The sequence below is a fragment of the Capricornis sumatraensis genome, chromosome 6 (assembly GCF_032405125.1).
Source record: "Capricornis sumatraensis isolate serow.1 chromosome 6, serow.2, whole genome shotgun sequence".
Classification (NCBI taxonomy): domain Eukaryota; kingdom Metazoa; phylum Chordata; class Mammalia; order Artiodactyla; family Bovidae; genus Capricornis; species Capricornis sumatraensis.
In genome coordinates, this window is record NC_091074.1 from 52,433,298 (window position 1) to 52,505,386 (window position 72,089).

At 38.4% G+C, this 72,089-nt stretch overlaps 2 protein-coding genes across 3 annotated transcripts; both read left to right on the forward strand.

Moving 5' to 3' along the window:
* Positions 1-962: 962 nt before the first annotated feature.
* Positions 963-53,646, forward strand: LOC138081095 (zinc-regulated GTPase metalloprotein activator 1B). 2 transcript variants are annotated; one of them, XM_068974169.1, is made up of 16 exons: positions 963-1,138; positions 4,570-4,656; positions 6,647-6,743; positions 8,243-8,334; positions 15,643-15,702; positions 17,025-17,062; positions 22,618-22,664; positions 27,239-27,325; positions 28,513-28,557; positions 38,022-38,078; positions 40,862-40,913; positions 48,697-48,765; positions 48,868-48,933; positions 50,996-51,125; positions 53,194-53,336; positions 53,526-53,646. In XM_068974169.1, exons 1-15 carry the CDS (start codon positions 976-978, stop codon positions 53,298-53,300), a joined length of 1,197 nt encoding a protein of 398 aa, XP_068830270.1. In that variant the 5' UTR covers positions 963-975; the 3' UTR covers positions 53,301-53,336; positions 53,526-53,646. The 2 variants fall into 2 exon arrangements, with proteins under 2 accessions (XP_068830270.1, XP_068830271.1); XM_068974170.1 differs by lacking the exons at positions 27,239-27,325; positions 28,513-28,557.
* Positions 53,647-65,969: 12,323 nt separating this feature from the next.
* On the forward strand, positions 65,970-67,228 carry LOC138081474 (forkhead box protein D4-like 1). The gene is made up of 2 exons (XM_068974631.1): positions 65,970-67,053; positions 67,098-67,228. The coding sequence occupies exons 1-2, from the start codon at positions 65,970-65,972 to the stop codon at positions 67,226-67,228; spliced, it is 1,215 nt and encodes a 404-aa protein (XP_068830732.1).
* The last annotated feature ends 4,861 nt before the right edge of the window (positions 67,229-72,089 follow it).

Here is a 72,089-nt window from a genome sequence, read left to right on the forward strand (position 1 = left end):
AATCCCCTTAGGGTGCACTGCTGGGGTAGCTACAGAGGTTAATGACTTGATGTCTGCAAAAAACTGTTCACTGATAGGGCAGGTGGCATTCTTTGTCCAGACTATCTATGCATTATTGATGACAGTGCCAGGCACTGAAGAATGTATGAATAAATGAATTCAGGATGTGTTAGTTGCTCAGTCCTGTCTGGCTCTTTTGAACTCCACGGAATCCTCCAGGCAAGAATACTGGAATGGGTAGCCATTCCCTTCTCCAGGGGACCTTCCTGACCCAGGGATCGAACTCAGGTCTCCTGCACTGCAGGCAGATTTTTTATGGTCTGAGACACCAAGAAAGCTTGAACTCAGGGTAACTGAGACCAAATTTTAAAAAATGAGATGATAAAATAGATAAAAGTAATGCATGTACACAGTAAAAAACTGAATAAACATAAAACCTGCAATTATAAAATAGAAAAAAGTTTCACTGGTTCAGGTAGAAAAATTACAATTACCTTTGTACTGTTATAGCTTCCCATTCTTTCTCCTATGAATTAAGAAAATATTTTTAATGATACTAAGAAATGTCACGTTGATGTAGCCTATTCCCTGTGAGAGCTGTTTAGGACGGGCTACTCTTCAGATTTCAACTGTCCTGGTCTCAAGGTCTCAACCCTATCACTAACCGTCCATTAGCTATAAAGGCTGCAGTCTCACACAGACAGGACGCCAGGTACGGCCCTGACAATTCCGCCCACGTTCATAAAACACGCCCGAGGGGTGTGCCCAGCGCCCGTAGGGGCGTGTCTAAGAGGCGTGGCGGTCCTGAGCCCGAGCCCAGGTAACTGGGGGCGGGATCGGGAGGCGCCACACGTCGCGAAGTGATGACGTCAAGCACGCGCCTCGCGTTCTGCGTGCGCAGCTGCGCGTTGTGGGGGGCGGGGTCTTGATCCCAGGTCCTGAGTGTAGGGAGAGGTGAGCTGTGCTGTTTGCAAGATGATTCGTGCTGTTGACTCTGCGGATGAGGAAGAGGAACAGGCGGAAGAGGATTGTCCTGAATTGGTCCCCATTGAGGCGAAGCAAAGAGAGGTGAAGGAGGAGGAGGAAAAGTCTGGCCCCGGCGCTAAGATCCCAGTCACAATTATCACCGGGTATTTAGGTAACTAACCATCCCGGTCAGAAAGTTCAGTGAACCCTGTTTTGGGATTTGGCTCTTCTCCTTAGGCATCCTGGCCTTCTGGCCGACGGCCAGAGTCTCTGAGGTAGGGGCTGGGTCAGTTGCTCCCCGTACGGGATCCTTCTCACCTCACGGGTTAATGATGCTCAGACCCTCCGCGTTAGGGTCGCATTTACCAACTGAGGTTGAAAATTAGCCTCGCATTTTTAAAACTAGTTCTAGCTTTGCAGTGTGAAGCACGGACCCGCCCCTCATTATGCATGTGACCCCTAACAAGTTGCATTTCTGAAGTTCACTGCCTAACTTGAAAATGGAAATACCAGTCACTTGTCTCAGTTTGCTTTTCTCTTATGCTTAGTGGGGCAAGAAACGCATGTTTTATAATTAGGTTCTCATTAAAGGTGTCCTTTATGTAAACGCCCAAGGGCTCTTCCTCAGTATATTCCCTTCCCCACCAGCCAGTTTCTTCTTGCCTTTCGTGTAAAATACTCTTTATCGTAGCCTTTTTTTTTTAATGTCTATTTGTAACGTACTGTCGGAGAAAGAGTAAGAATAAAATTACTGTGCCCTCCGAGACTATATTTCTCAAACTTAAGGGCTTTTCAGGAGTTCATGGGGTCACTTAATTCATAACTCTGTAAACAGAGTAGTTTCCTGAAGGACGGGTTATGTGCTTACACTAGGAGTACTTTAGTGGAAAAGTTGGAGAAGTATCATTTTAAAACTACAGTTAAATAGAAGGGCTGGAATAAATACCATATTAAAAGTGTAGGGAAAAGAAGTGAAATGAAATATTTAAAGTGAAACGATCTGGGGAAAATAGTATCATTTCTAGATGCTGATAGAGACAAGTATAAACTTGGTGCACCTGAGGGCCTTTTACATAAAAACGGGAGTTAAATCGCTGGCATGACTCCGTCTCTCTCTTTTTTGCTTTGCAGACTTAAGTTTATTTTCATTTTTACTCAGGGTTAATTTTATAAAGGAGTTTATTTATTTGTAAAGGAATTTCCCCAGTGTTATTCAAATGCAGCTTCACTGTGAAGTTGAGCAAATTTTTGTTCTGAAGCAATATAGTTTAGACTTGCTCTCCCCACCTTCCCCATTTTGCTCACTGCTAGATCAGAAGAGCATTGCAGATAATGGTCTGAAGCTTAGTTATGAGGCCTCACGCCACCAACTTCGTTGCTGAATCTAGGAGATGGTTTCCCTGCTTATTGTTGAGCATTTTTGTTCCCTTGGTTTCTATCACATTTTACTTCTGATTTTCCGTCTACTTTTCTGGCTTCCCCTTAAAAATTTTTTTTATCCCTCCTCTGTCCTCTTTTTTAACTTCATACCCAGGTGATTTCTATTTTGATGTTTCATAGACATGTCAATCTCTGCATGTCCAAAACTTCATGTTAGCATCACGTTGTGAATGTTGGTTGCTTCTGTGATCCTAACCATTTGGAATATTATAAAAGCTCCCTAACTAGTCTTGAGTCATATTGCCTTTTAATATGTTCTCTGTATTTTAGCCTTAATGATCTTTAATAAATGTCAATCTGATTTTGTCAGACCCTTCAGCAGTTTCTATTTGGGTTAAAGTTCAAATTCCTTGACATGAGTTTATAATCTTTCTCTTGACAACCTCTTTAGCCTGAGAAACTGTGGCCCAGTCAAGTGAACTACTTTTACTTCTAAAAAGAGCAAGTGTTTTGGCCCCAGGAAGACATCCTTCTTACTGTTAGTTCTCTGGCTAGATGTCCCTCTTAGGTGCTCCATGACATCTTGTACATCTATTGACTAGATGATCTTGTGGCATGGTTGCCTCTTTACTGATCTGAATTCCCCCTCTTTCTCCCACTTCCCTTAATGTTTCTAAACTTCATGAAGATAGAGACAGTTTGTTGTGTCTTGTGCACTTTTCAGTAAGGCTCAGTATAAAATCCGATCCATAGCAGACTTGAGTGCTTGAATTGTCTTAGTATCTGTAGCTTCCTGATAAGATGGCTCAGCAGTAAAGAACCCTCAGTGAAGGAGATGCGGGTTCGATCCCTGGGTCAGGAATATCCCCTGGAGTAGGAAATGGCAACCCACTCCAGTATTCTTGTCTGGAAAAGTCCATGAACAGAGTTGGATGTGACCGAGCACAAACATATAGTTATTTATAAAGCACTAGTAATTCTACAAAGTCTTCCATGGCCACCCCATCCTTTCCATTTTCATGGCCACTGCTTAGTGCAGCGCTCATGCTCAGGGCCCTTGTCTCACATTTGGACTGGTTTTAAGAATATCCTTATTGCTCTGTGTCCTTAAGATCTGTTCCTTCCATTATGAGTATTAACCTTTAGTGATACTGAGCTTCCTAAATCCCTCTGAACACAAGCCTTCCATCCCTTCAACAACTTTTATACAAATATGTCCCCCAAAGGTTGAAGATATTAATATCCTACTACTCAGTAAATCCCTCCTAATTATACCCTAGAAATCTTTTAAAGTTACTGCAGAAGATGTGTACAACCTGTATGCATGTATACAAGTTCTTTTTAGCAACACTGTAATAGCAAAACACTAGAAACAACCCGTATGCTCACCAACAGAAAAATATGTAAATAAATTACATGTTTATATAATTGACTACACTACTATCTATATGCAGTTAGGGTTGGTTATTTATCTTTTTTTTTTTTACCCTTCTATGGACGTTCACAAGACCAATGTTTTTTCCTTCTGCTTGAGCTGAATGTATTTAGGTGCATTATGCCACCTACTGGATAGAGTTAGTGTAGCTATATGAACTTTTCTAATACTGATTATTGTGTCTTTTGTTAACATTTCCTAGGTCCATTCACCACTGTGTGTGTGTAAAATCAATTTTATAGATTGCTTTAAGCATACTAAAAACAGCCGTATAGACATTCTGAATTTGTGTGTGGTTAAAATAAAAGGTAGGTCTTTATGTGTACATTTGGGGGAAGTAAACTATCTATTCTTGGCTAAGAAACACTGTCATCCTGTAAAGGGATTTAAATACTTTATGTCTTATAAACTATATGACTACTTTATTCCTCAGGAACCATTATTTCAATAATTCCTTATTTAATAGAAAATTTAGATAACCTTACATTAATTGTTTAAGTTATATAGAAGACTTCTTTTTTTTTTTTGTCGTATGAGGTCAAAGAAAGCTATGTCATCCACCTTATTGGAGTGTTTGTAAATATTTGTAAAATTTTATAAGACATAAAGCATTTTTAATAGTTTTCAAAGGGTACTTTAATCTTTTCCTCTAGAATCTCATGTTATCATCGTTAAATAATATTTGAATAACATGCAAATTTTAAAGAGCGTTAGGACTCTTTAAACTTTTTTGTCCCTTTAAAATCAGTCTTTTGACTTTTGTTATTTAAAACAAACGTATTTCATAGGTGCCGGGAAGACAACACTTCTTAACTATATTTTGACGGAGCAACATAGTAAAAGAATAGCAGTGATTTTAAATGAATTTGGGGAAGGTAAGTAAAGTTCAATAAATGCCGTGCTATAAGAATGTATTGAACAGTTAATTCAGCTGGTGAATTGATATTCCATATGCAGAAATGAAAATGCAAGGTATTACCATGTGAACACATTGCTATGGATAGTTTTGGAAAAATTAGGTTCATTTATGTCAAGTTTTGACTTCCCTGGTGGCTCAGACGGTAAAGCATCTGTCTACAATGCGGGAGACCTGGGTTCGATCCCTGGGTTGGGAAGATCCCCTGGAGAAGGAAATGGCAATCCACTCTAATACCCTTGCCTGGAAAATCCCATGGACAGAGGAGCCTGGTAGGCTACAGTCCATGGGGTCACAAAGAGTCAGACACGACTGAGGACTTCATGTCAAGTTTTATTTTGTATGGAGTTGAGATACTGAAATCAGATTGTTTCTATAAAATTTTATTTTGTATAACGTTAGAATTCATACCAGAATTAATTAAATTTTTACATAAATACTCCAGAAGTAAAAATCTAAGGAGATGAAAGAAAATCTTTCAGGAAGATTTTTGTACCAATTAGGAAGATCCTTTTGTGCTGACTATATTGTTTAACTGCAGGTTTTGAAAATATTTGAAAATACTTCTGTCTTACTGAATGTTTATTATTCTGCAAAGCAGTTTAAACAGAAGGCTTAGAAAATAAATATGTGGTCTCCATCCTCAAGCAGCTTCACTTATCTGTGAAAATATGTGTATTTAACTTTCCAGTTTTTTGTCTTTACTGAACTGTGTTTTAAGAAATTTATACAGCAGTGTTAGACATACTTCTTGATTACTTTTATAAGTTTTTCTTCTCAGGTCTGAATTTCAATAAAAGCTCACGTTTAGCTAAAAAAAATATAACTTCATTTGAATTTTTCTTAAAATTTTTTTTTTTCAGTTGCAAATCAGTAAAGGAACTAAGTTTATGAAAAGGATGAGGCCTGTTAGTTGAACTTGATTTCTGGTTTTAATAAACTGAAGAGGATTTCAATAAACTTTAGAGTCCTGTCAGCCAAAAATAAAAATCATAAGATTTTTTAAATCATAGTTTTTATTCTGATTCTTATTAATTGATCTTCTGTTGAATGTTGATTACATTTATTATCATTTGTTACTATTTTTTTCAGTCTTTCTGGATTTTTTTTTTAACTGCTTTGTCCTTTACAGCATTTACAATACTTTCCTTTTCATTTTATAAATGTTCTCTACACCCTGAGTTCTGTAGCAACCCCTTGCCTAACTAAAACATAAACGTAAAATATATATCAGTGAAAAATTATTTAGTTTTTTTTTCCTTATCATTTGCTTTAATGGATATTTAGAACTTTCCTGGCTTGGGCATGTTTCTTTGTTGGAGGAAAAGTAAGATTTTTTTTAATCATTCTTATTGATAACAAACATCTCAGACTCTCATATATACTTTATTTTTTCTCAAGTAAGCATTGCTAAGAAGCATGTGTGTATTTGATTAAAATTTAATTTTTAATTGAACACATTGGTACCCTGGCCAAGCAAACTTCCTTAAAATGAACTAAGGGTATTATTCATACAGGGAATGCTGAACGGTCTGTCTAGTAGACACTGAAACAATTTAGAGAAAGAATGAAAAAAAATATGCAAGAGACTGAAAGGCGTATGTATAAAAACCTAGAGAATTGGCCATGGACAAGAAAGAATGCCTTTAAAATAGCTTTTTTATTTTATTAGAAAATGGCAGCAGTCTAGTAAGAGGCCTAGAGAGGAAGTAAGTAACTTTCATTAATTTTGCAGTTGTCTCTTTAGGGGCTTAAATCCTTTTAAAGAAAGAAAAAATAATCTAGAGTAGTATAGTTTAAAATATTGAGATAGCCTGAGCAGAATGAAAGAATACAAATTATGAAATACATTTTTCTGCTTCGAAATCTGGTGTACTATTGAGTATCGTCATCTTTGTTTTTGGTTGATGAGTGGAAAAATCTAAAGAGTGCTTCCTGTTAATTACTAGGAAGTGCAGTGGAGAAATCCTTAGCTGTCAGCCAAGGTGGAGAACTCTATGAAGAATGGCTGGAACTTAGAAACGGTTGCCTCTGCTGTTCTGTAAAGTAAGAAATGGATATACTCTGTGCTTGTTGGCTTCTGTAAATGTTTACTGCTTATATTTCCAGCTTTGATTTTCTAACATAAATTAACATAATCTTCATAATCTTCTTCATTGTGTTTTCAAATAGAAGATACACCTATTAGGATGCATTTTCTTTTTCTTTTTTAACAGATGGAAATTTATTAATTTTAATACTATTCGGTACATTATGGCAGTGTGGTCACTGTGGACTTCTCACAAAGTCCTTTCTAAATTTCTCAATTATTCACATTAATTCAGTTTTAAGAGATAAATAGCACGCTTTTATTTTTCATTTTTAAAATGATCTTATTCCTTAAATGCTAAGGATTAAGGAGAAATCTCTCAATTTTAGGTACTTGGACATTTGTTAGTTGTTTTTGATAATCATGTTAATTCACAATATAGATCTTCCAGGTGGAAATTATTTTACCTGTTGAACATATAAGGGAATTAAGACTAAAAGACATTATAAGTCTGCATATCTAGTTACTTGAACCAAGATTAGGATACATTTTCTTAAAGTGTTTCTTATTGTCTTAGCTCTAATACTGTGGTCATTTTATTGAATTTTATTTTTGTTGTTTTTGACATCAAGTTTTAATTAATGATCCCTGTAGTGCACAAAAGTCTTGTTTCATATTTTAAAAATGATTGTTCTGAATGTAATAAGTTATTGGTCTTATTTCCAAGATTTCAATCTCTAACAACAATATAAATGACCACAAAAAAGAAAAAACTTCATGTTCTACCAGTGATAGTTGTTTCAAGGACAGTGAATGTTTTATTCAACAATATAACCGCTCTTAGAAAAGGAATGACACACAGTAGTCATTCAAAAGTTTGTTGAGCAAATTATGAAAATTAATACCTGTATTGTTGATTTTGTATAGTCCAGTGAATTAAATTTCTTCTAAATCATTTACTATCTTAGATGTTTTGACTGTGAGTCAAGTGTATTATAAAGGCTAAAGTACAATAGGTTTTCTTAGCCACTTAAAATTAAATGTTTTCTTGTGTTTTTAATATTATTAAGAAAAAAGGGAAATTAAAGCCTACTACCCTTATTCAGAACAGAAATAAAAGGTATTTAATTGTAGATATCCCTTTAGCTGTTCTATTAAGCTACTGTAATTCATACATTTTGTCATTTTCTGTATTGATCTTTTTCTTTCATAAAGCTATAAAAAAAAACAGGTTCTGACTTATTTTAGTCCAGTAAATTAAAATCCCCTCTGCTTTTTTTCCCCTCTGCTTTTATCTAATATCTTGTTACTTGTCAGCGTATGTGCATCCATTCCTCCCTGCTCCCCAAAACTGGTGAAATTGGATAGACATGTTAGAAGCTTGGGAGTGAAGTAAATTTTTGCATGCCTAAAGATATTTTTATCCCTGGTTGCTAAATATATTTTTAAATGTTTGTGATGATCACTTTAAAATATTCAGACAATCAACTGTATATCATGTTTTCCTGTTCTCCAGGGACAATGGCCTTAGAGCTATTGAGAATTTGATGGAGAAGAAAGGGAAATTTGATTACATACTGTTAGAGACCACTGGATTAGCAGATCCTGGTAAGAAATGTCATTATCAAAAACCAAAACATACTTCTTAAACATTTTAAAATAAATATAGTAGAGAAATATATAAAATGAATATTAAAGCTTTACTCTAGATTAATTTTTTTTCTATTTAAAGGAGAAAAAATACTGAGTCATGTTTCTTTTGCAGATGAACGACAATCAAAGTATTTGATAATTTTAACATGCTAATAGCATTTCAATTTCTATCAGTTGATTTAGGATTATTGGTAGGAAGAAGAGTTGTTAAAACTTCCAGAAAAATCTAATAAAACATAGGAAAAAAGGAGACATTCTACTTCAGGTATATGTTTAAGGACTCTTGGAGTTAAATCCCAGAAATACTTATTCTCTTAAATTAATTGTTAGCGTTTGTTTTCCTACTACTAAGCTTGAAATCATTTTAATTTTAAATATTATTATAAGGTATAGAGTAAAATCAAGCCTGAAAGTGAAAATTGCTCAGTTGTGTCCGGCTCTTTGCGACCCCATGGACTATACAGTCCATAGAATTCTCTAGGCCAGAGTACTGGAGTGGGTAGCCTTTCCCTTCTCCAGGAAATCTTCCCAACCGAGGGATTGAACCCAGGTCTCCCGCATTGCAGGCAGATTCTTTACCAGCTGAGCCACAAGGGAAGCCCAAGAATACTGGAGTGGGTAGCCTATCCCTTCTCCAGCAGATCTTCGTGATCCAGGAATGGAACTGGGGTCTCCTGCATTGCAGGCAGATTCTTTACCAACTGAGCTATCAGGGAAACCCTACTGGGTCTTTTTTCTAGTGTGGAATTAGCAATGATTATCTATGAAGTTTTAACTCTGAATGGAATTACATCTAAACTTCCCTGTTGAAAGCTACACAAAGTCTACCTGTTCCTAACCATGGGTTTCTGTTCCTTTTTACCCAAATAACGTTTCAGTTCAGTTCAGTTCAGTCGCTCAGTCGTGTCCGACTCTTTGCGACCCCATGAATCGCAGCACGCCAGACCTCCCTGTCCATCATTATCTCCCAGAGTTCACTCAGACTCATGTCCATTGAGTCCGTGATGCCATCCAGCCATCTCATTCTCGGTCATCCCTTTCTCCTCCTGCCCCCAATCCCTCCCAAAATCAGAGTCTTTTCCAATGACTCAACTCTTCACATGAGGTGGCCAAAGTACTAGAGTCTCAGCTTTAGCATCATTCCTTCCAAAGAAATCCCAGGGTTGATCTCCTTCAGAGTGGACTGGTTGGATCTCCTTGCAGTCCAAGGGACTCTCAAGAGTCTTTTCCAACACCACAGTTCAAACGCATCAATTCTTCGGCGCTCAGCCTTCTTTACAGTCCAGCTCTCACATCCATACATGACCACAGGAAAAACAATAGCCTTGACTAGACGGACCTTAGTCGGCAAAGTAATATCTCTGCTTTTGAATATACTATCTAGGTTGGTCATAACTTTTCTTCCAAGGAGTAAGTGTCTTTTAATTTCATGGCTGCAGTCACCATCTGCAGTGATTTCGGAGCCCCCAAAAATAAAGTCTGACACTGTTTCTACTGTTTCCCCATCTATTTCCCATGAAGTGATGGGACTGGATGCCATGATCTTCGTTTTCTGAATGTTGAGCTTTAAGCCAACTTTTTCACTCTCTTTCACTTTCATCAAGAGGCTTTTTAGCTCCTCTTCACTTTCTGCCATAAGGGTGGTGTCATCTGCATATCTGAGGTTATTGATATTTCTCCCGGCAATCTTGATTCCAGCTTGTGTTTCTTGCAGTCCAGCGTTTCTCATGATGTACTCTGCATAGAAGTTAAATAAGCAGGGTGACAATATACAGGCTTGATGTACTCCTTTTCCTATTTGGAACCAGTCTGTTGTTCCATGTCCAGTTGTAACTGTTGCTTCCTGACCTGCATACAGATTTCTCAAGAGGCAGGTCAGGTGGTCAGGTATTCCCATCTCTTTCAGAATTTTCCAGTTTATTGTGATCCACACAGTCAAAGGCTTTGGCATAGCCAATAAAACAGAAATAGATGTTTTTCTGGAACTCTCTTGCTTTTTCCATGATCTAGCAGATGTTGCCAATTTGATCTCTGGTTCCTCTGCCTATTCTAAAACCAGCTTTAACATCAGGGGGTTAGATAACATTTTATTCCTAGTTTTCAGAACATTTAGTTTTGTAAGTCTGACCCATTTCTTTTTTCATCTAAGTCTATGACACTGCACCATAAAATCATATTAAAGAATTAAGGGGTCATAATTGTTTAAAAGGAATACTGGAGTGCACTGAAGGTTCACTGTAATCAATTGTTAATTTATTTTTAATTATTGCATAATAACATTGTACCTGTGTTTTCAAATTGGGATTGAGTTGGGCTCTTTTGGTCCTTATATTGATACTAGGCATTGATTTTTCATACAGTTTCATACATTTCCAAGAGGTCTAACTGATGATAGGACTTGAACCATTACACTGATGTTAAATATTAATTTAAGTCTGGTAAGATATATACTATGTGCCTTTTTTTGAAATAAAATATCTATGTCTTTTGTTATAGCCACTGTATAGAGAAAAGTTCTTGTGATTTTGAGAGTAGGTGAATTTACTAAAACACAGTTCGGCTTTTCAGAGGAAGTAAAAGTTAAATAAAAATCTCAGAGAAAGCTTTTGCACAGATATAGGTATAAACAGATGAATGTTTCTTCTTTCTTTAGAATAATGACTTTTATTGTTTAGTTAAAAATGAAATATTGATTATAAAAAAAATATGCAGTAGTACCTAAGAAAATACAAAGAAGAAAGTTAAAAAGAAAAATGTTGCCCTGTGTCTCATTACTGTAAAATACAAACAGGTAAATTTTATTCCAAGATTTCTCTGTGCCAGGGCTACTTGTTGTGGTATGTTGAATGACAGCATCAGCCTTAGCTCAGAGCTTTGGAAAAATACAGATTCTTGGGCTTCATCTCAGCTCTGTGGAATCAGAATCTCCAAGGGCAGGACCCAGAAATCTGTTTCAATAGACCCCCCATGTGATTCTCACATATGCGTAAGTTTGGGAGAGCCTGCTCTCTGTGTAAATATGCTGAGATAATTTTATAAAATTGGATCACATTTTGGGTGCTATTCTTAATAATTATTAATTCACTTTCACTTGAACTTAGAAGAGAACTTGAAAGAAGTGAAAGAATTGCTGAATATCAGATAAATACTTCTTCACTGCTAGAGATGTGAGTTAAAAAAATAAAAGATTATAAAGGACATAAATTAGACAAGTTATTTTTTTTAACTACCCATTTAAAGTTTCAGGTTGGTATCTATTGACAGTCTGGAATAAAGGATGAGAGAATTAACACATTCCAGGTTCTCCTATCTGGTTTTGGTTCATTGTTTCCTTTGCTGTGTTGTCAAGTTTTCTAACATTTATATTCTGTCACACTTTGTTTAGTTCTGTGTTTAAACCATTTCAGTTGTCATTACCAGCACAGTAACTTCTGAGTTCCTGAGTTGATTGGGCTCTTGATTGACTGAACTTCATGATCATGGCTTCCCAGGTGGCACTAGTGGTAAAGAACCCACCTGCCAATGCAGGTGACATAAGAAACTGGAGTTCGATCCCTGGGTTGAGAAGATCCCATGTGGGAGGGCATGACAACCCACTCCAGTATTCATGCCTGGAAAATCCCATGCACAGAGGAGCCTGGCAGGCTACATTGAGTCACAAAGAGTCAGACACAACTGAATCAACTTAGCATACATGTGTGCACGCACACATGGTCTGGTAATCTTTTCAAGCTCTCAGTCTTGTATTCCTGGAGATCTTGCATACGTCATTGCTTGAGAATGTTTTTCTTTCTTTTTTTTTTAATATTTGAGGGATGACTTGGCTAGGTATAAAATTTTTCTATCACAATTTCTTTCCCTCAGAACTTTGAAAATGTTGCTCTATGATCTCTTAATATTTTGCTTGGCTGAATTTCCTTGTTCTGTATTTTCTTTTCATTTCATCTGGAAGGATTTGTGAGTTTCAATGTTGTTTCCTTTAATGTTTGAGAATGTCTGCCTGTTGTTTTCATTCTTGAACCACAAGCTAGGAGGAGGTAATATCATTAGAGAACACTTTTCCTCAAACTTTGTGGTCATTATTTTATTATATTGGAGCAATGAATTTTACTGTAGAAAAGTCTGATTTTTTTTTCTTAACTGCTTCCCTAAAAGTGACTTGTTTTTCCATTTAAAATGCCTGAAAATTTTTTTCTTTATTTTTTAAATTCAGTAATATAGCCAAGATACATCTCGGTGTCATTCATAATCATATTTTCCTGGATTTACAATATACTCTTTTGTCTGTAGGTTTAGTGCTTCATTTAAGGACTTTTTCCTTTATTACCATGAAGAATTTTTCTGTCAAATTATTGAGTTCTCTTCTTTATGACACCAATTTTTCTTACATTGAATTTTCATTTGTTCTCCATATTTATTATCTTCTAATTGTTTTGGTTTGCCTTTTGCCTCTGCATTTACTGTAATCATCTCAAATTTTCCTTTTTGTCAGTAGTTCTGTTTCCATCAATGTCTGTTGATGTTTTAAATGAATTAATTCATTAAATAATGGTATATTGGCCTTAAGTTTATTGCTTTAGCATTCCAAACTACCTTTTCATATTATTCTGGTTTATTTTGCTTTAGAGCTTGTTTTTTTTTAACTCTTGTCTTTAAAAAAAAATTAGTTTACTTGTTTCTTTTTGCCCTTTTTAAAAAATTTTTATTGGCCATGCCATGCAGCTTGTGGGATCTCAGTTCCCTGACCAGGGATTGAACCTAGGTTATGGCCAGCAGTGAAAGTGCTAAGTCTTAACCACTGGCTGCCAGGCAATTCCCTAGTGCTTGTTTTTAATTAAGATTATATTGTTTTTCCTTATTATATAAAAAACCTCTTGGAAATTTTCTTTTGTTTCTTCAATTATGTTTCTATTCAGAACAGGTTCTCTCTACTTAGATGTGGTGTTCATGAATTTTTTAAATACCCTACCCATGTTACCTAAACTTGCTGGTCTCTTGGGCCTCGGTTTGAAAGCTGGGTATTCCTGAGGAATGGGGAAACAGAGAGAAAAGAAGTGGTTGAGAGAGACAGATGGGCAATGTGATATTTTAGGCTCTGCTCTCTCACAATACCAAGTGTTCCGCTCTTGTATTAGCTCGAACTACTTCTGGATAGATTTCGCATACCTTTTGTAGGGGCATCCTTGAGCTTCAGACCTCTCTCTCCATTTTGCTTTGAGCCCTGGAAAGTGACCTTCTCCCCTGAAAATGTGGAGGCAGAAAATTTTACTCTTGAAATTTCTTTGTTGAACTTTTCTGTATTGCTGATTTCTCCCTTGGTTCTACTTCTCATGATTTTGGAATAAAATGATAAATATAGGATTTTGTAAACTATTTCTGTATAACTCTTGTTGAGGTTTGGGGTAGATATAAGAACTATCATAAATCACATAGAACTTCCTATTTCTTATTTTTACTATCATCCAAAAATTACATCAGGGGATTGTTTATTTGGTTGCTGCTGATAAAATTTGACTTTCAAATTTTTATTTAGTTTATTTTTATGTTTTAAGAGATTCTGAAGAATGGAGATTCTATAATTTAGCTCTTAACTTGGTATAAATGACATTTTGGGTTGGATAATTGTTTATTAGAGGGGACTGGCCTGTGCATTGTATGATGTTTAATAGAGTCCCTTCTACCTACTACATGCCAGCAGCATTCCCATGGTTGAGATGACCAAAAATTTCCCCAGGCATTGCCAAATAGTCCCTAAGGAGAAGAATCACCCTGGATTTAGAATCACTGATTAACTGCATTCTCTCATCTTTATTTCTCTTGGAAAACACCTGCATCCAAATTTTAAGTAGTTCTTTCATGTGTAGTCTGGTAAGTATTAAACCAAAGATACACATTAGGTTTAGAATAAAAGCTCTAATACAGTCTTAAAGCTCAAACTAATACTATGCAAATGTGAACTATTGGACTTACAAGCTATCTGAATAGAAATCAGTGAATTAAAAAATATTTGTGTACAATGTTAGGAATTTTACTGAGTGGAAAAATGAATACTTTTTAAAATAACTTATTATTTGAAGTAATGATATTCACAATAGATTTACTTTTTCTCCTTCATTAATTAAAATCATGTTGTTAGTCAAGTAAGTGAAGAAAATTTTTATTGGCAATTCAGTTGTTTCCTGTTGAGGAGACTGACACCCTCCGGTTCTAAGCTAAATAATTGTCACGGTAAAGTAATTTCCTTGAAAAGGACAGGCATTGATTCAGCCCCTGTTACTCACAAATCCTATTTCAGTCAAATTGGAAAACTATTAAGTTTTTGGGAAAAAATCAATAGGTATCAGGAAACCATTAGATCTTGTGGCCCTTGCTATATCCTGCATGAGTAATCACTGTAAACAGTTGACAGGTATTTCATTGTTGACACAGAGTGATGCTTGGGAGACCACATCTTGTCAGGGTAGGTGGACAGCTTTAGACATTGGAATGAGTTCAGTTATCCTTGTTTTTCCCCATACTCATTCTTTTCGACAGCTCTGTCACTAATAGGGCTCTGATGCTTTGAAAAATCAAATTCTTTCTTTACTGTCAGTTTTCTTTTTTGTGTGTTGTGGCATACTAATCAGGGTGTGTGGTTTGGTGCTGAACCAGTTTCTTTCAAAAACAAGTGTTAATTTCTTATTTAGAAATTATTTTTCCTCAAAAGAGTCTCTAAATTTTATATACCATACTAATAAATAGTGTAAGGATTTATTAGTCAGGGCTTAATTAATTTTGTCGTACTTTTATTCTGTAAAACTTAAATTTTTGAAAATTTACAAAAAAGTTTGAACAACTGATTTTGGATTTATCTGTATTTGCTTTGTTTTCCTTTAGGGAGATAATTATTTGTGAACTGTATGATTATTTTATTCAGGAGAGAGAAAATAAAAATTAGACCTATGTACACATAGCCATTCTGCTCTAATTATTTGATAATATTTATTAGTAAATTATTATGGCATTGGTAAAAGCTTGATATTGTATTTGTATGTAATAATACCTGTTCTTCTGTTTTAAATTGAAGTAAAAGAGAGGGCAAGAAATAGATATAAAATAATAAATGGTTCTATATTCCCTTATAAGATTGAAAACCCATATTTTATTCATATATGTATTTGCCTGCTAATTCCATTGGGGCAGATTAAGTCATTATGGATAGAATTTTGTTTCCTAGTTTGAAGAAATGTTTTTTATTTGATGAGTATTATTATATATTTTCAGGTGCTGTAGCTTCTATGTTTTGGGTTGATGCTGAATTGGGGGTTGATATTTATCTTGATGGTAAGTTTAGAAATGAATTTTTCTTTAAATTTTCAAGTAAAATGTAATATTAAGATCATTTTTGTTTATTCATATTATACTTCTAATTCCTTGTATTGATAACTCTTTTTAAGCTTGTTCGGTTTGATGATGATGTCTTTGAACAGATTCTAAAGTCCGAAACAGTATTAGAACTAGATGTCCATTATAATCTCAACTCCCAGTTTAGTGTTTCTGTTAAGGTTTTCTTTTAAAAATACTATGTAGATTTTCTGTATTCCCTGATGTGAGGAAAAGGGGATGACAGAGGATGAGATGGCTGGATGGCATCACCAACTCGATGGACGTGAGTTTGATTGAATTCCGGGAGTTGGTGATGGACAGAGAGGCCTGGCGTGCTGCAATTCATGGGGTCGTAAAGAGTTGGACATGACTGAGCGACTGAACTGAACTGATATAACTTTTTATTTTAAAAAACATATATAGTATGAGGATCAAATTTCTACTTTCCTTTTCCCTTGAAGGTAACAGTTAAACAAAGTTCCCTATCCATTACCCACTAACACTTTTGGGCAGTCTTATTCATAGACTTTATTTTAGGCGTATTAGAAACTTTCTGAATTAGGCACATATATCCCCTGAAACATCCCCCACCTTTCTTGAAACCATATTTTCCTAGACTAAGGGGTGAACTTTAAGAATTACTGAAACTGGGCCTCATCATTTGGCCCTAATATATATGAAATATAGCTGGTTAAATTCTGTAGGCATCATCAAAACTCATTTTGTTGTTATCCTTCTGAAGATTATTTAGCATATAAATTCAGAGATTGCCCAACTAATTGATCATTTGGAAATTTAGGTACATATTAGATAAAAGAACTGTGTGAGTTAGATTGGTGAGAGATGTTAGGAATAAGATATTCTAAGATGCCTCAGATTTGTTAAGCTATGTTTTAAATAAGAAAAGTTTCATTTTTGATTATGTGAAAGTAAACTGAAGATAAGCTATCTTGTGTGATTTATCTATCACTTTTCGCTTTACATAATGAAATTCATCTCATCATATTTTTGATTGTGAGCTTTTTAAAGGCCAGAAAAATCTTATTTTCTGTTTTATTTAATTTTAAACATTTATTTTTATTATATCCTATCTTGTGCCTTAGAATAGTGCTAAGGACATGTTTGAAGTGCATCTACTTACTAATGGAATGGAGTTAAATTGCAGTGCTGTCAAGAGAAAAAAACATTATTTTATTGAGTGACATTTGTGAACTGAAATGCATTAGTTTTAATTTTCATTCTTAAGAGTAAAAATGATTAAAAGATTTATTCCTTTGTAGGTATCATAACTGTTGTGGATTCAAAATATGGATTGAAAGTAAGTGGAAAAATTTCTGAGTTACTCATTATTTGTTAAGAGCTAGGTATATGGGGATTGCTTATATTGTTTTCTCTATATTTGTGTCTGTTTGAAATATCCTTAACAAAAATAATTTTCCACTGTAAATATGAAAGATACTGCTTTTTAAAATGGCAGTAATATTATCAGAGAACTGTATATTAAGCCAGTGATTTACATTTTTAATTTAATATATCATGTTTTGGGAACTTAGCATGAAGAGGAATAAAGCAAATACGGTAAAAAAAATAGTTTTTTTACATATCCTGAACAATAGATGAAATTTGTATTTCATTTAATTATTATTTTGTATTTTTAAGTTAACTGTTTATTTTCTCCTCTGACTTGATGTGATAAAAGTTGAAAGTGTAATATTTATAATAAGAAAAATTTATAGGATCCCTAGAGAAGGAGATGGTACACCACTCCAGTATTCTTGCTTGGAAAATCCCGTGGCCAGAGGAGCCTGGTGGGCTACAGTCTATAGGGTCGCTAAGAGTTGGACACGACTGAGCGACTTCTCTTTTTCTTTCTTTACAGCACAAAGTTTGGGTATGTGTAACCCCTCCCTAGGATTCAGCCCCAATATTGATAAGTCTTTCTGTTTGATAGAGGAAATTGAGCTTGATATGAGCATATGAGAGCTTATTTTTCTTGTTAAACTGCTGTCAGACACAAGCTGGAGATGATTGAGTTTTTAAAAAATATAGTGCTTTGCCATATTTTGAAGAAATCAGGATTTATGCCTAGGTTTGGGAGGAGAAACTCCCCTTTAAAAGGCATCTTGCTGTGAATTTTTTGCAGCTTACCAAGGTGCTCAAACGCATTTAAATGAACTTCAGTTTACAAAATGAAAAATAGTCAGATTTTAAAATGCATATTGCTGAATAAAGTAGTGTTTCTCAACTTTCCAAGTGAGTTATTACTAAAGGCAGAAGAGGATAAAATTATCCTCCATCCTTGATCTGGTCTGGGAATATGTATAATGCTCAGAGTAATCACTTCTTAGAAGTTTAAATGTAATGTTTTAAAATTCACATCCATTTTGTGTTCTATCCCACATTATAACTGAATTTCTTAACTTGAACAAGTTTGTTTTTCTCTCAAACCTTCAGTAACATTATGATGGCAGGCTTGTTAAATGGGTTACTAATAATATCCCTTCATCAGCCCTTCAGTTCCCTCAGGAATAGAGAGACCCGAATTTGCGAAGTTTGGGAAATAATTCATTTTTAGATGTTAAGTCAAATTTTATTAATAGTCTTAAGAACCAAAGAAAGACCCCAAATATTATAGTTTTTCTCTGAAATATTCCAGCTATCCTGAAATCATGATATTTCTAGTAAAATGCTTACAGAAGAAGCAAAACAAAACGAAAAAAGTCAAAATTCGTCACTGAATGTTTATTAAAGAGCATGTTTGAATCCATCCCCTGTATAAGTTTATTACCAAATTTGGAATATTTACAGGATAGATAGCAGGATTTTTGTTTGTTTGTTTTGATGGACTTAAAAGTGCTTTGTGCCAAATCAAACTCTTTATGTATTTATGTATATTTGGGTGTGGAAAAGAGTTAAATAGAATCTATTATGAGTGTGATAGAAGCCAAAAAAGGCAAAGCAACATTCTGAATAATGCAAACACAGTAAACATTTAACCCCCTGCCACCTTGATAAAACCTCTTAAATTATTAAATCAATATACCTACACAAAACTGACGTACTGTCAGGATAATGGAAACTTCAGATTTTCTAAGTCAGGTGCCAAATAGATAACTTTTCCTTTATATAAAGAATTTGCCAACTTGTCCAGTTCCTTTGGTTGCAAAGCTTGACCTCAGGAGCTGCTTGTGATTCAGAGAATTCTGAGGCAGTACAAGGAATGACACTTGGATAATGGGCAGCAATTTAAGGGTGTCATGCTTCACAGAGCCAGCCCATCACAAGTAAACCTGAGAAATGGTACCCTGTGGCCAGCCAGCCAAATTGAAACTGAAGTGGTAATTGATATCATGGGCTATCACTCTAATGGGATTGTCACCCATTGATCTGAAATATTCATTTTTTAATCATGGGCAAAGAATTGGACAACTTCAAATGACAGCTCTCTATTCTTAGGACTTGACACCCAGGCTACTGACATTGTCCTCTTCAGTTCTAAGAATGTGACAGCATTTAATGCAATAGAATCAAAGAATGAAGTTACACAGAAAAGGTCAAGTCAGAGGTTTCTTTTTGGTTCTTCTGTTATATTGCACAAGCTGTTGAAACAATTCAGTCAGTAAACAGTTTGGCTTAGAAAAGACCAGAAAAATAAATAGACTGACATTATGCAATAATCTTTTTTTAAAAGCTAAAATAGCATTAGCTATAACTAATCCATTGGAAAGAAATAGCTGCTGCTGCTTTTTTTTTTTTAGTGTCATCTGACATCTTTGACACTAGATTTCTTTCTACTTTGGTCAAAACAGTGTTTTTTACTTTCTTTCCTACCAGGCTGTTTCTATTTCTGTAGAAAAGGGACACCCTCTAAACCCTTCCTGAAGTTGTATCATACAGTGGTGTTATTTCAAAGGATTTATTTTTATGCTATGCTAAGTTAGAGGGTGGAACCTTAACCTTTTTGATATGTTTGATTAAATACTGCCAAATTTTTTAAAATCTTTTCTGATATGTGAGCAAAAGCCAGTCTCTAAGCAGCGATGAGGCATCTGTTGGGGATACACACACATAAAATATTTTGAAAAAAACATTGCAAAAATGTTTTCTTCCTTACCTGTATAGATAGAGTAGAATGTCACAGTTTCTATTTTTTAACTTTGTAAATGGGAGTCATCTAACTTAATGACTAATGGTGTAAGTCACTGGAAAATGTCCTTTTGAATCGCAGACACTGGTTTTAGTCTTTTTGCAGAGTTTGACTTTCGAAGGTAAGAAGTTGCATAAAGGAAATGTTGAGCTGATAGCCAGAGAAAATAAATGTTAATGTGCATTTATTATTTGTTTATGTTTGTATAGCCTTCATATTTACATAGAACAGGGGCATTTATCTCTTCTGCTTTTTTATATGTTTATTACATACCATATTCTTAATAGAATTGTACTTATTGGTAGGTTTTTATTTGGGGCAATTTTAATATGTTTGTGTATATGATGCTTCTTGACTTCCTAGAGAGCATAAAATGTTAGTTCAGTCCATGTTAGCTTTGAGTGAAAATTTCTAATCTTTTGAAGATAGATTACATGCCCCATTAGCTTTGAGTGAAAATTTTTGATCTTCTGGAGACTGGATGTATTAAAAACATGAGTTACTTTGTGAAAATACTATATTATTTATTAGTTATGCTTAGGTATGGAAATTAAAAAAAAATCTCTGGTTTTCTTGCTATATCTTTTTCATACTCCTCCAGCTCACAGCTGAAAAGCCCCAAATTCATATGTAAATAAATCTTTCAAAAGATCAAAATACAAAATATTTTGAAACTATTTCAAAAATTTAAAAGAATTCAATATTATAGGACCATTCAGAGACATTTGCCTTGCTAAAAATACATCTTTATTAAATAGATTTCCTACTGACTAGAAGGGGGTTTGTTGCTGCACATTAGGTAGTATTCTTCAGATAACAACATCCACTTATCTATTCAGCATGCATGCTCGGTTTCTTCAGTCATGTCTGACTCTCTGCAACCCCAGGGACTGTAGCCTACCAGTTGAATTTATAGGATTGCACCTAAAGTGGTATCATTTTGCACCTAAAGTGGAATCAGTGCATCATTACTCTAGTTTTAGTTTAGACTGGTTTCCCCAAAAATAGAATTTGTCAAACTTTTAGGAGAAAAAAAGTTTTTCTCTATAGACTTTACCAAGACTAGTAAATAAAATGATTACCAGTTTGCTCTTAGGTTCCAAACTATCCAAATACCTTAATGATCTACCTCTTCATGAACTGTAAAACTGATTTGATGAAATAATTTTGAATATAATTTTAGGTGATTATTATGCATATAATTTTATGCAGTTATTAATGACACTGAGTTGGACATGACTGAGCGACTTTGCTTTCACTTTTCACTTCCATGCATTAGAAAAGGCAATGGCAACCCACTCCAGTGTTCTTGCCTGGAGAATCCCAGGGATGGAGGAGCCTGGTGGGCTGCCGTCTATGGAGTTGCACAGAGTCGGATATGACTGAAGCGACTTAGCAGCAGCATACAAGAATGATTTTATATGACATAAAAAGCTTTCACAAAGGTTTTTAAATTATGTTCATTTTACTTCTATTGAGCCCTCTTGCAATTTTTGAAAAATCACCCTATGAAAAGGTATCCTGTGATGGTGACAGTGTTAGATTTAGTTTTTTCTTTTATGAAATAAGAATAGTCATTCCCCATAATTGTTATTAGGGATAAATGAGACCATGTTTATAAAAGGACTTAATAATTTGTGGGGTTCAATTCAAATACCAAAAATGTTATATAATCAAATTGCCTCTGACATTAGTAGGCAACTTTTTCTTGTGACAGAGAACATCTATTGAAGGTTAAGGTAATGAAGGTGAAACATTTTTTAGAGAAGAACTTTACGACACTGGTGACTTTAGGGATATAAATAGGATTTTGGAAAAATAATACGTACTCCCAGAGAAATGAAAACTATCCTGTGGACTTCTCTGTCAGAGTATTTTTGGTGCTATCGTGACTCTGGCAAGGTGCAAAATAAAGTTAACTGGAGAGGCCAGACCATTCAAGTGTAGGTTTCAAAATGTTAACCAACTTTTTGCTAAATATAAGACTGTCCTTCCAACAGATCATTTGTTTCTAGGGAATTGCAAGAGCACAGTATGAGTTCATAATGTGCCTGGTTCTGGGGTAGGGCTAGGAATGGAGGGAAGTTTATTAAAGTATAATTTTGGTGGTTATTATCTCTTAAAAAAGTAAGTAATAATGAATATTTAGAACAAGGACAGTTTTGTAAAAAGGAAAATGCCTAATTTCTGAACTATAATGTTCTGTGTTTTTATGACATTATTTAAATCTGGAGGTTTTCCATTTAAGAAAAAGAAGAGGTCAGAGGACAAAATTTAAGCCCTTATACCTCACCTTCCCCTCAAAAAACCCCACAGGTTCACTGTAGGAAAAAATTTACAAGTGAGGAAGAAAATGGTTTCGGATAGAAAAGTTAGTCCTGAATTTGGATATTCAATAAGAGAACTTAATGGACCCTCCTGGTAGCTCAGTTGGTAAAGAATCCACCTGCAGTACAAGAGACCTGGGTTTGATCCCTGGATTGGGAAAATCCCTTGGAGAAGGAAATGGCAACCCACTCCAGTATTCTTGCCTGGAAAATTCTATGGACAGAGGAGTCTGGTGGGATATAGTCCATGAGGTTGCAAGAGTCAGACCCAACTTAGCAACTAAACCACCAATAGAACTTGAAGTTTTTATTAGAGGTAAGAAGTAAAAATCCTTTGTGTTGACTTTAGGTTGTGTGTTACACCACAGTAACTTTTGTTCAAATTTTGTTTTTGTTTAGCATTTAGCAGAAGAAAAACCTGATGGACTTATCAATGAAGCTTCTAGGTATTCATTTGTTTAAAGTATTTACTGATTACTTACTGGCTAAATGGAAAAAGGAAATTATTGATAGGAAAAACAAAACAAACTGAGAAACAAAAACATAATCAAGGAAAATATTCTTCCTGTGTTTGAATTATTCCTATTTATAATGGTCTGATAACTAAAATTTTATTTAAAACTATATTACAGCATAAACTGAGTGCTGAGCCCATTTGTTCTTTGTGAGGAACTTTTAATATGTTAACATTTAAAAATATTTTGTTGTTCTCATACAGTTTCTTCGGGATTGAAAATGATTGTTAAACAAGAGTTGATTCACTTCCTGCCTTCTTTCACAGTAATTCATTTGACTCAAATGTTCACTGTTATTCAACGCAACAGAGGAACAATACAGAAATGGTTGCAGTTTGACATTTAGAACATTTTTTGTTTAAATACCTTTATGCTCCTAATTGGGTTCTCTTTAGACTTAGTCTACAGTGCTTGCTCAGTCGTGTCCTACTCTTTCTGACCCCACGGACTGTAGCCTGCCAGGCTCCTCTGTCCATGAGATTGTCCTGGCAAGAATACTGAAGTGGGTTGCTATTTCCTCCTCCAGGGGATCTTCCTGACCCAGGAATGGAACCCATGTCTCCTATGTTTCCTGCATTGGCAGGCTGGTTCTTAACCACTAGCACCACCTGAGAAGCCCTCTCTTTAGACTTACGAATATTTAAATTATTTTGCTGACCCTAAGCATAGTCTTGTTAATGGGGAAAGAGTTTGGGAATAGGCAATAGTCCCAGGGAAGATCCCCTAGAGAAGGGAAAGGCTACCCACTCGAGTATTCTGGCCTAGAGAATTTCATGAACTATACAGTCCATGGGGTTGCAAAGAGTTGGACAGGACTGAGCAATTTTCACTTTCACTTTCAATAGTACCCGAATATGCTGTTCGATTTGAAAGGGAGGTCTCCTTTCCATGAGCCAAGATTTGCTGCAGATGATACAAACAGGTGATTGATCCCCTGTCATTTTGCAATATGGTACTCTGTTGTTTTATAATCCTGGCTAAACATGTCATTTGGTATTTAGCTATGATTCACATTAGACTAAACTTAAATATTTTTGTGAGTTTTTTGTTGTTAAAATGCATTTGTTACAGAAAATATAAGTAAACCAAATAGAAAGTAGTAAAACGGGAATGACAACCTATTCCAGTATCCTTGCCTGGAGAATTCATGGACAGCGGAGCCTGGCAGCCTACACAGTTTGTTGGGTCTCAAAGAGTTGGACACGATTGAGCAACTAACACACACACAGAAACCAAAATAAAGTTAAATACAGAAGCCCTTCAATTTGAAGATGGCAGTTGACTGTATTTTGAGATGTACACATTCAGTCTTTATTCATATGAAATTTACTTAAATAAAAATGGGATTGTGATGTACCTACTGTTGAAACCTGCTTTTCAGTGAATTAAAGTTGATTTACTTTTGAGAATCTGGTTGTTCTTTAAAAATAACCAGCTATACCATTCACTTCAGTTCAGTGCAGTCGCTCAGCTGTGTCCGACTCTGCAGCCCCATGAACTGCAGCACGCCAGGCCTCCCTGTCCATCACCAACTCCCGGAGTTCACTCAACTCACATCCATCGAGTTGGTGATGTCATCCAGCCATCTCATCCTCTGCCGTCCCCTTTTCCTCCTGCCCCCAATCCCTCCCAGCATCAGAGTCGTTTCCAATGACTCAACTCTTCGCATGAGGTGGCCAAAGTACTGGAGTTTCAGCTTTAGCATCAGTCCTTCCAAAGAAAAACCAGGACTGATCTCCTTTAGGAGGGACTGTTTGGATCTCCTTGCAGTCCAAGGGACTCTCAAGAGTCTTCTCCAACACCACAGTTCAAACACATCAATTCTTCGATGCTCAGCTTTCTTTATAGTCCAACTCTCACATCCATACATGACTACTGGAAAAACCATAGCCTTGACTAGTCGGACCTTTGTTGGCAAAGTAATGTCTCTGCTTTTGAATATGCTATCTAGGTTGGTCATACCTTTCCTTCCAAGGAGTAAGCGTCTTTTAATTTCATGGCTGCAGTCACCATCTGCAGTGATTTTGGAGCCCCACCAAAAAGTCTGACACTGTTTCCCCATCTATTTCCCATGAAGTGATGGGACCAGATGCCATGATCTTCGTTTTCTGAATGTTGAGCTTTAAGCCAACTTTTTGACTCTCAACTTTCACTTTCATCAAGAGGCTTTTTAGTTTCTCTTCACTTTCTGGATAAGGGTGGTGTCATCTGCATATCTGAGCTTATTGCTATTTCTCCCGGCAGTCTTGATTCCAGCTTGTGCTTCTTCCAGCCCAGCGTTTCTCATGTACTCTGCATATAAGTTAAATAAGCAGGGTGACAGGATACAGCCTTGACGTACTCCTTTTCCTATTTGGAACCAGTCTGTTGTTCCATGTCTGGTTCTAACTGTTGCTTCCTGACCTGCATATAGGTTTCTCAAGAGGCAGGTCAGGTGGTCTGGTATTCCCATCTCTCTCAGAATTTTCCATAGATTATTGTGATCCACACAGTCAAAGGCTTTAGCATAGTCAATAAAGCAGAAATAGATGTTTTTCTGGAACTCTCTTGATTTTTCAATGATCCAGCGGATGTTGGCCATTTGATCTCTGGTTCCTCTGCCTTTTCTAAAACCAGCTTGAACATCAGGAAGTTCACAGTTCATGTATTGCTGAAGCCTGGCTTGGAGAATTTTGAGCATTACTTTACTAGTGTGTGAGATGAGTGCAATTGTGCGGTAGTTTGAGCATTCTTTGGCATTGCCTTTCTTTGGGATTGGAATGACAACTGACCTTTTCCAGTCCTGTGGCCACTGCTGAGTTTTCCAAATGTGCTGGCATATTGAGTGCAGCACTTTCACAGCATCATCTGTCAGGATTTGAAATAGCTCCACTGGAATTCCATCATCTCCACTAGCTTTGTTCATAGTGATGCTTTCTAAGGCTTACTTGACTTCGCATTCCAGGATGTCTGGCTCTAGGTGACTGATCACACCATCGTGATTGTGTCGGTCATGAAGATCTTTTTTGTACAGTTCTTCTGTGTATTCTTGCCACCTGTTCTTAATATCTTCTGCTTCAGTTAGGTCCATACCATTTCTGTCCTTTATCGAGCCCATCTTTGCATGAAATGTTCCCTTGGTATCTCTGATTTTCTTGAAGAGGTCTCTTGTCTTTCCCATTGTGTTCTTTTCCTCTATTTCTTTGCACTGATCGCTGAGGAAGACGTTCTTATCTATTCTTGCTGTTCTTTGGAATTCTGCATTCAGATGCTTATATCTTTCCTTTTCTCCTTTGCTTTCCACTTCTCTTCTTTTCACAGCTATTTGTAAGGCCTCCCCAGACAGCCATTTTGCTTTTTTGCATTTCTTTTCCATGGGGATGGTCTTGATCCCTGTCTCCTGTGCAATGTCACGAACCTCCGTCCATGGTTCATGAGGCACTCTATCTATCAGATCTAGTCCCTTAAATCTATTTCTCACTTCCACATTATAATCATAAGGGATTTGATTTAGGTCATACCTGAATGGTCTAGTGGTTTCCCCTACTGTCTTCATTTTAAGTCTGAATTTGGTAATAAGGAGTTCATGATCTGAGCCACAGTCAGCTCCTGGTCTTGTTTTTGCTGACTGTCTAGAGCTTCTCCATCTTTGGCTGCAAAGAATATAATCAATCTGATTTTGGTATTGACCATCTGGTGATGTCCATGTGTAGAGTCTTCTCTTGTGTTATTGAAAGAGGGTGTTTGCTATGATCAGTGCATTCTCTTGGCAAAACTCTATTAGCTATACCATTAGGTAGTATAAAACCAGTACTGGAAACAGTCTAGTGATTAAACTTTCCTGAAGAATTGAGGAAATTTTAAATAATTCTAGAAAATAGAATTTCTAATCATAGTAAGCTATATTGTTATCCAGCATCCTGTCAACTGGATTCTTTAACTTGAATTTCTGTAGTGTATCTATCTTAGAAAATACATATTTGTAATGATGAAGGTAATTGTTCAAGATCCTTACATATCTTTAGTGTAGATTTTTGAAAAATGTTAATAAAGAGTCGGACATGACTGAGCGACTGAACTGAATGTTAAGTGAACTTGTTCTTTGTAATTTCTTTGAAAATTATGGTAACTATTACGTGGAATACTTTAATAAGTAGACTGTCCTTGTTCCTACCATATTGGATATCATAATTATGCATTTCTTTACAGAGAAAATCATGAGTTGAAAATCATCCTAATTATAAACCGTCCTTGATTGTAAACTTTCTGAGGCGTATCTTTGTAGTTTTAGAGTAGCCAGTAAGAACACTTAATAAATATTTTTTGAATGAATGATGTGAATCCTAATTTTTATAGTGATGAATGCAATACATCCTTACTATTTGAAGAATGATAAATAGGGGTAAATCAAGTTATTACATAGAGTACTGTATACTTTTAAATTGCTAATTGGTCTGGAGGAGGCATTTTCTATTTTTCGTTTCCTAGCTTTTCTCTTGACATCTGTTCTTTGTTTGCTAATTTAGGCAAGTTGCTTTGGCAGATATCATCATCCTCAATAAAACAGACTTGGTTTCAGAAGAGGATTTAAACAAGTTAAGAACAACTATTAGGTACAAAATTAGAAATGTGTGTTAAGTAGCTGCATATTAAAAATGTACAGAATATTTTTACTGTAACTGTTGTCTTGTAGAAATTTAAGGTTCAAGATTGACTTGCTTCATTTATCACTGAATCACATATTCAGGGAATCACATATTTTGTTGTTGAGTAATAGACTTATGTAAATAGTAATAAGTAAAATTGTTTTCCATTGCTTTTAGAATATGCAGTTGAACGTTGTTGCCAGCCTGTACTGTATAGCAATACCAGAAAAGACTTTGACAAAGCACTGTGATAAATTATAGCCTCTTTGGGCTTCTTACCCTCCATTGTACCTCAGACTTGTGACTGACTCGGAATTAGATTTGAAGAGTTGGAAGAAAGTAAACATACTTGAGAGGTAATAGCTATCAGGTTATAGAGTATATTCAAAAGAGAAGATTAAGAGTTTTGTGAATTAGTAGAGAGTCTTGCCTCACTATCATTGTTTGGGAATTTTTACCCACAAGAACAATAGCAGATGTTGTCAGCAAATAACCCTAAAGGTAGTGAAATTGATTATATAAATAGATATTATACTGTATACTGAAAAGGATTTAACAAGTATTTTTGGCACCATACAAAGGGAAACATATTTCATTATCTTTGTACCAGAAAGGGGAGGACTGGCAGAGTAGATAGAGATCCTAGCTAGGGAACTGAAGAGATTATTCTATTTAAAAAAACAGATGTGTGACTGAAACTGAGGACAGGCTGGGGTCAAAGTCACTTGTAACTAGGTTTTTATTTCTAGCGTGTGTACAGCCATTTCCACCAATGCGTGTTGAGGAAAATTAGGTGTCAGTTTAAAAGTTTGATGTGTTTACTCATTTCAAGAACATTAGAATTACTGGCTGTTTATAAATCATTTTTTCTAAAGTGAAGGGTCTTTATATAAACACAAAGTAGTCCCTAGTCTGTCAGTTGTGCAGTAGATTTTTACATATCATGTTTGATTGCAAAAGTGGAATATACCTGATTTATGATTAGAAGTAAAAAACTAAACTATAAAAAATGTAAGTTTTCTTATTGTTTATGTTTCTCTAGCTGTATGATATACTTGTGTATGCTCACTTCATGTTTCAGAAATAATGTGGAGTGGTTTTTTAAAAAATTAACATTTACTTTTTTACCCTGTTCATTTTTATATTTATTTCAGATCAATAAATGGACTGGGAAAAATTTTAGAAACACAGAGATCAAGGTACTTTTAAAAGCTATTACTAATATTAACAATAAATAATTTTTTTAAGTAATTGATAACTATGTTTGATTATAATATAGGAAAGACATGTACATTTTTTTAAAAATGAGACCCAAAATTTTGTTTTAAATGCTCTTTATATATTACTTCGGCCTATTTAGTTAATATGTTCACTTCTCATTGTGACTAAGACCTCAGAGCCATGATTATAGTCTGTAACTGTGCCTTTGCTTTAACGAGGAAGAAAGCATAGGATTTTGAACCACTCAGGGAAGTAATTAGTACAGAAATATGAAAAAGTATACTATTAGGAATCTTATCTTAATTTGAGATGTTTAGATGACTTCTTAATATTTTAAAAACTTTCTTAGTGTTTCATAGTTGCAAAATAAAACTATCATGTAAAAATACGAGGAAGCTTTAAGTTCCTGATGCATTCTTTGTAAATATTTTGATTTTGATTTCCTATAGGTTCTTCTCTCTTTTTAATTCTTTTCATACAGATGTGCTTTACTTTATAAAATAGATGTGTTCTTAAAACATCTGTGAAATGGATTTCTGTAGATTGAACTCTTATTTTGCACTGAGTGCTATCATGATTTCAGAAAATTTTCTGTGCAGGAGTCGTTTTGTTAAGCTTTTTTTTTTTTTTTTTTTAGCAAGAATGGCTCAGCAGCTGATAGACCCAGCAACATGCAGCCAGCAGCTCTGAGGCTCAGAGCTGGCAGTCTAGTGCCACCTGGTTCTTAATTCAGAGATTCTGTCTTTGGAAGTGCAACAACAGCCTTAGTTGAGTGGCTTGTCTGCTGTGGTAGAGATTAGAGTGCTGACAGACTACCATAAGTGTTAGGCAGTACCAGCAGCAGCTGCTTCTATGCATGTGAACAGCTGAGGAATTAATTTGGTATGCATTCTCAGAAGCTGCTCATCTGTTGGCAGAAGTAGCAGAAGAATGCCCTTAGTGTTAAGTCCTCTGCAAGCATATACCACATGTGCTCCCTGCATTTCAGATTCCAGTGCAGAATGTCTCTGATAACCTAACTCACACCATGAGCCATTCCTCAGTATCTGTCTTCTTCCTGTTGCATTTTACCATTTTCTTTCTTCTTAAATTTTCTCCTCCTTAAAAAATAATATATAGACAACCACATAATATTTAAGTTTTAAAAATCATATCTATAAATAGATGTGATTATGTTCTAATAGATTTATTTGGTTTGTTTTTACAAATGTTGTAAACCAATTTTTTTAAAGGCCTCTGGATTTATCTTGCTTAATTTTTCTTTTCATTGACTTTAATTTTCAACCTTTATGTCCTGCATAAACATTTCATCTTGAATGGTTTATTTTGTAACAGTTTTGTTGTTTATATAATATTCCTAACATTTGCTCTCTCATTTTTTCAATAAACATGCAGTGATTAAATTTTATTTCAAATGGATGAATGAACAAGAGGATAACATCTCCTTTTTTCTTCTGTTTCTTCAATTGATGTTTGCCAGTGCATCTGAGATACCAGGGGCTTTCTGAAATAGTGCTTAAATTTTTTTTAATCCCTTAAGCATTTTGTGTTTGGCAAATGCTTATAATAGTAAAAATAGTAAAACTTATAATAGTATAGCAATTGTAAAACTTATAAACATGTATAGAAAAGGCTTACCTTGAGTATTTAGTTAAGGAGTAAGAATGGTGTAGTATGTCTTATTGGTGAGACTTAATGATTTTGAGGCAAATGGAAATTCTAAGGGACTTCAGAAGTATGCGTGGAAGATTAGAAAAAGTACCATTCTTTAACAGACTTTTTTTTAATCTTGGAAATTTAAGTGCACTGAACAGAGGAAAACCAAAGTTTAATTGATCAATAATAAGTTAATCAATTCAGTGATTTATTGAGCCTTCTACTAGTTGCTGTACATTTCGTGGCATATTGACAATTTGAACAATGTATATATAAGGTAAAAACTCTGCCTTTAAGAAGATCAGAATATATTAAAAACAAATATATTAAATACTGTTTTACAACAGGAATATTAAATACACAGGATCCTATAAGAGTAGGAAGATAGAGGAAAAACTATTCAGTTCTTCTTGGTGAAGAGTCAGAAACTTTGGACTCAGCAGATTATCATTGGCCTCAATCTTGAAGAATGAATAGGAGTTTTCCAGATCTACCAGAGTTGTTGTTCAGTTGTTGTCCGACTCTTGGTGACTCCACGGACTGTGCCAGGCTTCCCTGTTCTTCACCTTCTCCCGGAGCCCGTTCACATTCAAGTTCATTGAATCGGTGATGCCGTCCAACCATCTCGTCCTTTGTCATCCCCTTCTCTTCCTGCCTTCAGTCTTTCCCAGCATCACGGTCTGTTCCAGTGAGTCAGTTCTTTGCATCAGGTTGCCAGAATATTGAAGCTTCAGCTTCAGCATCAGCATCAGTCCTTCCAGTGAATATTCAGGGTTGATTTGTTTAGGATTGACTGGTTTGATCTCCTTGCAATCCAGTGGACTCTCAAGAGTCTTCTCCAGCACCACAGTTCAAAAACATCAGTTCTTCAGTGCTCAGTCTTCTTTATGGTCCAATTCTCACATTCAAATATGACTACGGGAAAAACAATAGCTTTGACTCTATGGACCTTTGTTGGCAGTGAGATGTCTCTGCTGCTTAATGTCATAGATTTGTCATAGCTTTCCTTCCAAAGAGCAAGCGCCTTTTAATTTCATGGCTGCAGTCACCATCTGCAGTGATTTTGGAGCCTGAGAAAATAAAATCTGTCACTGTTTCCATTGTTTCCGCATCTATTTGCCATGAAGTGATGGGACTGGATGCCATGATCTTGATTTTTTGGATGTTCAGTTTTAAGCCAGCTTTTTCACTTTCCTCTTTCACTCTCATCAAGAGGCTCTTTTGTTCCTCTTCACATTCTGCCATAAGAGTAGTAGTAGCATCTGCATATCTGAGGTTATTGATATTTCTCCTGGCAATCTTGATTCCAGCTTGTGCTTCATCCAGCCTGGCATTTGCATGATGTACTCTGCATATAAGGTAAATTAGCAGGGTGACAATATATAGCCTTGATGTACTTCTTTTCCCAATTTGGAACCAGGCCATTGTTCAATGTCCAGTTCTAAGCGTTGCTTCTTGATTGCATACACATTTCTCGGAATAAAGGTAAGGTGGTCTGGTATTCCCATCTCTTGAAGAATTTTCCACAGTTTGTTGTGATCCACACAGTCAAATGCTTTATCATAGTGAATGAAGCAGAAGTAGATGGTTTTCTGGAATTCTCTTGCTTTTTCTATGACCCAACAGCTATTGGCAATTTAATCTCTGGTTCCTGTGCCTTTTATAAATCCAGCTTGTACATCCAGAAGTTCTCAGTTCGTGTATTGTTGAAGCCTAGCTTGGAGGATTTTGATCGTGATCTTCCTAGCATGTGAAATGAGGGCAATTTTGTGGTAGTTTGAACATTCTTTGGCATTGCCTTTCTCTGGGATTGGAATGAAAACTGACCTTTTCCAGTCCTGTGGCCACTGCTGAGTTTTCAAATTTGCTGGCATATTGAGTGCAGCACTTTCACAGCCTCATCTTCTAGGATTTAAAATAGCTCAGCTGGAATCCCATCACCTCCACTAGCTTTGTTTGTAGTGCTGTTTCCTAAGGCCAACTTGACTTCGCATTCCAGGATGTCTGGCTCTATCTGGGTCATTGAGATCTTTTTTGCATAGTTCTTCTGTGTATTCTTGCCACCTCTTCTTAATATCTTCTGCTTCTGTTAGGTCCATACAAATTCTGTCATTTATTGTGCCCATCTTTGCATGAAATATTCCTTTGGTATCTCTGATTTTCTTGAAGAGATCTCTAGTCTTTCCCATTCTATTGTTTTCCTCTATTTGCATTGTTCACTTAGAAAGTCTTTCTTATCTCTCCTTGCTATTCTTTGGAATTCTGCTTTAAATGGGTATATCTTTCCTTTTATCCATTGCCTTTTGCTTCTCTTATTTCCTCAGCTATTTGTAAGGCCTCTTAAGAAATCATTTTGCCTTTATGCATTTCTTCTTGGGGGGCATGGTTTTGATCACTGCCTCCTGTACAATGTTACAAACCTCTGTCCATAGTTCTTCAGACACTCTGTCTATCAGATATAATCCCTTGAATCTACTAGTCACTTCCATTACATAATTGTAAGAGATTTGATTTAGGTCATACCTGAATGGCCTAGTGGTTTTCCTTACTTTCTTCAATTTAAGTCTGAATTTGGCAAAAAGGAGTTCATGGTTTGAGCCAAGTCAGCTCCCCATCTTGCTTTACTGACTGTACAGAGCTTCTCCATCTTCGACTGCAAAGAATATAATCAGTCTGATTTCGGTATTGACCATCTGGTGATGTCCATTTGTAGAGTCATCTCTTGTATTGTTGGAAGAGGGTGTTTTCTATGACCAGTGAGTTCTTTTGGCAAAACTCTGTTTGTGGTCCGCTGGAGAAGGGAATGGCAAACCAGCATTCTTGCCTTGAGAATCCCATGAACAGTTTGAAATGGACCAGAGTAGTAGTGTCTTTCTCGCCATAAGAAAGATTTTGTATTCCAGGAAGCTGTGAATATTTTAGAACGGGCAAAACACATTGTGTTAATCTTACGTTGCAGAGAGGAAAAGACACATGACTATGGAGATGAAGCAATTACCTCAAGAGTATTGAATGCCATGACACATGGTTTGGATTTTCTATGGAGGCAGCAAGTTATTTGCGAAGGATTTTAAAGGCAGTATGACTCTGGTGATATGGAGTGAATATGGGGCTTTTCTCCAAGTTAGGAGATTCAGGAAGGAGGAGCAACTTTGCGGTGGGGTTTCCCAGGTGGTTCTAGTGGTAAAGAATCCACCTGCCAGTGCAGGAGACACAAGAGACGTGGGTGTGATTCCTGGGTCAGGAAGATCCCCTAGAGGAGGGCATGGCAACCCAACTTGCCTGGAGAATCTAATGGATACAGGAGCCTGGCAGGCTGCAGTCCATGGGGTGGCAAAGAGTTGGATAAAACTGAAGCAACTTAGGACACACACAGCACAGTGATAGCACTGGGTTTGGTGTTGTCAAACCCAAAATGGATTAGTTCCATTTTGTAAACACTGAGTTTGAGATGCCACTTGGGAAGGGATTTGGAAATTTAGCCTCAGAAGTCAAGACTTACTATTAGATATTATCAAGTACTCCTAGATCTGGGATGGTCTGGTGGCCTGTGTGTCTGACTCACTGGACTTTGAAAAGATGATGATACTTCTGGAATAGGAGCGGAACTCCCCTCCCCTGAGAGAGCCAGAATCCTCTTCCTTTTCCATTCTCTTACTGCTAGTCTTAGGCTACATAAAGCAGTCTTTAGACAGGGATAATTGAAAGCTCCTCATAGGGAAAAGACTCGGTACTTCTGGCATGATAGCTCAAGAAATTATGAGCTTTGGAACTTTTTTCTTGTTTGCTTCATTCTGCCATTCAGGTTTTACATGATAGTAATAGTCTTTTTATTATTTATTTTTTCTATATTAATGTTTTGGAAAAGATCTTCTGTTTTTATCTCTGAAGGGAGAAATTAAATAAAATTTGATGCCATGAAAATTAGTTTTCTAGTTACATTCCTTGGATGAGTAAAGAAATTTGATTTTTGATGGTGGTACTAAATTTGGGGAAAGTCCATGACAACTTTCATCTGGAACCTTGGACTTTTCTCTTTTCCTCTCCATTGAGAATCTGGTGAGATACAGTGAGGGACTTTGGTATTTTTTGTTCTCTGTACAGTTTATCCTGTCTGGATCTTTTATTGATACCATCTTGTTGGAAATATCAAAAGAATCTGGGTATAAAGCAGAATTATCTATGTATTCTCAAGAACACTGTTGCAGTGAAAACTGGAGATTGTTTAGAAGCTTGTGTTTGCCTGAATTTTGATATTCACACAATTAGCATGTGTAAACTTTTAAAACTTTAAGCTATTTCCTAAGTTAAAAATGACAGACTTGGTGAAAAACTTCATTCACTTGTCACCTGTCAGTATAAATATTTGCTTAACTGTGATGGTATGAAGGGAAATATGTTTAATATTAAGGCTTTGGTCTCTTATGTAAATTGATATTCAGAAATTTTTTCATGGAACATTTACTTTTTTGCTTGATTATTTTCCTAATACTGCTCATCTAGAATGTCAAGAATTTGAAATATTACAGTCTGTTAACATAGAACTCTGGAGTATCCTTCTTTTAATAAGATGGGAATTTGTCTGCCTTGTTTCAGGAGAAGGTTCATAATTTAACAGACTCTTGTTGCTACAAGTATGAATATATGACAGACTATTGAGAATGAACAAAGCAGACACAGCTGGTCAGCTCTAAGTTAAAGGAGATGGTTTTTACATATTTTATATTTGAAAAAATTTTGACAAAATCTTTCTCAAATGAAGTTTTATTTTCCTTGTCAGAAAATTTAATAAATATTCAGCATATCCCTGGAGTCTAATTTTGAAACCTGATCTTACTGTAGTCATTTTTCTTCAAACATTTCTCCACTTTGATTATGTAGCTTTGATTTTGGAGAAATCACTGTCCTTTACTGTTTCCTATTGTTTAGTCGCTCATTTGTGTCCGACTCTTTTGCGACCCCCTGGACTGTGGCCCTCCAGGCTCCTCTGTCTGCTTTTCAAGCAAGAATACTGGAATGGGTTGCCATTCCCTTCACCAGAGGATCTTCCAAACCCAGAGATGGAACTCCTGTCTCCTGCACTGTAGGCAGATTCCTTACTGCTGGGCCACCAGGGAAGCCCTTACTGTTTCATCGGTTCATTTCAGTTCAGTCACTCAGTCCGTGTCTGACTCTTTACAACCCCATGAATTACAGCATGCCAGGCCTCCCTGTCCATCACCAACTCCTGGAGTTCACTCAAACTCATGTCCATTGAGTCGGTGATGCCATCCAGCCATCTCATCCTCTGTCTTCCCCTTTTCCTCCTGCCCCAATCCCTCCCAGCATCAGAGTCTTTTCCAATGAGTCAACTCTTCACATGAGGTGGCCAAAGTATTAGAGTTTCAGCTTTAGCATCATTCCTTCCAGTGAACACCCAGGGCTGATCTCTTTTAGAATGGACTGGTTGGATGTCCTTGCAGTCCAAGGGACTCTCAAGAGTCTTCTCCAACACCACAGTTCAAAAGCATCAATTCTTCGGCGCTCAGCTTTCTTCACAGTCCAACTCTCACATCCATACGTGACCACAGGAAAAACCATAGCCTTGACTAGACGGACCTTTGTTGGCAAAGTAATGTCTCTGCTTTTGAATATGCTATCTAGGTTGGTCATGACTTTCCTTCCAAGGAGTAAGCATCTTTTATTTTCATGGCTGCAGTCACCATCTGCAGTGATTTTGGAGCCCAAAAAAATAAAGTCTGACACCATTTCCACTGTTCCCCATCTATTTCCCATGAAGTGATGGGACCGGATGCCATGATCTTCGTTTTCTGAATGTTGAGCTTTAAGCCAACCTTTTCACTCTCCTCTTTCACTTTCATTAAGAGGCTTTTTAGTTCCTTTTCACTTTCTACCATAAGGGTGGTGTCATCTGCATATCTGAGGTTATTGATATTTCTCCTGGCAATCTTGATTCCAGCTTGTGCTTCTTCCAGCCCAGCGTTTCTCATGATGTACTCTGCATAGAAGTTAAATAAGCAGGATGACAATATACGGCCTTGACATACTCCTTTTCTTATTTCATAGGCTGGCATAAAAATTGGAACTCAATCACTATTCTTTATAAATAGGAAAAGGAGTATGTCAAGGCTGTATATTGTCACCCTGCTTATTTAACTTCTATGCAGAGTACATAATGAGAAACGCTAGGCTGGATGAAGCACAAGCTGGAATCAAGATTGCCAGGAGAAATATCAATAACCTCAGATATGCAGATGACACCACCCTTATGGTAGAAAGTGAAGAAGAAATAAAGAGCTTCTTGATGAAAGTGAAGGAAGAGTGAAAAAGTTGGCTTAAAGCTCAACATTCAGAAAACAAAGATCATGGCATCCAGTCTCATCACTTCATGGCAAATAGATGGAGAAACAGTGGAAACAGTGACAGACTTTATTTTGGGGGGCTCCACAATCACTGCAGATGGTGACTGCAACCATGAAATAAAAAGATGCTTACTCCTTGGAAGAAAAGTTATGACCAACCTAGACAGCATATTAAAAAGCAGAGACGTTACTTTCCCAACAAAGGTCCATCTAGTCAAGGCTATGGTTTTTCCAGTAGTTATGTATGGATGCGAGGGTTGGACTATTAAGAAAGCTGAGCGCCGAAGAATTGATGCTTTTGAACTGTGGTGTTGGAGAAGACTCTTGAGAGTCCCTTGGACTGCAAGGAGATCCAATTGGTCCATCCTAAAGGAGATCAGTCCTGAATATTCATTGGAAGGACTGATGTTGAAGCTGAAACTCCAATAATTTGGCCACCTGATGCGAAGAGCCTGATTCATTTGAAAAGACCCTGATGCTGGGAAAGATTGAAGGTGAGAGGAGAAGGGGACAACAGAGAATGAGATGATTGGATGGCATCACCGACTCAATGGACATGAGTTTGAGTAAACTCCAGGAGTTGATGATGGACAGGGAGGCCTGGTGTGCTGCAGTCAATGGGATCGCAAAGAGTGGGACACGACTGAGAAACTGAACTGAACTGAACTGAATGCTGATTGTGATATGATAACCTCTTCTGACTTCAATCTCTTCTTTCCTAACAAGGCTTAATTACCACTAAATAATATTAACAGAAATAATATTTATTCAAATAGAGCACTAATAGGTAGTTTCAGTCTATATGCAACCCCAACTGAAGGAAATAAAATCAAACCACATTCTTTGGATGTAGATAAGGGTCATAGAATAAATATTTATGTATTGATTATTTGACTGCTTATATTCTTATGATACTACTCATTTTATCATGAAAGATGGAGTAAAAGAAATAGAGTAATTCCAAAGATAATGTTCCTATACTACTTTGTTCTTTACATTTGTTCAGTTTTGCTCATTTCGTCTTTTGAGTAATAAACTGCTACTTTTGAAAAGTTTAAGTTTTTAACCAATTTTTTTTTTTTGCTATAAAAATCTAGTTTGAAGAGCTCAAGTTTTTAGAACTAAAAAGACAGTTTAAGTAAAAACAAACCAAAAAACCCACTACAGTTTATTGAAGTAATAATCAAAGTAATTTTCTTCCTTGGTCTAAAACCATTTATTCTGTTTTTAAAGTTTTATGCATAAATCTCCTAGAAATTTTTTACAAAAGCTTTTTTGTTCCTTGCTGTCATGTTATGTGTTTGCCCAAATAGTATATATTAATTAATTTTTATGTCTACATTTCTGGCGAAATAGAGATTGCTTTTCTTTATTAATTATATTTTACAGAATATAACACTTCATGTTGGTGTTCTTCCTTTTAGAGTTGACCTTGCAAAAGTATTAGATCTTCATGGCTTTGACAGTCTCTCTGGAATAAGGTATGTTTCCTGTCCTGTTTGGTCACTTTTACTATAATGTATTTTTTCCCCCCTACAGTTATAGGTGTTAACAGAATGATTTATATGTATGCACATTTGATTTATGCTTCCTGTTACATTTTTGATGTTGTAGATCGTTCCTAATGATTATGTTCTTGAAAGTTTTGCTAACTGGATGTTTGGAAATCACATGTATTTTCCTACAGAAGTTACAGTGTAAGTGGTACTTAACTTTAGAGATTTGATGTTAATATTTCTTTCCCATCCACTGTGAGTAATACTTCCTATGAGAAAACACATGAGATATACATAGAAAGCTTTAGTTTGGGGTATTCCCTCAAGCACTCCTTTTCCTGTAGTAATGGATCAGTTTCCTATCTCTTTCCCTAGGGAATCATTTTGATAAGGGAAAGAACAAATAGTTCTTCCCTGGTCATTGATATCTTTTTTTTTTAACCATCTTTAACCAGTTTTAACTGTACAGTTCATTCAGTAGTGTTAAGTATATTCACATTGTTTGCAATGGATCTACTTTTTCATCTTGCAAAACTGAAACTCTGTACCAGTCTGATGACAACTCCTGGTTTTCCTCTCCCTGTAGCCCCTGGTAACTACCAATCTGTTATCTGTTTCTCAGAATCTGAAAACTTTAGATACCTCAAATAAGTGAAATCATACAGTATTTGTCTTATTGTCACTAACTTATTTCACTTAGTTCTCAAGGTTCATCTGTTTTGTAGCATGTGACAATAGTGTCTTCCTTTTTTAAGGCTACATAATATTCCATTGTACATGTCATTTTTTATTTAACCATTTATTCATTGATAATGACATTCAGGTTGCTTTCACCTCTTGGCTATTGTGAATAATTCTGCAGTGATCATGGGTTGGGTGTGCAAATACCTTTTCAACACCCTGCCTGAAATTCTTTGGATATATGCCCAGGACTGAGATTGCTGGATCATATGGTAATTCTATTTTTAATATTTTGAGGAACCATCATATTGTTTTCCATAGCAGCTGCACCATTTTACATTCCTGCAAACAGTGTATAAGTGTTCCAATTTTTCCACTTCCTTGCCAACACTTGCTATTTTCTGTTGGTTTTGGTAGTAGCTGTCCCAGTGGGCATGAGATACATTGTGGTTTTGATTTACATTTCTGTAACAATTAGATATTGAGCATCTTTTCATTTACTTGTTGGCCATTTGTATATTATCTTTGGAGAAATGTCTGTTCAGATACTTTGCCCATTTTTTATTTGGACTATTATTATTTGTGTGTGTGTGTGGTTGTGTATGGCTGAAATGTAGGTGTTCTTAAATTACTTAGGTATTAACCCCTTATCAGATGCATGGTTCGCAAATATTTTCTCCCATTTCCTCTGAAGTAGATGAGTCATAGTGAGAGGTATGACTTATGTGAGCAGTAACCTCTCTATATCCAAAGGAAAGGAGCATCCTTATCTCTGAAGATGGAGGGAATCTCAAGGCACAGGCCTTGCTGAGTTTCCCATAGTTTACCACACTTGGCTCATCCTCTCTCCTGTCATATCTCCATGGCTTTCCACTCTTCGTCAAACCCAGCACAGAAACACCCAGGTTTACCCTTTCTTTAGGTCTTCATTTCACTATGAAGTTTCCTTTGTCAACCAAAACCCTTATTAAATGAATGTATATGCTTTTCTCTTCTTAATCTTTGTCAGTCTAATTTTCAGACCCACCCAGGGACTTAAAAGGTAGAGGAAAACTTTTTCTTGCCTGTGGAAGTTGTAGGCAGTCATTGTCCAATATTAAATATTAAACACAGGGAAAGAACATAGAATTTTTTCAAAGTTTCCAAGGTGATTTTATTTCACACTTACTGCATTAGTGATGCTTAAAAGAAATAATTACTTAACAGTGAAAGCCCTGCTCTGGATAAGGTCTTTGCATAACTTTTCTTTGTGCTTAGATGCTTAAGGAGAGAATCCTTTCCTGAGCAACCAGCTGGGAAGGATTTAATTTGACACTGTCCCTACTGAGACCCCCCAAGGAGACTCATTCCCTTCAACAGTTCCTACAAGCCTTTTCTCTTTCCTAAACTTGCTGTTACTAATTTACCCCTCACTGTTCTCCAAGGCAAAACATCTGCAAGGTTTTAAGTCCTTTTCTTCCTCCCAGCCTACCCCCATCAGTCTCTAAAGGTGCCTGCAGTTGTTATGGTTGTAATTTGTTATGGCATATTGATCTTTAGCTCCTTTTATATCAGAACAATGTATTTTTAGGAGTCTTTTAGTTTTCTCTCTGCCACTGGTAACTGACTGAATAGAAGGCTTACATTTATGGATACTGTTTATTTTTTTTAAGTAGATACATTCAAGGGAAAACATTGATATGGAAAAAACTTACTCTTCTAATTTTCTTTAGGTTCAAGCATTATTTTCACAGGGAGAGTAGATGAAATGTTCAGCAGTTGTAAAATGCTTAGGTATATTTTCCTAGCCCTGTATTAGGTTTTTTGGAAGTAAGAAACCTATTTAACCACACAAAATAGTTAAGATTAGTTTTTCTCTGTATTGTGTGTATATGTATATATGTCAATGAATGTACATTTTTATGAGAGGTTTGTAAGCAGTCTGCTAGCATTTGTCTATTAAAATATGTAAACAGCATGTAAAATTGGAACTATGTAACAGATTCAGCTGTGGAAGTTCTCTCCTATTTAGCTTTGTGTCTCTAAGTGATATATACGGTGAAATGAGAAATATGTTGAGCTCTGAATTTATAATCAGTTATTCTCAGTTTGCAGAAAAAACTTCAACATGTGCCAACAACACAACCTCATCTTGATCAGGTAAAAAAAAAAAAAATCTTCAAAAATCGTCTCTAACTACCTTGTTCTGTTTAGAACTGTCTTATTTGAACTCTTTTTTAAAAAGCATTTTTAAACTGTTTTGATAGTTTTCATAACTTAAATGTTCTTGAGGTCATCTGTATCTAGCTTCTTAATGTGTAACAAGAGTTCATCAAACCAGAGTTATTTAAAATCTTAGAAAATCATGCTTTCTGGCTTCTCCATTCTACATGTCAGTCAACATATTTTGATTAGTTCTTTTGATGAGAATTACTATATAAAAGTGGCCTAGGGGTTCTTTGTGCAGCTTATTTTTAAGTGTATTTAACTAACTGATTAATGAAAAGTCTGGAATAGACGTCCATGGCTTATTTAAATAAAAACTGACTTTGGAAAGGCAGGAAAGATGCTAGGAACAAACAAAGTGTATTTTCACTGTACCCACCTTTTTTTAAAGCAACTTGTGGATGGTGGAGCTTAAAGATAACTTCTTTCTTCCATTTAAACACCGTGAGAAGGGAGCCTGTGAGTGAGTAATGTGTCTTGCATTCTCTCCTTTTCCTTGAGACTGTCACTTATTTTTGAATCAGTTTTAATAGGGCCATGATAACAGCATACTTATCCGTCTCCATTTTGGCTCATATTTATGGGGAGCTGTACTACCACATTTCTGTCATTTTTCCCTGAGAAACTTTTCTTAATAGAATATTCATGACTTACTTATTTTACAACTGAGTTTGTATCTTTTAGTCCTCTTCACCTGTTTTGCCTATTCCCGACCCTTCCCTTTGGCAACCACCAGTTTGTTCTCTGTTATCTATGAGTCTGCTTCTGTTTTGTTATGCATGTTTGTTTGTTTTGCTTTTTGGGTTTCTACATATAAGTGAATTCATGGTATTTATCTTTTTCTGTGTGATTTATTTTACTTAACATCATACTTGTAGGCCCATCCGTACTGTCACAAATGGCAACATTTCAGTCTTTTTATAGTTGAGTAATATTCTGTTGTGTGTATACACGTGCATATGTGCATGTGTGCACACACCCACACACACCACATCTTCTTTATGCATTCATTTCTTGGTGAACACTTAGATTCCTGTTTCCATATCTTAGCTGTTGTAAATACATAATATTTCAATGAACATTAGTGGGCATCTATCTTTTTGAATTACTGTTTTCATTTTCTTAGACGTGGAATTATTGGACACGACTGGGCTACTGAACAGCAATAAATAGTAGTCCTATTTTTTTGAAGAAGCTTCATTACTGTTTTCCATAGTGGTTGTGCCAATTTTCATTTCTGCCAATAGTGCATGAGAGTTCTGTTTTCCTCACATCTTCACAAACACTTATTATTTGTTGTCTTTTTGAGAATAGTCATTCTGAAAGATGTAAGGTCATATCTTATTGTGGTTATTTTGCTTTTCCCTGGTGCTTAGTAGTGTTGAGTGAGCATCTTTTCACATGTCTGTTGGCCATCTGTATGTCTTCCTTGGAAAAATCTCTGTTCAGTCTTCTGCTCATTTTTGAATCATATTGTTTGGGTTGTTTTGTGATACTGAGTTATATGATTCTCTATGTATTTTGGATATTAATCATGTATTAGACAGATCACTTGCAAATTGCCTTTTCATTTTATTGAAGGTTTCTTTTGCTGTGCAAAAATGTTTTAGTTTGATGTAGTTCCATTCTTTATTTTTGTTTTGGTTACTTTTATCTAAGGAAATAGATCCAAAAAAATATTGCCAAGACTTATGTCAAAGAATATAGTGCCTCTGCTTTCCTTTAGGAGTTTTTTGGTTTCAGCTCTTAAATTTTATCTTTTATCCATTTCAAGTTTGTGTTATAAGAAAGTGGTCTGGTTTCATTGTTTTGCTTGTAGCTGTTCTGTTTTTCCAGTACCATTTACTGAAGAGACTACCTTTTCATGTTGTATATTCTTGTCTCCTTTGTTGTAAATTGATTGACCATATGAGTGTGAGTTTATTTCTGGGCTCTCTATTCTATTCCCTGGATCTATGTGTCTGTTTTTGTACCCGTTCCTAGAACTTACTGTAGCTTTGTAGTATAGTTTATAATCAAGAAGTGTGATATCCCAATCTTTGTCCTTCTTTCTTTTTTTAGAAAGCTCTACAGGAGATTCTTTCAGAATTTTCCACAGTTTATTGTGATCCACACAGTCAAAGACTTTGGCATAGTCAAAAAAGCAGAAATAGATTTTTTTTTTGGAACTCTCTTGCTTTTTTGATAATCCAGCAGATGTTGGCTATTTGATCTCTGGTTCTTCTGCCTTTTCTAAAACCAGCTTGAACATCTGGGAGTTCACAGTTCGTGTATTGCTAAAGCCTGGCTTGGAGAATTTTGAGCATTACTTTACTAGCGTGTGAGATGAGTGCAATTGTGTGGTAGTTTGAGCATTCTTTGGCATTGCCTTTCTTTGGGATTGGAATGACAACTGACCTTTTCCAGTCCTGTGGCCACTGCTGAGTTTTCCAAATGTGCTGGCATATTGAGTGCAGCACTTTCACAGCATCATCTGTCAGGATTTGAAATAGCTCCACTGGAATTCCATCACCTCCACTAGCTTTGTTCATAGTGATGCTTCCTAAGGCCCACTTGACTTCACATTCCAGGATGTCTGGCTCTAGGTGAGTGATCAGACCATCGTGATTATCTGGGTCGTGAAGATCTTTTTTGTATAGTTCTTCTGTGTATTCTTGCCACCTGTTCTTAATATCTTCTGCTTCTGTTAGGTCCATACCATTTCTGTCCTTTATCGAGCCCATCTTTGCATGAAATGTTCTTTTGGTGTCTCTAATTTTCTTGAAGAGATCTCTAGTCTTTCCCATTCTGTTGTTTTCCTCTATTTCTTTGCATTGATCGCTGAGGAAGGCTTTTTCATCTTTTCTTGCTATTCTTTGGAACTCTGCATTTAGATGCTTATATCGTTCCTTTTCTCCTTTGCTTTCCACTTCTCTTCTTTTCATAGCTATTTATAAGGCCTCCTTAGACAGCCATTTTGCTTTTTTGCATTTCTTTTCCATGGGGATGGAAATTAAAAGACACTTGCTCCTTGGAAGAAAAGTTATGACCAACCTAGATAGCATATTCAAAAGCAGAGACATTACTTTGCCAACAAAGGTCTGTCTAGTCAAGGCTATGGTTTTTCCAATGGTCATGTATGGATGTGAGAGTTGGACTGTGAAGAAAGCTGAGCACCGAAGAATTGATGCTTTTATTTATTTTTTTATTAAATTTTTATTTTTATTTATTTTTATTTTTTATTTTTTTTTAAATTTTTATTTTTACTTTCTTTTACTTTATAATAGAATTGATGCTTTTAAACTGTGGTGTTGGAGAAGACTCTTAAGAGTCCCTTGGACTACAGGGAGATTCAGCCAGTCCATTCTGAAGGAGATCAGCCCTGGGATTTCTTTGAAAGGAATGATGCTAAAGCTGAAGCTCCAGTACTTTGGACACCTCATGCGAAGAGTTGACTCATTGGAAAAGATGCTGATGCTGGCAGGGATTGGGGGCAGGAGGAGAAGGGGACGACCCAGGATGAGATGGCTGGATGGCATCACTGACTTGATGGACATGAGTCTGAGTGAACTCCGGGAGTTGGTGATGGACAGAGAGGCCTGGCGTGCTGCGATTCATGGGGTCGCAAAGAGTCGAACACGACTGAGCGACTGAACTGAACTGAACTGAACTGACAGGAGATTCTGATGTACTTTCCTACTTTAAGTATATCAACATAGGGCAAAGTATAATACAATACTGCAGACCAAGGACTGTGAGATTCAGTAACATGAACAGTCTCATTTGATTTAGTGGATCTGAGGCTTCATGAAAGATAGATTTTTGTTTTGTTGTTTTAATGTATAGTAAAGCATACATGTTTTTAGTTTGCCAGTCAGTGCATCTTTATTTATATTTGTGCGTGTGTATTTGTATGTACACACGAACAGATATCTCTGTAATTCTTACTGAGATCAAGATAAAGATTTCCAAAAGTGTTACGAGAATTTCTTTGTGCCTCTTCCCAGTTGTTAATGCTTCTTCTTCGAGAGTTGTAACTGCTATTCTGATTTATACGGCAACAAGAAATCTTAAACTAGAAGGCTTTTTGTTGTTGTTGTTTTTGTTTTTCTTTTGGACTGGAAGAAATAAGGAAAAGAGCAGTCCAGATCTTTACAAGTGGGAAAGTACAGTGCTCCAGATGAGCAGAAGTCCTGATGAATGGTTGGTATTAGAGTTTGAGCTAAGGTGTTAGGTTTTGATTTGCTAGGCAAAGAGAATTCATTCTGTACTATTGGACAGTGTCCAGTAAGCTGGATTGGAGCGTGGAGTCAGGAGACCAAGCAGGAAGATCCTGCGGAAGTCCGTATACCCTGTGATGAGGGCCTGATCTATGTTGTGTACCGTGAGAAGGGAAATGGTAGACAGTGAGCACTGTGGAACAGGTCGGCTTGCTTCGATAGCCTTACTAACCGATGGTGAGCAGTACGGAAAGATAGATGTGAGGGGAAACAAGCCTAAATGGACAAAGTTCAGTTCAGTTCAGTCGCTCAGTCGTGTCCGACTTTGCGACCCCATGAATTGCAGCACGCCAGGCCTCCCTGTCCATCACCAACTCCCGGAGTTCACTCAGACTCATGTCCGTCAAGTCAGTGATACCATCCAGCCATCTCATCCTTGGTCGTCCCCTTCTCCTCCTGCCCCCAATCCCTGCCAGCATCAGCATCTTTTCCAATGAGTCAGCTCTTCGCATGAGGTGTCCAAAGTACTGGAGCTTCAGCTTTAGCATCATTCCTTCCAAAGAAATCCCAGGGCTGATCTCCTTCAGAATGGACTGGTTGGATCTCCTTGCAGTCCAAGGGACTCTCAAGAGTCTTCTCCAACACCACAGTTCAAAAGCATCAATTCTTCGGTGCTCAGCTTTCTTCACAGTCCAACTCTCACATCCATACATGACCATTGGAAAAACCATAGCCTTGACTAGAGGGACCTTAGTCGGCAAAATAATGTCTCTGCTTTTGAATATGCTATCTAGGTTGGTCATAACTTTCCTTCCAAGGAGTAAGTGCCTTTTAATTTCATGGCTGCAGTCACCATTTGCAGTGATTTTGGAGCCCAAAGTCTGACACTGTTTCCACTGTTCCCCATCTATTTCCCACGAAGTGATGGGACCGGATGCCATGATCTTCATTTTCTGAATGTTGAGCTTTAAGCCAGCTTTTTCACTCTTCTCTTTCACTTTCATCAAGAGGCTTTTTAGCTCCTCTTCACTTTCTGCCATAAGGGTGGTGTTATCTGCATATCTGAGGTTATTGATATTTCTCCCAGCAATCTTGATTCTGTGTGTTTCTTGAATCTTGTGTTTCTTCCAGCCCAGCGTTTCTCCTGATGTACTCTGCATATAAGTTAAATAAGCAGGGTGACAATATACAGCCTTGACGTACTCCTTTTCCTATTTGGAACCAGTCTGTTGTTCCATGTCCAGTTCTAACTGTTGCTTCCTGACCTGCATACAGATTTCTCAAGAGGGGCCTATTATTAATAATAGAAATAGGGAAATGTAGAAGGCAGACTGATTTGGATCAAAACACCAAATGTTTAGCTCTGTGCCCAGCGGCAGGATATCACAGCAGAGGAGTCACAGGAAAGAGAAGCCAGAGGAGTGGAGAGTGGAGAGAGAGGTTTTGTGTTCAAGCACATTAGTGGGCTTAGTTTTCCAGATAAAAAAGAAAGGGAAGTTACTGTATGTTACTACGTGTTAGATATTGTTTGCAAAAGAGTGGGAAACTGAGGGAGATAATCCTGTAGGTTAAAGAACAAACAGACCAAAATCCTAATATTTAAGAGTTATTCCTAAATTTTATTTTAGGGGCAGTACCTTATTTTTCTTTAGTCTTCTGAATTACTGCTTCAGTTTTCTGCTTCTTTCTGTGGACAGGAAAAGGAGAGTTAATTTTAGATTCAAAATAAACTGGAAGAAGTCTGAAATGGGTAATACCTAGAACATATTATGTATGTCCTTAAAGTTTTATCCCTGAATGATGTTTAATGCATTTGTTTTTTTATCATGGATTTCTTGTTCATTCTGGTAAAGAGGAACTGGATTTGAACGGGTAAAGGTAGATGAGAAAACCCAGGTGTCAATCTATGTATACTTATTAATAGAGCCAGGGGTGAACTCTTGTGTTGTGACCCTCATCTTCTGCACTGCACATTTATGGGTTTCATCTTTATTGTTGTTTAATTGCTATGTCTGTCCTACTCTTTTGCGACCCATGAACTGTAGCCCACCAGGCTCCTCTGTCCAGTATTCTTCCCAGGCAAGAATACTGGAGTGAATTGCCATTTCCTTCTCCAGGGAATCTTCCTGAGCCAGGGATTGAACCTGCATTGGCAGGGTGATTCTTTACCACTGAGCCACCTCATCTTCTTTAGGATTTGTCTAATACGAGAAGAGTTTATTGGTACAGAAAAACATCTGGTTCTAAAATATCTCTCTTTCTCAAGTCCCATGATGCATTGTCTTAGTTTTTAAAACCTTTTTAAAAAATTTCACATTGGGGTTAATTGTACTCTTTAGAAATACCATCATATCTCTAACTTGCCAAAAGCAAAAATCATTCCTGATACAGTATTGAGTCCTATATTGAGACATTCCCAACATGAAAAGCCAAGTTATCCAACTTGAATAAGACGCATATTAAGCATTTATAAAGGTTAAATTACTGCTGTCTTTTGAAATTAACAAATTATGTTTCATTTGGCAATCTTTTGCTATGTATTTTGATATGCTTTATGATTTGCTATATTTTTGTATGGATTTTTAGGTGTGATTTGTAATGTTATGATATGTGTTTCTAGGCAATTATGCAATGCTGTATATAAGTGTATTCTTTACATCTGTTTTAAAGCTTGACTTGAGCATCTTATTCTCCAAGATGGGGTTTGTGCTTTTGTTGTGTTATGCTTATTAGCTCTTGTGTATTTTTTTATCATTAATTTTAAAATTTTGGGTTAATGTGGCAAATGGAGGTTTGGATTTTAATTATGTGGTCAGCTAGAGGAAATCTTAAGCTTCTGATTCCTTAGAGTAGTCAGTGAGAGATTTATCAAGATTAGGAGAAAAAATAAATCTCAGAGTTAACATTCTATAAATGTTAATGTCAACCTTCTAAAACTCATTCTCATCTCTAGGAACTCTTCTTCTCTTGGAACATGTTCAATCAGAGATAAACTGAATCTTTCAATTTGTATTTATATTTCCCAGAGAACCTTTGCATTTGAGTTTTATTCCTGGCTCTGGGTAGTTTATTTTTTCTGAGCCTCATCCTTCTCAATTTATAAAATGGAAATCATTCTCTTTAATCCACAGTTTGTTGTCATGAGTAAATGATGAGAAGAAATAAAATGACCCAGGCAGAAGTACCTCATTTAGTGCATAGCTGATACACTCTTTATATTAACCTTCCCTGTAGTGCTGAGAATCTTGTAACGAATGCATTAAGCAATGAGTATCTTTTCACAAGAGTTTCTCTGTGTAAATACTAAACCATGGACTAGCTACAGAATATGGCACGTGGAGTTGCTGATATCAAAAATCAACAAATATGATGAAAAAGTTACACTTAATACAATTGTTAAGGCAACACAAATGTCTGTGAATGTTTCCTTACTTTTCATCTTGACACTTGTGGTTTAAAAAAAAAATAGATTGACATTATTATAAAAAAATCATTATTGACTATCTCTTGATTTACAGAGTATTATTACAGTCACATTTGAAGTACCAGGAAATGCAGAGGAAGAAAGTCTAAATGTGTATATTCAGGTGAATGCACTTTTAACTTATTAATGATTTATCAATTGTTTTGCCATGTAGCTGTTCCTCTGAGCAGTGGTTGATCTTATTAAAATATGTCACTTGATACAGAATCTTCTGTGGGAAAAGAATGTGAGGAACAGGGATGACGACTGCATGGAGGTCATACGACTGAAGGTGTGGTACACAGTTTACGGTTTTATACTTTTGGACAAAGTCTCTTTCTTGGCTGTTACAAAAAAGCCCCCATAGTTAGTCAAAAACAACCAAGCACTAAATTTAGTTCAAATAACCCTTGTGTGTTTTCATTTTTCCTTATTTCCATTTCTGAAAAGAAGCTTTGAAAGTCATTGCATAGTTGTGTAAAAGCATGGTTTGTTTGCACAGCTTCACCGGGTGCTGCAGCTAAACAGCCTGCCTGCCTTGGAACATCCCTCCTTGCTCTCTACTCCCAGGCACTCTGAGCAGTTATCTGGCTAATGAGCTTGACTTGTTGAAATTTCTCTCCTCTTGGCATACAACTTGTGGTCAGTCAGAGAAAATGGAATGTTTTCTTGTGTTACTGTTTCTAAGAGAGCTTCATTAACAGAGGAAAGCTTGCCACAGCTGAACCTTATGCTTCTTGGTGCGTTTAGCAGACACTAAACATCTCATATAGTGTGCAACAAAGTTATGAAGGACTAAAAGATTTCTTGCTCTATATTTGGAAATCCATTCATGTTTATCTGACTTTATTATGTCACACAAGGTGTTTTTTCCAGGGAGCAGTGGGTTCTAGGCTGTGTGCTTAACCAATGAGCAGTCTTATGTTTTCAGAAATGTGCTTAGGGTTTTATTAATGCTATTTATTATCATTACTGTTAGTAACTAGATTCTCTGGTTAGCAGCCAACTTCCTGGGGTCACTAGAGTGACAGGGAAGGAATTTAGATTTCTTTACCTTCTGTGCGGGCTCTACCTGGGTTTGGCACTGCAAAGGAACACAGGTGAATCCCAGTGTACTGCTAAATCATTCCCAGCCAGAGGAACTAAGCCAGGTCTGATGGTTCTTGATTCTGTCCCCATCTGGATTCTATGATCCTAATTGAAAGATCATGTTTCGTTCTGTAACTGCTTTTATCCCTAGTGAGTGTAGGGTGGTTACCTAGAATTAAGCAGTCATATATACCACTCTGTAGAGAGTTCAGTGGCTCATTCTGCACCATCCCAGTTTGGATTTTGTTCTTAGATATGTGACATTTTCTCTGGTTCTTCCTTTCTTTGGTTCTCCTTTTGGCCTTCCTCTCATCACAGCAACACTGGGGCATCTGAGACAACACAGCCTTTCTCTTCATAGAGTTCCTTCTCTTTGCTCTTACAAATTATTGGTCTGGTTATAATAAGTATGTTTAAAATGTGAACTCTAGTAACAGCTGATATACTTCAAAGACTTTATATTAAAGATTAATGCTTAGGTAATTATTTTCAAAATGTTTGTTCTTACATATTAAAACTCAACTTTAAAAAGCAGAAAATGAAACTGCACAAGAAAAGGAAACTGGAAGAACATACACCCAAAATACATGAATATTACCAAAAATACACAGAAATTGTGAGGTGGTAATGACAGTGGTTTGTCTCTTATTATTTTTCAATATTGTATTATTTTATAATAAATATGTATAACTAATAAATATTATTTCAGAGAAATTATATCATTCCCATAGGAGCCAGTTTATTAGATAATTTGCTCTTTATTTCTACAAATCAATATAAAGTAGATTTTATCCAGATAAATACAATAGTTTTCCTTTATTTCATCATTATCTACTTCATTTAATGCAACTCATTCAAAAACATATTATCATCAAAATCCTTTAACATCTCAAATTTTCCTACTAAAATGGAAATAAGTATAAAGTCCTTAAAAGTAGAATAATCAGTAGAATTTGATTCCTAACATGTTTTATCATTTAGTTGTTTCAGTTTTTCATTGTGATAACACTGAATACACATCATAATACATATATTAACTTTATCAGTAGAAGTAGGGGTTTTTAAAAAATTAATATATGCGGAAACATATTTTAAAAATTGGTGGCTTTTAATGCACAAATAACTGGAATTAAGGAATTTTAACAGTATGTTCTTTATGATTCTGTATTTTAAAAAGAAATGGGGTAATTAATGCATTAATATTGGTGCTAAATTTCTGCTTTTAAATTCAAACTGTGGCTGATTTGTTATTCTCCTCTGAGCAGGGGCTAGTGTCAATCAAAGACAAACCGCAACAAGTGATTGTCCAGGGTGTCCATGAACTATATGATCTGGAGGAGACACCAGTGAACTGGGAAGATGACAGTGAGAGAACAAATCGATTGGTCCTTATTGGTAAGTAACAAACAGTGAACTTTTTTTTAATTGAAATATAGTTGATTATGATGTGTTATTTTTAGGCATCAGTTCAGTTCAGTTTAGTCGCTCAGTTGTGTCCGACTCTTTGCGACCCCATGAATTGCAGCACGCCAGACCTCCCTGTCCATCACCAACTCCCAGAGTTCACTCAAACTCACGTCCACTGAGTCAGTGATGCCATCCAGCCATCTCATCCTTGGTCGTCCACTTCTTCTCCTGCCCCCAATCCCTCCCAGCATCAGGGTCTTTTCCAATGAGTCAACTCTTTGCATGAGGTGGCCAAAGTATTGGAGTTTCAGCTTCAACATCAGTCCTTCCAGTGAACACCCAGGACTGATGTCCTTCAGAATGGACTGGTTGGATCTCCTTGCAGTCCAAGGGACTCTCAAGAGTCTTCTCCAACACCACAGTTCAAAAGCATCAATTCTTCGGCACTCAGCTTTCTTCACAGTCCAACTCTCACATCCATACATGACCATTGGAAAAACCATAGCCTTGACTAGACGGACCTTTGTTGGCAAAGTAATGTCTCTGCTTTTGAATATGCTATCTAGGTTGGTCATAACTTTCCTTCCAAGGAGTAAGTGTCTTTTAATTTCATGGCTGCAGTCACCATCTGCAGTGATTTTGGAGACCCAAAAATAAAGTCTGACACTGTTTCCACTGTTTCCCCATCTATTTCCCATGAAGTGTTGGGACCAGATGCCATGATCTTAGTTTTCTGAATGTTTTTAGGCATACAACAAAGTAATTCAGCAAAGTAATGTATGTATATATATATATATGTACATACATATCTATTTTTTTTCCAAATATTTTTCCCCCATAGACAGTTAAATTTCTTTTTTTTTCCATTTTTTTATTTTTTATTTTTTTACTTTACAGTACTGTATTGGTTTTGCCATACATTGACATGAATCCACCACAAGTGTACATGAGTTCCCAACCCTGAACCCCCCTCCCAGCACCCTCCCCATATCATCTCTCTGGGTCATCCCAGTGCACCAGCCCCAAGCATCCTGTATCCTGTATCGAACCTAGACTAGCGATTCGTTTCTTACATGATAGTATACATGTTTCAATGCCATTCTCCCAAATCATCCCACCTTCTCCCTCTCCCACAGAGTCCAAAAGTCTATTCTTTACATACAGTTAGATTTCTAAAGCAAAAAAAAAAAAAAAAGAAATTAGGGACTTCCCTGGTGGTCCAGTGGCTAAGACTGTGCGCTCTCGATCCCTGATCAGAAAACTAGATCCCATGTGCCACAGCTAAGAGTTCCTGCATGCCACAACTAAGACCTAGTACAGCCAAATAAATGAACAAGTAAATATTTTTTAAAAAATAGAGGGATATAATGCACTACCTAAGCAGTGTTAGCCAATCTGAACTTCTTTTGTAAATTCAAATAAGCTTGTGGTTAATGTATTTGTGCTAATTATGTGATAACATCAAAAGAACTTGTTAAGTCCTTTGCTTTTTTTTTTTTTTAAATAGAAAGCAGAGCTGATTTACTTATTTATTTTTGATCGCACTGGGTCTTTGTTGCTGCATGTGGTTTTTCTCTAGTTGTGGCAAGTAGGGGCTGCTCTGTAGTTGCAATGCGTGGACTTCTCATTGTGGTGTCTTCTCTTGTTTTGGAATATGGACTCTAGACGAGTGGGCTTCAGTCGTTGTGGCTCACAGACTGGAGAGCACTGGCTCAGTAGTTGTGACTTGTAGGCTTAGTTGCTTTGCAGCATGTGGGATCTTCTGAAGCAGGATCAAACCTGTGTCCCCTGCATTGGCAGGCGGATTTTTAATCAGTGGGCCATCAGAGAAGTACTGCCTTGTACTCTTCTTCAAATGATTTTAGAAAAGTGATTAATCCAAATGTCAGCTTGGTTCTCAGGGACTTAATTAGAAAGTTAAGGAAGGACTCACTAATTACTATTGTTTTCATAAATTTCTGAAGATTATCAAGCATTTAATGGTCTAGACTTGATAGGTAAACTGTGTCGTTTTAATAAGCATAATATAATCATACCTATTTTGTTCTGTTTACAGGCAGGAATTTAGATAAGGACATTCTTAAACAACTATTTATAGCTACTGTGACTGAAACAGAAAAGCGATGGACAACACATTTCCAAGAGGATCAAGTTTGTCCATAACACTAGAAGCATCACCAAAAGGACTGGATAATAAAAGTGAGAATAAGTTTCCTGTTGGATGTATTTCAGGCATCTATTTTTTGCGTTACTTTTCTTATGAATTACGGTGTAGCCTTTAAAATAGTATTTATTTTATAGAACACATAAATATAGAAAATCAGTAATATAAAACCCTTGATATTCATTCAATAAAATGTAATTTCCTATGACTTTTTTTTTTTGTAGATGATTTGCAGACTTATCTTTGGAGTTTACATATGCTGAAATTCTTACCCATGAAAATTTTAATAATAATAGTGGTATCATGTTGATATATGCCGGAAACCAACACAATAACTGTAAAGCAATTATCCTCCAATTAAAAATAATTTTCTAAAAATGGTAAAACTTATTCTTATTTCAGCATAATTGTTTTCCCTTAGAACTTCAGCTGATTGCTTGGATGTAATTTTATTGTTAATAGGAAATTTTTTTAAAAATAGATAATGTCACTATTTTTATTAAGGAAAATAAGAGCTTTATTGTGGTAGAGACTTGTAAGAAATTACTCGTAATTTCTGAGTCAAAGAAATTATTTGAGACTCTCTCTTATTCTTAGAGTCAGATTCTAAGCCTTACTAGTAGTCAGTGTAATGGAACTTCAGCCACTCACTTTGCAATATAGTTCAAAGATGTCAGTTATATAACTTTTAATTTTAGAGTTGATTTTACTGCTGGTATTAAATCCATCTTGGGTTTTTTGAACTTCTTTATTTTTCAATGTAAACTAAAAAGTGACAGGGTACTTTAAATGTAATTACAGAGAACTTTTGATAATTTAACAATCTTTATATAAATAGTAGGTATGTAACTAAGTATATATTGGATTACTTTTCTCCTATTCCTTCCAAAGCCCAGGTCAGCATAACTATATTCAGATAGGAAGAGAAAAGCATGAGATGAGATTTAAAGAAGAGTTAATGGTTGTTAAATATCAGAAGACTGTAAAAATGACTGAGCATGTGCGTGCCCTGTTTCAGAACTTTCTGATAATCTTAAGTGTCACAAAGATCTTTCCTATGTTTTCTTTTAAGAACTTAATAATTTTAGCTTTTCACGTTTAGTATCACAATCCATCTCAAGTTAATTGTTCTATTGTTATGTCTTGAAAACTCTTTTCCCCTTTGAATAAGCTTTTTGCACCTTTGCTAAAAATCACTTGTGTGTGTGTGTGTGTTTCTGTGGACATTATTTTGATTCAGTGTCTTTTTTTCCCCCATTGCACCAAAGGGATGTAGAATTTATTTAAGTTAATACTTGAGTTCAAACATGTTATGAATTAACAAATTTATTGAGAGGAGGAACAAAGAGAAACCTATTAGGAAACATTGAAAGGAGAAAGAAGATGAAACTGAGTTATTCCATAACCATTACCTTATATGACATGAAGGTTCAGGAAAAGTACAGTGAAGTTCTCAAAATGTAAAGCAATTATCTTCCAATTACAAATAAATTTTAAAAATCACAGTGAGATTTCCATGGTGCTCCAGTGGTTAGGAATATGCCTGCCCAGGCAGGGAACCCGGGTTCAGTTCCTGGTCTGGGAAGATTCTACATGCCATGGGCATCTGGGCCCATGCACCACAGCTACTGAGCCCATATGCCACTGCTGAAACCTGTGGGCTCTTAAGAGCCCATGCTCTACAACAAGAGAAGCCACCACAATAAGCCACCCCAACTCACTGCAACTAGAGAAAGCCTGCATGCAGTGATGAAGACCCAGCACAGCCAAAAATAAATAAAGAAATAAATTTAAAAAATCACAATGATGTTCTGAAATGCTAAAGAATAAAAATTTAAAAAATTATTAAGCATGTTAAAAATATGAAAAAAAGAAGGTATGTTATTTTCTTGAGAATATATTTCAAACAGCTTGCTTGAATCATTGTCTTTTTTTTTTTTTATGGTACACTGTCCTGGTAACTTTAGCCTTAGAGTAAGTCTATTTCTGCTTTATTGACTATGCCAAAGCCTTTGACTGTGTGGATCACAATAAACTGTGGAAAATTCTGAAAGAGATGGGAATACCAGACCACCTGACCTGCCTCTTGAGAAACCTATATGCAAGTCAGGAAGCAACAGTTAGAACTGGACATGGAAAAACAGACTGGTTCCAAATAGGAAAAGGAGCATGCTAAAGCTATATATTGTCACCCTGCTTATTTAACTGCTGTGCAGAGTACATCATGAGAAATACTGGGCTGGAAGAAGCACAAGCTGGAATCAAGATTGCTGGGAGAAATATCAATAACCTCAGATATGCAGATGACACCACCCTTATGGCAGAAAGTGAAGAGGAACTAAAAAGCCTCTTGATGAAAGTGAAAGAGGAGAGTGAAAAAGTTGGCTTAAAGCTCAACATTCAGAAAACGAAGATCATGGCGTCTAGTCCCATCACTTCATGGGAAATAGATGGGGAAACAGTGGAAACAGTGTCAGACTTTATTTTATGGGCCTCTAAAATCACTGTAGATGGTGATTGCAGCCATGACATTAAAAGACGCTTACTCCTTGGAAGTAAAGTTATGACCAACCTAGATAGCATATTCAAAAGCAGAGACATTACTTTGCCAACAAAGGTCCCTCTAGTCAAGGCTATGGTTTTTCCAGCGGTCATGTATGGATGTGAAAGTTGGACTGTGAAGAAAGCTGAGTGCCGAAGAATTGATGCTTTTGAACTGTTATGTTGGAGAAGACTCTTGAGAGTTCCTTGGACTGCAAGGAGATCCAACCAGTCCATCCTAAAGGAGATCAGTCCTGGGTGTTCATTGGAAGGACTGATTTGAAGCTGAAACTCCAATACTTTGGCCACCTCATGCAAAGAGTTGACTCATTGGAAAAGACCCTGATGCTGGGAGGGATTGGGGGCAGGAGGAGAAGGGGATGACAGAGGATGAGATGGCTGGATGGACATGAGTTTGGGTAAACTCTGGAAGTTGGTAATGGGCAGGGAGGCCTGGTGTGCTGTGATTCATGGGGTCACACAGTTGAACACGACTGAGCAACTGAACTGAACTGAAGTTGTGAAATTAGGTAGTGTAAATATTCTAATCTTGGTCTTTTTTTTTTCCCAGGGTTGTTATAGCTATTTTAGATATTTTTGTTTTCAATATAAATTTTGTCATTAACTTATCAGTTTCTTCAAAAAGCCTGGTAGGATTTTAACTGGGACTGTGTTGAATCTATAGTATAATTTGGGAGAATTGTCATATTAAAAAAAAAATTCTTAAATTGAGGTGAAATTTGCTTTTCACATTTTGTTAGGTTCATGCGTACATTATATTTTTACTTCTGTATACACTACAGTGTGCTCACCACCAGAAATTTGATTTCCATCCTTCCCCATACAGCTGATCCCCTTCGCCTCTGGTGACCATTGCTCTGCTGTCTGCATCCATGTGTTCATTTTGTTTGGTTTGTTTCACTCATTTATTTATTATATCTTTTATGTTTTTTATATATATATTTATATATATATGTCTTTTATGTTATATATATATTTATATATATTATATATATATATTATGTTTTTTATATTCCACATATGAGTGAAATCCTATAGTGTTTGTCTTTCTGTAACTTATTTCATTTAGTATAGTACTCTCAAGATTCATCTAGGTTGCCAGAGGTGGCTTTTAAGTTGAGAATACAGTGAAAAGGAGTCATTCATGCAAAGTCAGGGAGCACTTTCTACACAGAGGGAGCAGGTAGTGGAGACGGCCTTTACATGGGAATCAGTGTAGCATGCTGGAAAACCATGAAGAGGGCAAGGGTGGTGGAAGGTTAGAAAGCCAGGTATGACATGGGTATGGGATGGGATTGGAGTTACAAGCCAGGGCCAGGCCTTTTGCTTCTGAGGAAAACATTTGATGTAAAGAGGAAAACATTTGGATTATTCTGAAAGCCCTGGGAAGTGGCTGATGGGTTTTGAGCTGGACAAGTGATGTGGTTGATTGCTGTGGCAAATGAACTAATTGTTTCCTGTTTTTGACATTGAAAACAGTGCTGCAGTGACCATTAATGTGTGCCTCTTTGTTTTTTTGTGACAGTGTTTCTCTAGAATAGGTATGTAAGAGTGGAATGCTTCCAGGATATGCACATTTAAAGTTTTTAATAGATACTGACAGATAAATTGCCTTCCCTAATGGCTGTACCTTTCTGCTGTGATATAGGTGTATATGACAGTACCCATTTTTCCAAACCTACCTAACACATTTTAACCTTTGCCCTTCTGGATGGACTGACATCTTACTGTTTTAATTTTTTTTTTTACTGTATTTTTATGTTATTTATATGTTCTTTTAAATACATTGTTCTGTTCTTTGTTCTTGTTTTTCCCAAAGTGAAATTTTTCATTCACCAGAGACATTACCAGTTTAACATAGAGTTTCAGTAAATGTGAATTCTCCTTTTCCAGCAAGATTTGATAAATATTCAAGGTTCTGCACAACTTCTTAAAACAAATGGTTCTTTCCTAGGCCTTTCCAGCTTTTAGTGAAAGGGCAAGAACACGGGTACGGAATCTAAGATAGCTGGAGGAAGAGTCATCCCAGAGGTGAGGGAAGACCAGGGATTGAAAGGGTCTCTAATTCCTAGATTATGAAGTTTGAAGGGAATTACCAGCAAAATAAAGCTAAAAGGCTATTAAGCATCTGTGGGCTTGGTTGCTAGCTACAAATTGAATAAATATCTCCTTTGGATTAGTAGTGTAGGTGGAAACCTGTACTTGTAGATTTCTTTGAAAGGCCTTTCCCAGTTCTAGGAATGCCATAAATGTGGAGGTGATGTTGAAAGAAGTGAATTCTGTCTTTGAATGTCTAGCAGGTTGGCCTACTGTGATGAGAAAGGAGAACAAGATTTGTTTTTTCTCAGAATGTCCTAATGTTAGAATCAACCTTATCTTTCAATAACCAAATTGCCTTTAATTTTCATAGTGAAATGGAGAGAAATAAGATATCTGTCTTTTCTGTATAGTAGTGTAGAAAGGTTGGTTTTTCAAAGTAGGATGGATCGTGTTTGTGAAGCCCTGATAGATTTGTTCAGGAAAAAAAGCCTATCAGTGTTAGGAAAGAAGTAATTTCCCACTATGCACTGGGTCCCACGTTAAATGGTTCAGTGTGTCATGAGCACAAAGTAAGGCAACACTAAAGAATCAGATGGGACAAAGAGTCACCTCCCCCATGTCTTTTTTTTTTTTTCTTAAAGAATTACTTGCCACAATAAACTTGATTTCTGTTTCCAAAGTACTCAGTTAATTTCCTTTCATTGATACAACTCTTTATTTTTTACATTGATATATTTTGTATAGGCTTCCTAGGTGGTTCAGTGGTAAAGAATCCACCTGTGGAGGAGACATGGAGGTGATATTAAAAGAAATGAATCCACAGTGCAGGAGACATGGATTCAGTCTCTGTGTTAAGAAGATCCCTGAAGGAGGAAATGGCTTCCTCCCTCGAGTGGGATTGCCTGAGAAATCCCGTGGACAGAGGAATCTGGCGGGCTACAATCCATGGGGTCACAAAGAGCCACTGACACAACTGAACAACTAAACAACATTATTTTGTACATCAATTTTATTTAGATATAATTCTCAGAAAACTTACCCTTTGAAGTATACAATTCTTGGCTGTAGTATATCCCCAGGTAAAGGAGAAACCATTACAACTATCTAATTCCAGAACATTTTCATAGCTCTCAGACTCTGTATCTGTTAGCAGTTACTCTCCATTTCCCCTGCCCCTATTTCCCAGCAACCATTCATCTACTTTCTGTCCCAATAGGTGTGCCCACTCGGAATCCTTTCACTTACCATAATGTTTTCAAGGTTCATCCGTGTTGTAGCATGGATCAGCATTTTGTTTCTTTTTATTGCTGAATAAAATTCTATAGACCACATTTTGTTCTGCTCATCAGTTGATGGACATTTGAGTTTCTACTTTTTGGCTACTAGTCCCCTTTCTTCATGTTTACTTTTTTAAAAAAACTATAATTTTCTGAACAATTTTAGATTTACAGAAAAATTGAGCAGAGCAAAGAGTAGAAGGGAATGCCCATATCCACCCCCCCACCCCTTATACTCACACAGTTAACTGCTGGCAGTAGTATGGTACATTTCTTACAATTGGTGAACCAATATTGATATTATTAATGATCTCTGTTCATTTCCAAGGGTAACCATTCAGTATCACAGTAATCCAAGTCTATGCTCCAACCAGTAATGCTGAAGAAGCTGAATTTGAACAGTTCTGTGAAGACCTACAAGACCTTCTAAAACTAACACCCGAAAAAGATAGGGGGCTAGAATGCAAAAGTAGGAAGTCCAGAGATAACCTGGAGTAACAGGCAAATTTGGCCTTGGAATACAAAACGAAGCAGGGCCAAGGGTAACAGTTTTGCCAAGAGAACGCATTGGTCATAGCAAACTCTCAACAACACAAGAGAAGACTCTACACATGGAGATCACCAGATGGTCAGTACTGAAATCAGATTGATTATATTCTTTGCAGCCAAAGACGGAGAAGCTCTTTACAGTCAGCAAAAATAAGACCAGGAGCTGACTATGGCTCAGATCATGAACTCATTATTGCAAAGTTCAGACTTAAATTGAAGAAAGTAGGGAAAACCACTAGACCATTTAGGTATGACCCAAATCAAGTACTTTATGTCTATACAGTGGAAGTGACAAATAGATTCAAGGGATTAGATCTGATAGGGTGCTGGAAGAACTATGGATAGAGGTTCGTGACATTGTACAGGAAGCAGTGATTAAGACCAATACCATAAAAAAAATGCAAAAAGGAAAAATGATTGTCTGAAGAAGCCTTAGAAATAGCTGAGAAAAGAAGAGAAGCTAAAGGCAAAGGAGAAAAGGAAAGACCCATTTGAATGCAGAGTTCCAAAGAATAGCAAGGAGAGAGAAGAAAGCCTTCCTCAGTGATCAAAGCAAAGAAATAGAGGAAAATAATAGAATGGGGAAGACTAGAGATCTCTTCAGGAAGATTAGAGATACCAAGGGAACATTTCATGCAAAGATGGGCACACTAAAGCACAGAAATGGTATGGACCTAACAGAAGCAGAAGATATTAAGAAGACGTGGCAAAAATACACAGAAGAACTATACAAAAAAGATCTTCATGACCCAGATAACCAGGATGTTGTGATCACTCACCTAGAGCCAGACATCCTGGAATGTGAAGTCAAGTGGGCCTTAGGAAGCATCACTATGAACAAAGCTAGTGGAGGTAATGGAATTCCAGCTGACCTATTTCAAATCTTAGTAAAATATGATGCTGTGAAAGTGGTGCACTCAATATGCCAGCAAATTTGGAAAACTCAGCAGTGGCCACAGGACTGGAAAAGGTCAGTTTTCATTCCAATCCCAAAGAAAGGCAATGCCAAAGAATGTTCAAACTGCCACATAATTACATTCATTTCACATGCTCGCAAAGTAATGCTCACAATTCTCCAAGCCAGGCTTCAGCAGTATGTGAGTCGTGAGCTTCCAGGTGTTCAAGATGGTTTTAAAAAAGGCAGAGGAGTCGGAGATCAGGTTGCCAACGTCTGTTGGTGCATAGAAAAAGCAAGAAAATTCCAGAAAAAGCATCTACTTCTGCTTTATTGATTATACCAAAGCCTTTGACTGTGTAGATCACAAGAAACTGGAAAATTCTTAAAGAAAAGGGAATACCAGACCACCTTACCTGCCTCCTGAGAAATCTGTATTCAGGGCAACAAGCAACAGTTAGAACTGGACAGGGAACAACAGATTGGTTCCAAATTGGGAAAGGAGTAAGTCAAGGCTGTATATTGTCACCCTGCTTATTTAACTTTTATGCTGAGTACATCATGTGAAATGCCAGGCTGGATGAAGCACAAGCTGTAATCAAGATCGCCGAGAGAAATATCAGTAACGTCAGATATGCAGGTGACACCACCCTTATGGCAGAAAGTGAGGAGGAGCTAAAGAGCCTCTTGATGAAAGTGAAAGAGGAGAGTGAAAAAGCTGGCTTAAAACTCAACATTCAGAAAACTAAAGATCTTGGCACCTGGTCCCATCACTTCATGGCAAATAGATGGGGGAACAGTGGAAACAGTGAGAAACTTTATTTTGGGGGGCTCCAAAATCACTGCTTTTGGTGATTGCAGCCATGAAATTAAAAGATGCTTGCTTCTTGGAAGAAAAGCTATGACCAACCTAGACAGCATATTAAAAAGCAGAGACATTACTTTACCGGCAAAGGTTGGTCTAGTCAAACCTATGGTTTTTCCAGTAGTCATGTATGGATATGAGAGTTGGACTATAAAGAAAGCTGAGCAACAAAGAATTGATGCTTTTGAACTGTGGTGCTGGGGAAGACTCTTGAGAGTCCCTTGGACTGCAAGGAGATCCAACCAGTCCATCCTAAAAGAAATCAGTCCTGAATGTTCATTGGAAGGACTGATGCTGAAGCTTACACTCTAATACTTTGGTCACCTGATGTGAAGAACTGACTCATTGGAAAAGACCCTGATGCTGGGAAATTTGAAAGCAGAAGAGAATGACACAGGATGAGATGGTTGGATGGCATCACTGACTTGATAGACATGAGTTTGAGTAAGCTCCCGGAGTTGGTGATGGACAGGGAAGCCTGGCATGCTGCAGTCATGGGATTGCAAAGAGTCAGACACACCCAAACAACTGAACTGAAGTGATAGCTTATTTGGATATCCTTAGTTTGTACTTCGGAGAAGGCAGTGGCACCCCACTCCAGTACTCTTGCCTGGAAAATCCCATGGGCGGAGGAGCCTGGTAGGCTGCAGTCCATGGGGTCGCTAAGAGTTAGGCACTACTGAGAGACTTCACTTTCACTTTTCACTTTCATGCATTGGAGAAGGAAGTGGCAACCCACTCCAGTATTCTTGCCTGGAGAATCCCAGGGACAGAGGAGCCTAGTGGGCTGCCATCTATGGGGGTCACACAGAGTCGGACACGACTGAAGTGACTTAGCAGTAGCAGCAGCAGTTTGTACTTAGGAGCTTCTTTGTGTGGCTTTGTGGGTGTGGTGTGCCTGCCTTTCAGGAACACACCATATACAATAGCTAGAACATGGAAGGAACCTAGATATCCATCAACAGAATAATGGATAAAAAGTTGTGGTACAAGATATACAAGCTAGATTTAGAAAAGGCAGAGGAACCAGAGATCAAATTGCCAACATACACTGGATCCTAGAAAAAGCAAGAGAATTCCAAAAAAACTACTTTTGCTAAAGCCTTTGACTGTTGGGCATGGCACAACGGACTAGTTCAAAATTGGGAATGGAGTGTGTCAATGCTGTATATTGTCACCCTGCATATTTAACTTATATGCAGAGTAAATCATGCAAAATGCCAGGATGGATGAATCACAAGCTGGAATCAAGATTGCCAGGAGCAATAGCAACAGCCTCAGATATACAGATGATAGCAGTTTAATGGCAGAAAGTGAAGAGGAACTAAAGAGCCTCTTGATGAAAGTGAAAGAGGAGAGTGAAAAAGCTGGCTTAAAACTCAACTTCCAGAAAACGAATATCATGGCATCTGGTCGCACCACTTCATGGCAAATAGATGGGGAAAATGTGGAAACAGTGACAGATTTCATTTTCTTGGTCTCCAAAATCAATGCAGATGGTGACTGCAGCCACAAAATTATAAGATTCTTGCTCCTTGGAAGTATAGCTATGACAAACCTAGATAGTGTATTTGGAGAAGGCAGTGCCAACCCACTCCATTGTTCTTGCCTGGAGAATCCCAGGGATAGGGGAGCCTGGTGGGTTGCCATCTATGGGGTTGCACAGAGTCAAACATGACTGAAGCAATTTAGCAGCAGGAGTTTGTACTTAATGTCCTTTTTCTGTTCCAGGATCTCACACAGGATACCACATTACAGTTACTGTTACCTGATATCAAGGGTACATACTGTCAGTGTGATTTGTGATTGTCGATTGATGACATTTTTACCTAACACCTGGGTGAAACCTAACAGGTTTCTCCAAGGTAACTTATTCTGTCTCCCCCCACTTCAAAAGGTTCTGTTTGGAAGGAAGTCATTGTGCACTGCCTACAGTAAAAGATTGGGGGGGGGGGGTTATGCTCCATCTCCTAAAGGGTGAAATATCTACGTAGTTTACCTGGAGTTTTTCTGCAAGGGAGATTTGCATTTTTACCCCCATGTACTGGATAAAGAATCTGCTCTCAATGCAGGAGACACCAGAGACATAGGTTCAGTCCCTGGGTTAGGAAGATCCCCTGGAGGAGGAAATGGCAACCTACTCTAGTACTCTTGCCTGGAAAATCCCATGGACAGAGGATCCTGGCAGATTACAGTCCATAGGGTCGCAGAGAGTCAGGCACAATTGAACATGCACACATGCTTTCTTCCTTCTGCCCATGTATTACTTTACTCAATCTTCTATTTTTTATACTTTGGTTAACAAGCTTATGCTACTTTTATTTTGTTGCTCAGATTGTCCTGGTTCTGGCCACTGGGAGCTCTTTCTTGTTTCCCAGTGCCCCCTTTAACATACTTTCATCAGTGGGGGTAGTTTTGTTTTGTTTTTAAAGAGTGTCCTTACTTTTCTCCTTTCATTTTTAAATAACCCCAATCCCCATAGAAGTTGACTCTAGGAAAATTAACAATGCTCCCTTTCCCAAGTAATCAGATTCCTGTACTGATGGAGAAAAGTGCCTTACCTGCAGGGGGCTGAGGGGGAGGCATCAGGGAATCAAAGTTGAATAAGACACCTGTCCCAGCCCTCCTGAATCTTAGCTGAGTAGGTCACACACGTAGTAATTGGTTAATTTGGGATTCAAGCACAAATCTGTTAGGCTTGAAAACTTCTGGTATTTGTTCTGTTTTAGACTGCATACAACTGAGAAGACTTAGAGGGTAAACACCTCAGAAGTAGAGGATAAAACTTTAAAAAGACTAGTAAGAAAGCTGTTTTCAAAATTTTCTACTGAAGAAACTAACTCCTTTAAGCTATTTTTGGTTATATTAGCCAACTTCTGATTTCTCACTGAAAATTGTCATTTTTCAAATTCTAATAGAAGATTTACTATCTATCAGTAACAATCAGTGGCATAGTACAATATTTTCATTCTGCATTTTTACTAGATGCCACCTCAAATTTTTGAAGGTTAGGGGGTATAAAATTATGAATATATGGGGGTATAAAATTATGAATATATACTATTGCTTGGTATTTTATCATAATGCACATTAAATTATGTTGCACTGAGCACTGCTACTTTATTCTCTGGGCTGATTTAAATGATGCCAATCTAAAAACTATGTTACTCCGAGGGATAGCAAGTGACTGAAACAGAGCATCTCTGTCATCTCGTTTCTCCAGTGTGAGTAGGGAATGATGACCTGGTGATTTAGTTAAAGACACCGAAACTGCCACCCTCTTTTGCCTCATTTAAGTTTCAAGATTATAATTTATTATTATAGTAAAAAGTGCTTAATGTTGGTTCTTAAAAAAGAGAAAGACTGAGTCTCAGACTGGGTGTATCCTTTGAAATTGTCAAGCCATTTTGGTAAAAGCTATTTCAAACTGGGTTTGTACTAGTCAGTTGGTATAATTTAGTTGGTCATGGCCATTAAAAAAACATCAATGATTACCTGTTTTATGAAACTTACCTCAGTTGTATAAGTCTGTATGCAAGATCATGGTATAAAATATATTTCATACTGAGGTTAAATGTTCAAAGAAGTTGAGAATCACTGCTGGAAGGGGACTTCTCTCTAACCCTCCTGCTTTCCCTCCACCCATAACTTCCACAGCTTCATGGCAGGATATTTCAATCTTCTGAAAATTTGAGTCATGAAGAACATTTTGGGAAGCTGAGATAGGAGGTGGTAGGGACAAGGCAACACTCTCACACTTCACTCTTGAGCTGGGGAGTGTAGTTAGAACATTAAAAATATTTCAACTCCTTATTTCAGCTCTTATGGAGGACAGAACCCATCAATGAAAACGGGTGACTAACTATGAAACAAAAACATTTATTGTTACACATTCTTTTACAGTTAAAACACCGTATACATTTCAGTGTCTTCTCCGGCTTCTTATTTTTAATCCTTCGAGACAGGTTTGCATATGGATGTGGCCTTAGATTGTTGGGTACATATTTTCCTACACCCCCACCCCCGCTTTTTCATTTGAGAGGTTTTCAAAGCCGTTAACAGAGTCTATGCAACTCCCGGCCCGATTGGCCGGCTGATCTTGAGGAGTGAAGCACCTTCCATGCTGGCGGGTGGGTGCAAGAAGGAGGAGGCTGAAGGCTCTTGTGTCGGGTAATGCTCAAAGGACCCTCATCACTGCACTGCGTTGGGAGGAAGGAAGGGCGCTCTGAAGTAGGGCGAGAAAGGGTCTGAAGAGGGGCGGCAGAGTCCCATCACACAAGGACCCAGAAACTTCAATAAAAGGCAAAGTGCATCTTTGCCGGACAGTGTGGGAAAGGACAAATCCGCAGAAGTAAAAGACCACCATCTACAAGGGAGACCCCGAGCGTCTCAGCTTCTTGGAACACTCAACACAGGCTTCCAGCCCGGAGCCAGGTAGAGCGGCCGCTACCTCCCCGGCATCTGCAGAACCTGCTCCTCCATGAACTTGCCTAGAGCTAAGCGCTTTCGCCCTACACCTCCGCGCCGCCTCCGGGGCTCCGATGGGGAAGATGGTGAGATCGATATCCTGGGAGAGGGGGAAGATGAAGAGGAGGAGGAAGATGAACCCGAGGGAAGTCAGCGGTTCCCAGAGCCTCTGCACCAGCCGCAGCCGCAGGAGGCGCGGCAGGGGGCTGGCGCGCTTCCCGGAGAGCGCACCGAGAGCAGCGGCGGCCCGAGCAACTCTTCCGAATTCTGCCCCAAGTTCCGGGTTTCGACCGGGTCTACAGCGGTCTCTCGGGACGCCCCGCAGCCGGCGAAGCCCCCCTACTCTTACATCGCGCTCATCACCATGGCCATTCTGCAGAGCCCGCACAAGCGCCTCACGCTCAGCGGCATCTGTGCCTTCATCAGTGGCCGCTTCCCTTACTATCGCCGCAAGTTCCCCGCCTGGCAGAATAGCATCCGCCACAACCTCTCTCTCAATGATTGCTTCGTCAAGATACCCCGCGAGCCAGGACACCCGGGCAAGGGCAACTACTGGAGCCTGGACCCCGCCTCCCAGGACATGTTTGACAACGGCAGCTTCCTTCGGCGCAGGAAGCGCTTCAAGCGCCACCACCCACCTCCCGGAGCCCACCTGCACCACCCCTTCCCCCTGTCCGCTGCGCCCGCTGCTCTGCACGGCCTCTACCCGGGCATGCTGCTTGGGCCCCCGGCCCCGCCACAGCCTGTCCCTGGGGCCTATCCCGTCTCCACCCCTGGGAGCCGCCAGTGCGCGCTGCTACATCCTCACCCCCTCCGCTACCTGCTGCTCTCCGCCCCGGCCTACGCTGAGGTTCTCAGGAAAGAGCAAGGCGCGGATATGGGGACCCCCGGCTCCCTTCCGGCGCTGCAGCCCACGTTAGACTCCCAGCCTTGGGGAGAGAGCAAGGGGCCGGCGTCGCGGCCAGCTGGCGGATGCACCTCCTTCAGCATCGAGAGTATCATGCAAGGGGTCCAGGGAGCGGGTGCAGGCGCCACGCAGAGTCTGCCCCCGACCCCGTGGGGTTACTGCCACCTGCTGCAGCGTTCGTCGTGCCTGTTGCATTCTCAGGCCGCTGCCCCCTTGCTCCACGTATCCGCTGCCCGGACAATTTTGAAGCAGCAGCAGCAGGATTGTACCAGCGGCTGCGCTCCCAGCAAGGGCGCTCTGCTGGGCCGTCACCTGTCCGCCACCGCGGCGCTGCTGGGGTGTCAGTCCGGAGCAGAGGGCTCTAGGCTGACGTCTCTGGTCGCCCTTTCGGGCGGAGAGGGGACCTCACCGGCCTTTTGAATAGCACCACCAGTCCCGGAGCTGACTAAGTAAGGCGGACGGGGAGCCAACCCGGAGGGCGGAGCCATCCGAGGTCGTCCTGTCCTCGCCATGGCGCACTTCACTTTGCACACTAGGCTTGTGTGTATCAGAATCCTGCAGCCGGGCAACCACAAATATCGGTTCGCATGGCGTCAGCGTCACCTCGCCATTTCTTTTGCTGCCTCCAGTCCTGACTTCCAAGGCTTTTTCGATTTGCACATTTCCAGAGGAACTATGAGGAGAAGGCAATGGCACCCCACTCCAGTACTCTTGCCTGGAAAATCCCATGGACAGAGGAGCCTGGTAGGCTGCAATCCATGGGGTCGCTAAGAGTCGGACACGACTGAGCGACTTCACTTTCACTTTTCACTTTCATGCATTGGAGAAGGAAATGGCAACCCACTCGTGTTCTTCCCTGGAGAATCCCAGGGATGGGGGAGCCTGGTGGGCTGCCGTCTATGGGGTCGCACAGAGTCAGGCACGACTGAAGTGACTTAGCAGCAGCAGCAGCAGCAGCAGCAGCAGCAGCAGCAGCAGCAGCAGCAGCAGAGGAACTATGAACGTGAGTGGGGCGTTTTGTTCTGCTGTTAAAAGCAAAACAGAAAGTAAATCGTCCAATGCACTACAGGTTTCCCCCGTCTTCACTCCCGAGGAACTGCAAGTATTATTCCCAAGTCCAGTGCAGAATGCTTGTGCCCTTTATGCCTTCCTGAAATTGATGTGTAATGAGTAGAATTTTAATTGCAGAGGATTTATTTCCTATCTGTGTGTCTGATGTGCCATCTTCCGTGGAACAGTGTTAAAATTAAACCTAACTGTACAGACTAAATAAAGTGCTAAATCATTACACAATATGGTTTATGTTATTTCGCCTTCCAAGTGGAATTTAGAACTCCTTTAAAACTTAGTTCTTTCCTCTCAATTAAACAATTTAGTTTTATAACCCATATTCATTATGGACATAAGAAACAAATCTATTTTCAAAATGGTTTGTAAAACTTGCGAATATTTGCAGTTGAAAAAATCCTGGTTTTTAAAATGCGGGATTTAGTATTTATGAAATCTATAAATAAAAAATAATTGGAAGCCATCTAACTATATATTCTCCATTTATTTTCCGTCTTTCTAAAGCATTGATTTTTTTTCTCCCAACTAAACTGAAGGGTGATATGAGGTGAATCTTAAATGTAGTGGCCCAAGTTTATTCAGGAAAAATAAAAGGCAATTTAAAAATAGAAATTTAAAAACTAGAGGCCAGAGAACAAGGAAATATAAAACGAAGCATTCGGATCATGGATATTTGCAGTTTTGAAAACTCTTTCTCTGTACCTTCTATAAACTTCTCTTCCCTTTCTTTAGAATAGAAAGAAGTTAAAAAAAAATCTGAAAGGACTTTGCCACCAGGAAGGTTTCACTGTATTTGGTTTCAGGGAGGGAGGCAAACAAAACGAAGATGTCCATCAAGAAATACTCCCGCCAGAAAAAGGCGAATTTCTAGACACCCTGCAGCTCTTGCGGTCCTGCGCAGGTCTCAGGTTTCAAAAGAATCGTGTTCCTTGCAGGTTTGGAAGAAGTTCCTCCATGAATGTAAGCTGGTTCCCCGTCGTCTACTACCCTGCCCCAAGTGTGAATTTCTCTTTCCGGGAGGGAGGGATCACACAGAGAGACGTTTTTAGAGCTGTGTAATTGACCGTTTTTTATCCCAGCTTCTCATTTCCGTCCCATCACTCTATCTAAGATCTCCACTTCCTCCCGGCTTGCAACAGTTTGTTCAGAGGGTGTTCTGGAAAGTTCCCAAGCTCAACCTTGGTAGCCGCCAGACGCGTTTCTGCTTCCGATTCTGCCCTCCCCTCAACACCTGCAGCCTCCGCCCGCAAGGCAGACACCACCAGTTGACTACGTCTGCTCTTGTTCTCGGCCTTCAGGCGATCCTCAAATCCCCCTACTCCCCCTTCTCCCTCCGTAGACTTTGCCAAATCCTGAACTCAGTCTGCCTCGCCCTCATCACCTCAGCTTTAAGATCCTTTTCGCAAATTTTGCGGGTCCGGTGTCACCTAAATGCTTGGAAACAAGCGAGAATATAAAGGGAACCTATTTCATGCTAACGACTCACCCGTTCACATTCCAATTTCCCCCTGCCCCTTGTGCGAAAACTCTCCAGGGCTACATTCGTTCATTTGTACGAGCAATAAACGTCAGAGCGCGGGGCACAGCCGCGGAAGAGCCCAGAGCCGGCCGGAGTCTCTCCGCGCCCCGCAGAACAGGAGAGATTACGTTCTTCCCGCGGCCCCAGGCCAGAACAGCGGAGCCCGGAGCCCGGCCCAAGCCGGCCCCTCATTGCCTAATTACTACGACGAATCTTCGATTCTGTGGAAGAGTAAGTTAAACGTTCTATCGAACGTGGCGTTCGGGTCACCTGCACCAAGCGCCGCGATCGCCCGGAGAGATCGGGCCTTCTCTGGGGCTTGCCGACCGGACCGGCGCCTGTGCGGCTGCTACAGAGGGCCCACCCACAAGGGCCCACCCACAAGACCGAGCCCTGGCGGAGCCCTCGGAGCTGGGCGGCCTGGCGCACCCAGGCCGGCCTCGTGGCGGCGCAGTTCCTGGGCTGGGGCGGCCTTCGGCGGGAACATGCGGAGGGCGCGCCATGCTCTGCGCGGTGAGTCGGCCGGGCCGAGTTCTGGAACGCGCTGAGCGCGAGGCCGCGCCTCTGGTACCAGGTCCGGCTCCGAGGCCTCTGTACAGGCATCAGGGCTCCTCCCGGGCCCGGAGCTCTGTCCACCCTGCGGCTGACCTGGGCCCAAGGCTTGGGCAAGAACGCTGGCCCTTCTGAGACAGGACTGATTGGAAGCGTCCAGAGCTGCCGGGGTAGTGGAGCCTCAGGGCTGGAGCTCAGTGGGAAGGAGTTGGGAGTCACAGAGAGACCAGGGCGAGGGCAGAAGAAAAAACAAGGAAAAGTCACTTTCCCCGGGGTGGTGGTGTAGTCGCTAAGTCGTGTCGGACTCTTTGCGACCATGTAGACTGTAGCCTGCCCGGCTCCTCTGTCTGGAGTGGGTTGCTATTTCCTTCTCCAGGGGATCTTCCTGACCCAGGGATCGAACACGAGTCTCCTGCATTACAGGCAGATTCATTACTGACTGAGCCACCAGGCAAACCCTTGGGTCCAGCCCGCTAATAATAACACTAGTATTATTAACAATAGTGGCTAATCCTGATCTGCTCCCTGTCTGCGGAGCAATGGATTTCCCTTTAACCTTCCTAGTACCCAATGAAGACGACACAATGAAATCTCCATCATATAAAGAAGAAATTTGGACTTAGAGAAATTAAGAAACTCGCCCGAGGACCTTAGGCGGTGGTACGGGGCTCTGTCGGGTTTCTCAACTACTAACCGCCATGGGCGTCTGTCACCTTATAATACCTGGGCCTCGAGTAGGCCTCAGAGGCTGAGGCGACCCGGGTCCTAGAGCCTACATCCAGGCTCCTGGTCTCTGGCCCCTTGCGTCAGGAGGCGCCTTTCTTTCCTCAAGAGCCGGATGCCCTAAGGACACGCGCCGTGCCATCCCCAGCCCGGCGCCCGGGCTCTGCGTTTCCCTAGGAAGCTAGGAAGCGCCTGGGCGGAGCGGAGGGAAGATCAAGGAGCGGCCCGGCACTGGCCATGCCCGGCCCACGCCAAACTAGAGGACTTAGTTTAACCCAAGGTCGTCAGTGAGGAGTCAGCCGAGAGTCCTTAGTGAGTTTTTCCTCCTCAGCAGGATTTTCGCTCTTTCCCCTCGTGATCTCCAGGAACCCAGGCACCCTCCATGTACGTAACGGGACCCCATCCGTCCGCCTGCAGTCCCGGAGCCGCTGCCTGCTCCCCAGCCGCCCGCCCATCTTGGAGGTGGAGGTACGCCCGCGCTGCCCAGCCAAGCCCCGGTTCTCTTCGGAATCTTGACCCTGCGCTTCACCTCACGCTCCTCGGGGGCCTGGATCCTGACAGCGCGGAAGGGACCCTGATGTGCCCAGGTTGTCGGGCGCGGCCGGCCTGGCGAGAGGCGATGAGGGGTGGGGACTCCGGGCTGAGGAAGGACTAGCCCTCAGTCCCCCTCAGCCGGCAGGAATAGGAGTGCAGGTGGGGGCCCCCGCAGAGAAGGAAGGAGGGCGTCTGTGGATTGGGCGGACTGGACCCCGAGGTGGTCGAAGGCTGCTAGCCTGGGGGCCTGCACGCCGCACGTAGGTGCGACGTGGCACCGCGATAACGTGAGTTTCGCCCCGTTCCTGCGTACAGTGGTTGTGCGGTTCTTGCTTATTCAAGGGAATGTAGCTAATGACTCAGGAACCTCTCTCGGCTCCAAAACCAGGCATCTGCCTAAACCAGACACTCCCTCTCATTCATTTTGACATGGATGAAATAACGGACTGTAGAATATCTAGAGGTACAGCGGACGCTACGGTAATTAGAATCAAACGACAATAAAAATTAACAAAGGCTGGGGGAGGGAGATAGAGCAAATTTCGTTTTCTAATAATTTGCACCCTGCTTCACATTTTACTGGTAGTGTGAGGAACTTCTAGTCCTCATCCCCGCAACTCCCAGCATTTAGGAAGAATGTTCAGAAATGTCTTCCCACGTTAATATATGATTCCAGTCTGAATGGTAAAATTACTCTAATTGCTAATGTCACCTTGTAATTTCTACAAAAATAGGTTAGTCTTAATGGCCATGTTTTCATATCAGCACTGATATTATTTAAGTGGGTTTAAACATTAATTCGGGACTTCCCTGGTGGCTCAGACGCTAAA

Coding starts and splice junctions, on each gene's coding strand:
- LOC138081095 (XM_068974169.1), top strand. CDS start 976: ATGATTCGTGCTGTTGACTCTGCGGATGAGGAAGAGGAACAGGCGGAA. Junction 6,744..8,242: donor TGCCTCTGCTGTTCTGTAAA/GTAAGAAATGGA, acceptor CCTGTTCTCCAG/GGACAATGGCCTTAGAGCTA. Junction 51,126..53,193: donor AAATCGATTGGTCCTTATTG/GTAAGTAACAAA, acceptor TTCTGTTTACAG/GCAGGAATTTAGATAAGGAC.
- LOC138081474 (XM_068974631.1), top strand. CDS start 65,970: ATGAACTTGCCTAGAGCTAAGCGCTTTCGCCCTACACCTCCGCGCCGC. Junction 67,054..67,097: donor GCAGCGTTCGTCGTGCCTGT/TGCATTCTCAGG, acceptor GTATCCGCTGCC/CGGACAATTTTGAAGCAGCA.